General features: G+C 41.1%; 4 protein-coding genes across 4 annotated transcripts; 2 read left to right on the plus strand and 2 right to left on the minus strand.

The window, feature by feature from the left end:
• Positions 1–3,131: 3,131 nt before the first annotated feature.
• On the minus strand, positions 3,132–7,574 carry selenop2 (selenoprotein P2). Its single transcript, XM_069711372.1, has 4 exons — positions 7,324–7,574; positions 5,521–5,733; positions 5,112–5,220; positions 3,132–4,387 (listed from the first exon to the last, which is right to left on the minus strand). The coding sequence occupies exons 1-4, from the start codon at positions 7,548–7,550 to the stop codon at positions 4,004–4,006; spliced, it is 933 nt and encodes a 310-aa protein (XP_069567473.1). The 5' UTR covers positions 7,551–7,574; the 3' UTR covers positions 3,132–4,003.
• Positions 7,575–10,317: 2,743 nt separating this feature from the next.
• On the minus strand, positions 10,318–13,459 carry LOC138628356 (THAP domain-containing protein 1 B). Its single transcript, XM_069711359.1, has 4 exons — positions 13,257–13,459; positions 12,931–13,090; positions 12,174–12,349; positions 10,318–12,052 (listed from the first exon to the last, which is right to left on the minus strand). The coding sequence occupies exons 1-4, from the start codon at positions 13,404–13,406 to the stop codon at positions 11,669–11,671; spliced, it is 870 nt and encodes a 289-aa protein (XP_069567460.1). The 5' UTR covers positions 13,407–13,459; the 3' UTR covers positions 10,318–11,668.
• Positions 13,460–13,660: 201 nt separating this feature from the next.
• toe1 (target of EGR1, exonuclease) lies at positions 13,661–20,192 on the plus strand. Its single transcript, XM_069711358.1, has 8 exons — positions 13,661–14,332; positions 14,422–14,462; positions 14,641–14,737; positions 15,302–15,460; positions 16,280–16,393; positions 16,666–16,814; positions 17,495–17,657; positions 18,459–20,192. Exons 1-8 carry the CDS (start codon positions 14,219–14,221, stop codon positions 19,254–19,256), a joined length of 1,635 nt encoding a protein of 544 aa, XP_069567459.1. The 5' UTR covers positions 13,661–14,218; the 3' UTR covers positions 19,257–20,192.
• Positions 20,193–23,086: 2,894 nt separating this feature from the next.
• tmem53 (transmembrane protein 53) lies at positions 23,087–25,167 on the plus strand. The gene is made up of 3 exons (XM_069711379.1): positions 23,087–23,272; positions 23,447–23,550; positions 23,744–25,167. Exons 1-3 carry the CDS (start codon positions 23,176–23,178, stop codon positions 24,443–24,445), a joined length of 903 nt encoding a protein of 300 aa, XP_069567480.1. The 5' UTR covers positions 23,087–23,175; the 3' UTR covers positions 24,446–25,167.
• The last annotated feature ends 46,922 nt before the right edge of the window (positions 25,168–72,089 follow it).

Genomic DNA, 72,089 nt, shown 5'->3' on the forward strand with positions numbered 1-72,089 from the left:
TCTCATTCTTCCACACAAACAGTCTTCAAATCTTGAAGGTTCTGTGGGCCTCTTCTATCAACTTTGATCTTCAGTTCTTTCCATAGATTTTCAATTGGATGTTTCGGATCAATGTCTTGCTGAAATGTCCACCCTCGTTCCATCTTCATCATCCTGGTAGATGGCAGCAGATTTTGATCAAGAATGTCTCGGTACATTTTTCCATACATCCTTCCTTCAATTATGTGAAGTTTGCCAGTACCGTATGCTGAAAAGCAGCTCACACCATGATGTTCCCACCTCCAAACTTCACTGTTGGTTTGGTGTTTTTAGGGTGATGTGCAGTGCCATTAGTCCTCCAAACATGGTGTTCATTATGGCATCCAAAGAGTTAAACTTTGCTCTCATCTGACCAGATTATATTCTCCCAGTATTTCACAGGCTTGTCCAAATGTTGCGCAACAAGCTTTAAATGAGCTTCAACATGCTTTTTCTTCAGCAATGGAGTCTTGCGTGGTGAATCACTCCTCTGTCAGAAATCTATTTGATGCAAGATTTTTAAAAAATCAAGGGTTTACTTTTTTAATTTTTAAAGGCAGAAAATGGCTTAATCACCACATCTGAATACAGACAGGAGAGTTAATTGAGTTAAAACAGACAACTGTCACTGTGATCCTACAGACTGATCGATATCCATATGTTTCATGGAGTCACAGCAGTATCCAGGACCCATCAGGCAGGAATTAATTGTGAATGAACATAATGAACATAGTTCATCTAACTGTCTGTCTCAGTCCAGTCCACAACCTCCTCCCCTTTTAATGCACATAATAATAAAATACAACAAAAGAAACCCCCTCTCTCTCCCACACACAGTAATACAATCTTCAGTGTCTCAGATCAACTCAACTCTCTCATCTTCAGTTCCCTAAATTGGGAAGTCAACTATTAATGAAGGCTTGGGGGTCAGCTCTAAGGTCAATTCAAGTATTGTTACAGAATGGCAGTCAGCACTGACCTATATTTGCTGCAGCATATAGAGACAGGGAAGACAACACTACAGGACACATTGTCTCTTCATCAACGCTATAGGAAGGAAACGGATGGTCCAGTGGCAGAGCTGAGAAGCATCAATGCTGCTAATCCATCTAGTTATTACCAGCAGCCAGGCAGAACAATGGCAAACCAACCAGGAGATTTAAGCTCATCAACACAGTGTACTTGAAGGCTTTTGGACATTATATCCAAAAGAAGAAAAGATCTCCCATTGGACAACCATACAGGCTGCTAAAAGTTACATGTTTTAGTCAAGGATGCCTCAGTCGAGCCCAGAAGTCGACGACATCATGGTACAGATTGACTCTGTTTAACAAGCACCCACAATAATCTGACTGAATTCTCCTAAAACATGAAGGAGATCTGATCTGAGGTGCAGTTATCCACATTAAAACACATCTTGATAACATCCTGAAAAATAGCACGGAAAACACAGCGGTTCATACTGACCAGCTGCAGTGAGGTCAGGTAGCGTTTCCACCAGAGATATTTGTTCATGCTTGGTCCGAAAGCTGCCAGGCCGTAGTACAAGTACATCACAACGTGGACGAGGGAGTTAATCAGACCTATCAGGAAAGCTGTAGACAAATACGCAGGATGAAGACCTCATATATTATCTTCGTGTACTTGTGTCAGTGTGGATTCTGCTGGAAGACATATTTGTACACTTTGTTCTTTTTCCATGGCATGTTGTGCGACCAGACTGGTGGGTTGTACTCACACTGGCCCCCAGCCACATATTTAACCCCGGCCCGACAGTTGAATATCATGGTGGAATGATGGTAGACGTGGAGGAAGGTCAGCTGACTGTTCTTTTTCCTCAGGATGAAAAATATCTGAGCCACAAACACACAAAGTAATTGAAGTGAAGCCATGTGTTTATACAGTGGGTAAAATAAGTATTGAACACGTCACCATTTTTCTCAGTAAATATATTTCCAAAGGTGCTATTGACTTGAAATGTTCACCAGGTGTCAGTAACAAACCAAGTAATCTATAAATACAAATAAACCAAAACAAATAAGTTCAGAAATTAAGTTGTATAATAATGTGAAACGACACAGGGAAAAAGTATTTAACACACTTATTGATATTTATGTAATACTTTGTACAAAAGCCTTTGTTGGCAAGGACAGCTTCAAGACGCCTCCTGTATGGAGAAACTAGTCGTATGCATTGCTCAGGTGTGATTTTGGCTCATTCTTCCACACAAACAGTCTTCAAATCTTGAAAGTTCTGTGGGCCTCTTCTATCAACTCTGATCTTCAATATTTTCCATATTGTGGATTATGGCATCTAGAGTTTAATTTTGCTCTCATCTGACCAGACTATATTCTCCCAGTATTTCACAGGCTTGTCCAAATGTTGCGCAACAAACTTTAAATGAGCTTCAACATGCTTTTTCTTCAGCAATGGAGTCTTGCGTGGTGAACGTGCATACAGGCCGTGGCGGTTGAGTGCATTACTTATTGTTTTCTTCGAAACAACTGTACCTGCTAATTCCAGGTCTTTCTGAAGCTCTCCACAAGTGGTCTTTGGCTCTTGGACAACTCTTCTGATAATTCTTTTCACTCCTCTGTCAGAAATCTTGCGAGGAGCACCTGGTCGTGGCCAGTTTATGGTGAAATGATGTTCTTTCCACTTCTGGATTATGGCCCCAACAGTGCTCACTGGAACATTCAGAAGTTTAGAAATGCGTCTGTAACCAACGCCATCAGTTGTTGTTTTTTTACAACAATAGGGTTGCGAAGGTCTTGAGCGAGCTCTTTGCTTTTACCCATCATGAGATGTTTCTTGATGACACCCTGGTAATGAGACACCTTTTTACTGGCCATCAGTTGGGACTGAACCAGCTGATATTAATTTGCACTGACAAGGGGCCGGATTTCTTTCTAATTACTGATAGATTTCAGCTGTTGTCTTGGCTTTCCGTGTCTTTTTGCACCTCCCTTTCTTCATGTGCTCAATAGTTTTTCCCTGTGTCATTTCACATTATTACACATAACGTAATTTCTGAACTTATTTGTTTTGGTTTCTTTGTATGTATGGGTTACTTAAGTTGTTACCAACATCTGGTGAAAATGTAACTTCAATAGCACCTTTGGAAATACATTTACTGAGAAAAATAGTGACGTGTTCAACACTTATTCCGCTGTACATCAGCAACAGAAAGTAATTAGGTGAGTAAATCTTGACATATTATTGCAGGTTAAAATAAAACAAAACTTTAACTCGAAGTTTTAATTATTTTAAAGATGAGAGCAGATTGTATGTGTGTCTGCTTTTAAAAGTAAGACAGTGTAGATGTTCCTTCTACATTCTAGAAATTCATGAGAAGAAAAGTGAGTTACAGAAAACATTCAAAACTGAGAAGTAGTACCCTGTAATGCATCTTATTACACAGAAGTAAACCAAATCCACACTTTTTCTACACATAATGAAAAAAGGTGAATCTAACAGAAATAAAACAAAAATGCATTCATGTAATGTCTAATAATTACTCGTTCATTCTTCAATCCTTTTCAAAATTGCTTAAACATGTCAAAATGATGAAAGAATGGGATGAGAGTTGAATCTACTTTAAACAGCCATCTGACTGGGATTAGCTCGGCAGCAATGTACTCCATCAACTGTCTCTGTGGGTGACGGTAACCGTCAGTCCACTATCTCTCCACACACATCCATCTGCAGCCTCCTGCAGGCAGGTTTTATACCGCAGACATCATTAATGGGAGAAAACGGGGAGTAACCGGCGACTGGATCCACACAGAGGAGTCGGGCTGGAAATGCCAGCAGAGAAACCATAACCTGATTACTGCTTAAAACAGATCCAAACTTCTCTGTTTACTGCTGCTTAACTGCCTAAACTACAATCTGTTTAAACATTTGATCAAAAATAACACACTGACGAATCACATTCTAACATTCTAACTATTAAAGAAGCTAAAACAGTTGAGGATGATCTTATCTATCCACTGTCATCAGCACCAGGATCACTGTGGTTGGCAGGCAGCTGCTGCTGCTGCTGCTGATGATGATGATGATGATGATGATGATTATGGTGGTGACGATGGTGGTGTTGATGATTTTGGGTTTTATTTTGACTTAGATCATGCTGACGTTGGGTCTGATTCAAGTGACTGGTGTGCTGATGTTGGTGATTAGGAGGAGGATGATGATGATGATGATGATGCTGGCTGTGGTGATGCGTCCCACCCGAGGCTGTGGCTCCCTCCTCTGGAGCATCAGTGTCCAAATGAATTGTGGGTACTGTAGTTGTTTGATTGACGTTTAACTGCGTTGTTGCATTCTTTATGATGCTGTGTCTGCCGCTTGTTAAAGTAGAATTAGACTGGAAAAGATAAATATAACAATATTTAATATTTTTGGCTTAAAAGCTGCATTTATAACATTTTTGGGTGAGATAGGGGCAGAAGATCAAACTTGAAATACAACAGAGATATTATTATTTTATCAAGGCACTATTACAATAACCTGCGACAATATCGTGTTTATAATCAATATTTTCTTACTTTGTTTTGGTCTCCACCAACTCTTGAGGGAAATATGTCTCTTTAACCACTAAATGCTAAACTGTACTTGCAATCAAAGTGCTAACTTTGTCTGTCTGCTGTTTGGTACATAAAGGGTAACATAAAAGGGAGTTTCTCAAAACCATTTTTCCATTATTCATTCCTAGGGCTTGTTAAATCACAATCAAAGGCCCAGAAAACCAAAACAAATAGCTAAAAGAGGCACAAAAAAAACATAGTAGAGCTGACATGAAGTTCAATAATAATTCCCTATAGGTCTGTCACTATTCACTTAATTTGAACCATTGACAAGATTAGCTCCAATTCAAAGGGATATAATATTGTATTCATTTTTGATTGCTTGGGTACTTCATAGTACACTGAAAATCACTTGTAAAGGATTCACTACCACAGGTGTGTGTGTGTGTGTGTGTGTGTGTGTGTGTGTGTGTGTGTGTGTGTGTGTGTGTGTGTGTGTGTGTGTGTGTGTGTGTGTGTGTGTGTGTGTGTGTGTGTGTGTGTTTGTTTAATGTGATTACTCACAGAGCAATTGCAGATATCTTTATGATAAGTGGCTCTGATGGCTGCCTCTACGTATGGGTAATGCAGGAAACTGTAAGGCAGCACTATATGGAAGGTGAGGAGGCCACACCTGGAGAAAAAGGAGAGACAGAAAGAATCCAAATTTAGATGGGAATTACTGCAATTTTATTGACTCCTTCATAGTTTGGTTTAAAAAAAAAAAAAAAAATCTGTTTAGACACCCTGAAAATGATCAAGACAAGGAATCTGAGATTAGTGCTGATATGATATGCACACAATCTCTCAAATCTATTGCTGTGATTGGTTGTTTTGACTGTCAGTCAACTGGTTACTCTTTCCCTAACCTTAATAATCCTGACCCTAACCGTGTCCCTTCCACAATGTAACCCAATCTGGCATCAGTCCTTACCTATCATAAACCAGGAAGTCATCTTTGTCACCGTCCAGAGCCTCCCACACATCACTTTGAAAGGGAGCCTGCTGATACACGGGAACTCCAGGGGGCGCTCTTTTCTTCAGCTCCCAGTACATGGCTCTGGAAAGGGCCTCCTGCTCGTTCACTATCATGAAGGACACCTCCGTCAGGTTGCTGTGGTTCAGCTTGTCACGCAGGCCTCCAATTCTGTAGGTGGACAGATGGAAGAAAAAAGAACTCTGGGAATAATCTGACCCCACTGCTAATTCAGACAATTGGAAAAGGATTTGAACTCTCATCTGAAACCATGCACAAGGAGTGTTTAAAGGTTCAGTGTGTAGGATTTATTAAAATCTATAAAATCTTATTTCCATAATGATATTTTCACTATTGTAAAATCACCTGAAACTAAGAATAATTTTATAAAGTTCTGGTTTAAGGACTTTACTGTTTTAAGTGCCATGAAATGATCAGATTTGGCGCTATATAAATAAAATTGAATTGAATTGAATTTTCATTACCTTAGAATGTGACCTAAATATCTACTTGTCCCCTTCCATGCTGCACCACCATGTTTTTACCGAAGCCCAGAAGGGACAAACCAAAGACAAGGGGGCCTTTGGCAGCCTCCATAAGTTCTGTTACACACTTGGAAGGGGAGAGTGAAGCATTCTGCAACCTCACCATGAGATGCTACTATATCCTACACACTGCTCCTTTAATCCACCTAAACAATTATTTTTCCATTTGAACAAAAATGAATTTCATCTGTGCGGTTACTTTTTCTTATTAAAGAAAGAAAAGTGACAGAAGGTAACTGAATGTTTTGCACATTAATGCAACAGTCCTAACTCAGTAAAGCTAATAGAAAAGCAGCATTACAGGACAAACTACAACGGAGATGTACTGTGCAACACATATTTCTGTGCTAAATCTGCAGCTGAACAATGTTTGGATCATTGACTGTATATGAAAGTGGACGTAGTTATGAGGCCGATGTGAGTGCCACTAGAGTTTGGCTCCAAAAATTCTCCGGCTCCAATTACCAACATTCAACTGGTCTCCTAAAATTCTGTCGATCAATTTTTTTTCCCACGAGTTATGTCAGCGTTGCCAGCTAAAATCTGTGTTTTTGGGGGCGTGTCTTTGATTAACAGACCTGTGGGGCTGTGAGGTTCAATTGTATTGGTATCGCAGGGTTTCCAATCAGACCGAGTCAGATTCTCCGCTCGTTCCCCCCCAGCTGGTCCAAATATGGTCACTAACAGCTCCAAACGGCAATGAACTGTAGCAAGCTTTCCATTATCTGAACTCGAGGCTTCATAACGGTCGTTCACAAACCAATGGGTGACATCACTGTCGGTTCCAGCTTGGTTTGGAGGCATAACAAAGGAAATTTGAGCAATAATGCTGCATGAGTGTTCTACATGGACTTTTTCCATGGTGAATTTTTGTGCTTTTATCCAAGGCTAAAAGGCTGTCTGATCTGTCGCTAGTTTATAATATATATATATATATATATACCACAAGGTTAATGTTTTGTGACTGCGATCACTTAATACATAATGAAAAAAGTGTATTGATGGTTATTATGTCTGAAAGGATAAAGACTGAAACGTCTTCCAAAGAGAACAATCCCTGACATTTTCTTGCACTTTTTCTTTAATCCCTTTTTCCCCCCCCTAAAGATCCACATGTCCAGAGTTGTGTTACCAAAAGTAGTACAGTATATGGTATAAGCATTTAACACTGAGTGTGTCATTCATGTGTGTATTTTTAACAACTGCGTTCTCTTACTTGGATGCCTGAGTGAGACAGAACTGTCAGCTGGCCTTCAGCAGCGCCACCACGACCACACTTCCCAGTAGTTTCTGCATGGGTTTGTGTCCCTTGATTTCCCAGTGGGGGGAAGATTTGCATATCCTGGAGGCATCATTGTCCCCCTCCACTAACAGAGTGGTGTGTGAGGCCCACAGCAGACCTGGCACAGCCGTGTACAGCCACAGCGTCGAGAGAGAGCGCATTGTCCCTCCCTGGCTGCTTGGACTGATTCTGGACAAGAAAGATACGTGCAATAATAATCCATGTTATTTTAACCAAAGGGCACTTCTGCATCTTACATTCTTATTGTGGCACAAAATAGGATAAAGAATGTGCTTCAGCCTGATTATTGTTCTTTTATTTGCAAATGCATCCTGTGGACAACAGTGAACGGCAGCACATGCACTCTGATCAGTCTGGGATTCAATCATTGGCAGTCTTCCCGCACCCTGAAATGACTAGTCAGTCTGATCCCAAAATAATTAAAGGAGTAAACCCTCCTTGTCTCTCTCATCACATGGGAAGATAATCTGCAAAAAAGAGTTTATTATGGGGTAAACAGCCAATAGGATGAAGAATGTCAGGACTAAATGGACAGACAGCCTGGCAGAAACACCAGAGAGACAGAGAGGCTGGGACAGAGATGTTTACACCCACAGACTGCACTGTCGAACTAACATGGTCTGAATTCTCTCAGATAATTGCAGCTTGTTTGGTAGTCGATGGAAGATTAAAAATGTTTCATTAATAATTACAAATTTGAACTAAATCAGGACGCCAGTGTCTGAAAGACAACCTCATAGCTTCAGTTTTAACTGCATTAGAGTGGAAATTTGTGTCCCCTATTAGCAGGAGACACCTACTGAGTTCAAAATTAGACTAAATGTTTAAAAGACTCTTTATAAAATTTTAACTATTTTAAATCAAAGTCTAATTTTAGAGTTATACAAAAAAACAACAAGCCGATGTAAAAGTTGAATTATTTAGTGAGCCAAACAAGCCAAACTACAGTTGGTTAACATGTTTATCTTCAAAATAAAAGACTGATTAAAATAGAAAAATACATTTGAGCCCAAGAAGGAACTCTTACCTCTGTGCTCCGTGTCCTGTGTCCTGTGTCCCTCACAAACAGACAGACAACTCCTGTTGTTTTTAAAGCCTCTGAGGTTGACTGAGCACTTCCCCCAAATCAAACACAGAGAGAGAGAGAGAGAGAGAGAGAGAGACTCTTATCAGAGGACTTTAATTTGAAAGTGTTTAAATCACCCGGGAAAATAGGACAACAAAGGTGACCTAGATAATGCTCCATAAACTCTTTTTTGTTACTTTAGTGATCACCTTATCTATTTTTGATTTACATTTTTTTTAAACCTCTCCTCCTTAAGTAAAATACCTCGACATTTAAATCAAGGTTTTCACAGGCATCCGTGCTCCCCAGAGGATAATCCCTCTTGATTTTATTGGTCATCTGACTTCTCTTCTAGTGCCGACATTTTTTGGTATTGATAGAAGGTTTTATCCTATCCACCGAATGGATAGCCGTGACATTTGATTTTAATGTTTGGGGTGCCCAGAGGATGAATCCTTATCATTTCTTTGTTCATTTGACGAGTCCTCTCGCACCACCATGAAGTTCATGATTTGGAATAAGATGTCTAAACGACTCTTGGAAGGATCAACATGAGATTTAAAGCAGACGCACATGTTGCCTTCGGGATAGAACAAAGCTTCGGTGCTCCGCTGACTTTTCACCATCAGGTCCAAATTTTAAAGATCCAAGTGTTTGGTTTATAATCAACATCTGGTAAACCAATGACATTACCGTCCACCTCAGCAGTTCTTTGTGTTCACTGTTCAATGTTACGACACTACAACAAACTGGTTGTCATGCTGAACTTTGTGTTAGCATGCTGATGTGAGCATTTAGGTCACACCACTGTGCAGGCAGAGTTTTCATATTTAATATGTACTTTACTACGTGAGCCAGGCTTTAAACTGAGAGGAGGTGAACGACACCATGACGAACAAACCCACGGCTCCATTTCTGAAAGAGGCCAGAAAATCGATGTCGTTCAGCACGAGAAGGTCAAAGTGACAAACGTGCTGGATTATCAGTCAAAGGCGGGAGAGTGGAAGGTTCTGTGTCCTGTAAAACAACAGTATATTTACATGGACGGGTTCATCTTCACAAAACTGCAGACAACATTTGTCGCGTTTATTCATCTTTCAACGCTGATCGTAACGGTGCCTTTACGTTTCGGTTCAACTTGGGTATCAAGGCAGCTGCAAAACAAATATCTAATCTTTCACGCGAGTGATTTGCTCAAAGTCCAACCTGAGCCAAAGTAAAATGTGATTGTTTGTAACATTGCAACATTGCCTGATAGTATTTAGTTACTGGAGTGATATTTGAGGAGAGTTGTGTTCAGGCTTTTATCACCAGTGGAGGTATGCTTTCGTTTCAATCCCAAGGTAACCAGTGTAATAATGGCAACAAGGCTGTTTTATCTGCTGGTGTATAAACTGTCTGATGTTCCAGTGTTTTGGATACTGACTGTCACGTGACTTAGTCGGATGGCCTGAGCAACACTTGGGTTTCATTTGATTTCTTCATCCATACAAGTTTTTGGAAGCTTCTTGAAAAACAGAAAAAAGTTTCACTTGTGCAAATTTGACCAAAATGGGCAACAAAGATCCAACTTTGTGGATATTATTTTAAGTATTTATAACAGGAGAGGTGTCTTCAAACAATATGATTTGAGCCCAAATCCAGATTATGTTTAAATGCAAACATTATACCAGACGGTGATCTTTATCCCAGTTGTGCTTTACGCACACCATCCCATCATGACAGATGTTTTTGAGGATTTTAAAAATAAAACTTGTACAATTCACAGGGAGCAGTTCATGCTGTAAAATGTTTACATGACACAGAAATCCTCATGATATCATAATCTACTTTACCCAAGGCGTGCACTCATCTGTTCTCCTTCCTGCATACTTCATTTTTAGTGCGCATGTAAACAGAGTCAGTGGGATGTTTGCTAAATCAGCTGTGAGACATTTTACTTTAAACACAAGCAGCAAATTGCTTTGTGCAAATTATTTGTCCACACAATCAAAACCGTCTCAGTCAGACGTCAACGTGCAACTTCGATCAGATCAGACCTGGACAGCTCAAAGCATGTCTGTTCATACCTTCCATTAGAATACGTACTGAGTACATCGTGATCAGATCTCACTTCTGGACCGTATATGCAAATAAACACCTACATCCTGTAAATAAACACGTACAGAAAGGCAGAGTTGAAGCAACAGGTAGTTCACCAAACGAGACATCTTTGCTCACTGGAGTCTCATTTTAATACTTCGTGTATCAGACATTTATGATGAATTTCACTTTTGCAAAGATCTGAATACCAAAGATTTGAATTCCCAACCTGAAACGTCACGCTCAACCCGATCACATCAGTTCAACATCACATGATGGAGTTATTCCTGCAGGTTTGAGAGGGCTGGACTCTGGTGGATAAGTGAATGATGGATGGGGCTGGGTGCTCTGCCACAGTCTGATGTGTGTCAAAAATTACAGGTGAGGTCAAATAAAAGAAAACACAAAACTGAACCCAGAAGAAGGCTTTGGTGAAACAAGCATCAGGTCGACAGCCAGTGTTTTTATTCACTTAACAGCTGCTTCAAACAGTTAAGTTTGCAGGTAAAGCTCTCGTACTTTCTTTTCAGTTCGCCTCCAATGTGCAGAATCACGCAGGATATTATTTTCTATTGGATATTACTTGCTCACACAGAGGATGTCAGTTGAGTGGGTGGTCTTTTAATGTGGCCCAGGACACTGCTAAAAGAATGTGGTCTGATCCAATCGGATCTCAATGTGTCCTCCAGTGTGTTCACACCTGTCCAGTAGTGATTGGATGACCCAGGACACATGTTAATACCAGGTGTGAGCAGGGCCATAGTCTCCATTGCTTAATGCCGTAAGCCTTCGGCTACATGGTACAAATGAAGCTCATCAGCATGTTCATGGTAAGAAACACCATCAGCATAAATCTCAGCTGACTGCAAGCCCGAGCGTCACACATCCGCAGAGCAAAGCTGTCTAAAAGTGAGGATTGTAAGAATATTTCGGATCAAATAAACTCTCACAATCTCTGTCAAGACGAGCATACATTTATACTGACGCTCAAGTTTTTTGAAGATTAAAAAGCACAACGTGCCCAACTTCAGTTACTGCAGGCATTTAACAGCAAAATCTCTCTTCAGTCTTCCCTCGGTTAAAGTCAGCAATTCATGCAAGCTGCTCAGATCAGGATAAAACTCCTATCAGTTCCTCCTCATCATTGTCTCCAACACCTTCTGTGGGACTGTCACATGTGGCCATGAGCCCCAGGCCCAGCTCCGCCAGCTCCTCACAGCTCATGTCAGTCGTCACCATGATCTTCGTCTCCAAGCGGTTACACAGAGTCCTGTAGGAGGGTAACGGGTAACCGATCTCTCTCAGGTACTCGTAACCCTTGGTGCCGACCGCACAGCGGATTTTCCGGGCCTTCAGGATTGTCTCTGGAGACCAGACAGCGCGACGGGAGCGCTTGGTGAGGGACAAGGCCCGGATCTGGTCCTCGTACAGGAAGTTTTGGAGACCCTTCTCGATCCGGTCGAGCCGATACAAACGCTTCTTCATCTCTTCTGCCTGTTAGAGACAGAGGAGAAGACAGTTTAATTATTATAGCCAATAATCCAATAACTGGGGGACAAAAAGGACAACAAATCAGATAGTGATTTGTAGAGAAAGACACCAGCAGCTGTCCTACCTCCTTCTGCAGCCTCGCAGTGTGCTGCATCTCCTGCTCCAGCTGTTTCTTAAGGAGTTGACACTGCGAGCAGGGCTGCTGGTCTTCAGCTGTCCTGTCGGCATCTCCGTCCTCCAGGCCGGGCAGAGGTGTGCGTCTGGCGTAGCCGTGGTCCCCGAAATTCAGCTCCTTCTCCACTACATGCACAAAGAAACCGCTAACTGGTGGTGAAGTATTGGTGGGATCTGACGTGCTTGAAATGCACTTTTTTAGGATTTAAGCTGCTGTAATACGTTTGATTATTAGTACGTCTGTTCGTGATCAAATAGAATCATTGAAAACAATTAAACATAGTTTTATTATTCTGAACATTGCACTGTGTAATATAAAAAAAACATTCTAAGTCCATTATTATTATAACTAATAACTATTATAGTTACTGAATTAAAGACACCTGCTTTTTTCTTCTTTTGTTTCTTCTATTTTATCCACCAAAAATAAATGCGACAGCCGCGAGGTCTGATCCAAATTTGACTTCTGACAGGTTAACAAATACCTGCGTATTTAGACAGCACAGTTTCATGGGACTGCCATTGAATTTGGGTGTTTGTTTTTTGTTGTTGTTGAATATTTTGTTTTGCTTATTAACCGTGAATCTTCTGTGTTACATCACATCCTGTATCACCAGTATTTTTTTTTTTGTACAACGTTAAGGTGTTAACATGGAGACACAGTTTGAATGACAAAGAGATGAAATGACGTTTAATTATTGAGCTACCTGGTTCAGGTTTCAGCGGCAGCAGGATGTATGGGCTGGTGACTGCAGGGAAAGGAGGGTCTCCCACACTGAACAGAGTGGGGATGGCATTGGGCTTCAGCTTCTTCCCCCCAGCTGGAGACCTGGCGATCTCCTCAAACTGGCTCTGCTCAAAATGGTCCTGATGTCAACATGCAGGGACACAGAAGACACACAGTCAGTCCAACTAGTTGATACACAAAAACACAAGGTTTACACAGTTTAAATGCACACATTAACCTCCCGCGGTCTATTTCTTTTGGACCTCCGTGTCTGAGTGTCTCCTAATGAAGGTGTTGTGAACTCACTTGACAGAGTCTGGAGTGAGGAGTTGGTTCAAAGTCCCGTCGACAGTTCACCACCCATTTCTTCTTCCGTACAGGGTCTTTGGGGAACCGAAACAGCTGCTTGCCGATGCTGGTTGAATTGGAGCAGTTCGGAGCGGAGCAGCCTCCCATCGCACCCGGTCCGACCCGACCCGGTCCGGTCCGGTCCGGTCCGATCCGAGCACAGCGGAGCTGCACGCAGCGGACTCACGTTAGCAATGGAGCTCCGGTGGAGCTGGACATATCATCACTTTCGCCAAAGTACTCGCGCGCTTTAAAAAGAAGAAAAAGTTATATTCACATTAAATGTTAACTCGTGGAAACCAGAATGCTGCCCGGCGGATTTTTTTATTTTATTTTTTTTACATAAGATGTCATTAAAACGATTTATTACACTTTATCAGGGATAAATTATTCCTGACTTTGTTTGAGCCAAAATGGCGCACTTCCACTCGGTGGTCAAGTATGGTGACGTTCTGTTTATATGTGTCTATCGTAAACGCCTGATTGAAAATGTTGTTGAAAACCAAATAAAGTCAAGCAAAAAAAGATCAAATAAAAGGAAAGAAAGGTATTTTTTTCATGTAACTTTTATTGAAATACATTTTTAATAGTTTGGGAAAGCATTTAGCGGGGAATACTCGTTATTTACCCTCATGCAACAGTCCAACTACTATGAGTGTTTTTTTTGAATGATCACAGGACCCGCAGAAGCACGTTGAAATGTTTACGGTTGAAGCGCTGCTTGCTGTCGAGTCGATTAAGTGTTCAAAAACAACAGCCGCGAAAGTAACGACTGCATTTATAAACATAATATAACAAATAAGCAACAAGGAGACCTTCGCATAGAGCAGCTGCTAAAGAAACCCGCTGCAGAGCTGTAACGTCCCAGGTAAACGTCGGTTACTGCAGGAAAACGTTTCAGCCGCGACACCGGGACAAACATGACATGTTCAATGGTGGTTCCCGTCATTGATGTCCACAATGATAATTTTAAAGAGCTGTGGCCCGCGATGGTGGTCGCCATCAAAACGTCGTCCTTCGTTGCGCTGGACACGGTGAGTGAAACAGCTGTGTAGTTCAACTATTATGTCACGTCAGAGGAGCATGTTGGATGTGGTGTCACAGTCACGGTCCTGTCTTCTAGGAGCTCAGTGGTCTCGGAAACAGGAAGTCTTTGCTGGCCGAGTAAGTAAAACGTGTATCGTCTCCTCTGCCCTTCTTCTGTCACACACACGTTCAGCTGAAATAGCATCACCAGCCCGCTGTGGGAGAAGTCAGGCATCAAAACGAAGCTCCTTTAGGTTAGTTTCACACATTGGTTACACGTGTTGTTTCGTGTCTGACTCTTGCTGTCGTGTTTCAGATCGATAGAGGACAGATATAAAGCTATATGCCATGCAGCTCGCTCCCGCTCCGTCCTCTCGTTGGGATTTGCCTGCTACAAGAAAATGGACAACAAGGTACAAGAAGATCAGGAATGCCTCAACAACAGCTCAACGTGTGGGGGACACGGGTGTTCAAATGGCCACGTAGTGGACATGAAACTGATTGTTGTATCGTATTCGTAAACATAAAGTGGTGCTAAGGATGTCAAATTAGATTTGTCCCACATACCGTACCTAGATGATGATATTTGTTTTCCACTGCAGACACCCGTCACGTTTGTAATCACTATGGTTCATGTGTCGCTGCACCTCTATGGGAACAAGATGTTACTTTTTTTTTAAGCTCAGATTTGCTTATTTTTCCTGTGTTAAGTGCTCAGTGGACATGATTAGTTTAAGATTATGATTAGCGCCGTCGGGAAAAGCCAACAATAATGTCTATTTATGAAGTTTGTGGCTTCGGTAAATGGTGTAATGTTTGCCCGAGTTTTGTTCAAATAAACATGCCTTTCAAATTGATGGCAGGTTGTGGGGTTCAGAGGGTTAAACAGCAGGCATGTTACTTAGGTAAAGTTGATCCCGTAGGTAAAGTTGATCCCGTGCCTCCTCCTCCTTTCACCTCCTCCCCCTCCCACACAGGCTGCAGACACATACCTGGTCCAGGTGTATAACCTCACCCTGCTGTGCTCGGAGGAGTACATCATCGAGCCCCAGTCAGTCCAGTTCCTGGTGCAGCACGGATTCGACTTTAACAAGCAGTACGGCCAAGGAATCCCTTACTGCAAAGGCAATAACAAGGTGATGAAGCCTGCTTGGTGCTCCGTGTTGTTCGGAGCAAACTGTGATCACTACCTGACTGTTGCTCTGATATGCTCTTCTGTTCTCGACTACAACCTGTAAGACAACTCTCAAACATCTTGCAACTGAAGTTGCATGAAAGCTGATTTATGCAAAACAGCTGCAAGAAGTTGTTTCTGCTGAAGGGGACCATAAACGATTGTTACATCGATTCATATTTTTGTTGAATCAACGATTGGAAAAAGCTAATTTTCCTCCTTTATCTGGAGGCGAGTTTGCTTTTTGAATTCTGTTGAACCAGGCAGTGATTTCCACATGTTGTTCTTACTTCAGGGAGGCTGTGGCTCAGACGGTAGAGTGGGTTGAACACTAATCAGAAGGTCGGTGGTTCGATCCCCAGCTCCTCCTGTCCACATGCCTAAGTGTCCTTGAGCAAGACACTGAACCCTAAGTTGCTCCCGACGGTGAACCATCAGTGTGTGAATGTGCTCCTGATGGCAGCACCCTGCATGGTGAGCTGTCTCATTAGTGGGTGAATGGGAAAACCATGTTAAAGTGTTTTGAGACCGAAAGGTGGTAAAACTATACAAGTACAGACCATTTACCTCGACACCCCACACGAGCCCGAGAGCCCCCACTCGTCCATCGTCAACCACTCTCATATAAAAACAAGGTTCATCTCCTGGAGGTGCTCAAGGGACAGTCAAACATCACGTCCTGTGTTTTTTGATTCTTCCTATGACTGCAGCTCAGAGAAATGTTCCTTCCTCCGATGTTATTTGATTCTTAATCGTCCTCTCTCTCTCTCTTCGTTGAAAGGGAGGATCAGATGACCGTGGTGTCCACATCAGGGCGTTGTTCACCGAACTGCTGCGTGCCAGGAAACCTCTGGTGCTGCACAACGGCCTCATCGACATGGCTTTCCTTTACCAGGTGCAGAGCATCATCTTTTCATTTCAGTTTTATTTCTCAGATGTCAAATATGTTTCTCATATTTTCTCACCAAATAGTTTTTTTTTACACATTACTTAAATGATAAATAGTGACTAAAAAGTTCTGCTTTGGTGATTTCCACAGTTGTTATTTAGCAAGTTAATGACAGTTTAATATCTTGGAAATTCATTTTGGATTCTTTATCAAGTGTTTATCATCAGCTGAAGCAAAAACACAAGCCTGTGTAATTGATTTTCTTTGTTTTACGACAGAGTTTTTATGCTCACCTTCCCGAGCGCTTGGCCACCTTCACAGCTGACCTGTCTGAGATGTTTCCTGCCGGCATCTATGACACCAAATACGTCACCGAGTTCGAGCTCCGCCTCACCGCTTCCTATCTGGAGTACGCCTACAAGAAGTGGTGTGTATTAGTTTATCGTACCACCTCTTGTGTTTCATTATAACTTTATCATTTATTTAATATTTGGCATCCAGTTATCACGAGGACGGGAGCTGACGTGAAGGTGGTTGCTTCCCTCAGATCTAACGTTGTTATTTAATACACAGGACATACTAAACAGAAATACTCAACTTAACGAGTCATCAAAAAGGTTTAGATAAATACACGTGTCCTCTATAATCTAATGCAGCATTGGTAAGAGAGCGGAGAAAAGTCTTTTATTCCAGAGTCTGTTAGCCAAAATAAAACAGATGCTCTGTTTAATTGTGAGCACACTGATTAATGCATTCACACATTTTGGTTTAATGTGCCTTGAAATCATATTTTTTCATGATATTGTTGCTTAGCTACAGATTGGCCTTGTTTATTTGAACTTTCCTTTTACATGATCAGATTTGTTTTATTCTATGATTGTGTTTATGTTTCTGGATGGATTCTTTTTGTTTTAAAAAATAAAGTGGTTTGAATGGATGGCTGCAGTGGAGAGCAGAGCAGGAAGGCTCTGTACAATATTCTGTCAGGATACCTGCGAGTGTATTACTGTGTTTGTATGATTTCCTAAAAAAGAGAAGCTGTGACATTGTTTTAATCCGTCTTAATGTCCCTCTCCGTCTGTTCCCCACATCATGTCCTCCTTCCAGCAAGCTGGACAACAGTCGCCGTTTGACCTCTGGAGCTGCTGGACCTCATGTTCACGTAGAGTTCTGTCAGTACGCCGGTCACATGTCCACCTATGTGGACTACAGAGCGTGTCCAGCTGTGGTCTTTTCTGAGGGACAGACTGACGTCTGCCAGCGCTTCTCTGTAAGTTTAAAGCCTCTGATACTTTTTGTACTTCATTACCGAGACGAATCTTTACGTTTTACTACCGCATCCTGAAGTTTCAGGGCCTCGACTGAGGAAAGGTTCAGTTCACCTTCTCTCTCGTGTCCGTGGGTTCCCACTGGTCATGTAATCTTCATCAGGGAAATAATAGAAAGTCTAGTTCAGACATGGAAAGTCGAGGGATTTGGTTTTGATTTTAGTTGCCAGTCAAGATGTGCTTTTTCCTTGAGCTACTGATGGAGGCTAACATGGCAGGTAAATGCAAATTTCCTAAGTGTTGGCTACAAAACCATGACTCCAATGATTGGTTGAGTAGACGATGTAAAGTTAGTAAAACTGCTATTGAGAAATTAAAATACGGGAGCGTAGACCTTTGCGCCGAGGCCAACATGCTGCACCCATCACTGCTCTGCTGCAGCCCTGTGGACGAGAATCTTTAGGTGGAGCAGCCCGAGGAAGGAAAGTTTATTATTTAAGAAGTTAAAGAAAAAGATGTGAAAATGAACAATAATTAAAATTCACAAACATCTGGGAATAAAATTATGTTGCTGGATTTTGTCTGATGAGAACAACGATGGACTGTTTTTTTTTTGTTCATTATAGATGACGGAAATACACATTTTTAGTCAGTGAAAGTTGGTGAGTTGGATTTCTGACTCAGAATAGGAGCCCTGTGTGACTTTTTCTGTATCCATGAGATCAGAGGAGCCGGCCAGATATTATGTAATTGTGTGTAAATGTTTTCCATAACGGTCCCATCTTCCTGTTTACGTTTGACAGGCGTTCGGTTGGTGTCCAAATGGCACCCAGTGCCCTTTATCCCATGACACGGACCTCATCATCCTCCAGGATGAGAAAGGCAAAGAGGACAAGAGGAAGAAGAGGAAGCGACATAGAGAGAAGAAGAAAGGTGGAGGAGATTTAACAGAAGGATCCTCCATTTTTGACAGAGCCCCCGAAAACAAAATACCTCGCATGGAAGTGGATCCAGTAGAAACGGCAGGAGATCAACACAAAGGAACGGCCGAGTCGTGTCCTGACAGCGATGGAAACGTCCAACAGAAGGAAGGAGAGAGCGTGAAAAGTGACAGCGAGCGGAACGGAGCGTTAAACGACAACACAGACTCCAGAACAGCAACAACAGCGTCAACGGATGACGACACAAACAGAAAGACCAACGCAGACAATGATGTAGAAACCAGAGCAGGAGGAGCCGGGAGAGAAACGTCCACGGACCAATCAGCTGAGGCGGATCAGAAGAAGAAGGCCGACTCTGGAACACATCGGGCCGGGTTCGATGCCTTCATGACAGCATACATCTTCGCCTGCTCATGCACCCTCATCAAGAAGGAAGCAGGTGGAGAAGCGGTAGAGAAGGAGGAGCATAAGGAGGCGGGGCATAATGAGGCGGGGTATAAGGAGGCGGAGCCGGCGTGCCTTCCTTCCTGTCTCAATAAGATCTATCTGAGCGGAAAGGCAGCTCCTCTCAACGTGTTCAAAAGCACCTTCTCCAAGTCGTCCAAGGCTCACATGCAGAAGATGGAGGTGGTGTGGGGAGGAGGGAAGCTGAGTGGTTAGAGGCAGAGGTGAGGTTTTAACCAGCATCACTCGATGGATGGCCGTTTGTTCCAGACCCAACAACCTGAAGATGGATTGCTGTGATATTTGTACATTCACGGTACCCAACAGATAAATCCTCCTGATTGTTGGTCATCAGCTGACTTCCCATGTGGTGTCCCGTGGGATTGACGATTATATGTTTTTTGTCAAATATGGCAAATATTGGTTGTTTTTCTTTAAATTAGGTGGAGCTGTTCATTTCTCATCAGGACCATTTCTTTGCTTCTTTGGTTTCTTACCAAATACCTGTAAAACTTATTCCCATCAGCCTTGAGTTTAGTTCGTAAAGATGGTCATTGTGAGTGTTAGCATGCTGAAGTTAGCATTTAGCACCAGAGTGTGTGGCTACATGCTAACAGAGTTAGTTCATCTCCAACATTTGATGGTCCCATGTTCTTTGATGTGACAAATTATTTTAGTAAAAATAATATTTTGAGGTTAGACTGTTGCTTGGAGAGCTGATGACATCACTTCCTGCCTAACAATAATGTAATGGTTATTTCTTTGATCAGTTTTCTAATGTTTTATCGACCAAACGGTTCATATTGATTTCTTAAGAAAAATGTCTGCAGACTAATTGATAATTAAAACATACCTGTAGTCTGCGGTCACATGATTTACATCCATTTTGATTGTTGTGCTGCCATGTTGTTTTTCTTTCAGTCTTCTGAGGAGTTTTGATTTTATTAATGTAACTTTAAAAACTGACAACAGAATTAATTCAGGCATCCATTTGTAAAATCAACAATTAGTTGCAATGTACCCCTTTTAATTTAGTTAGCTGTTCTTACACTGGAAGAGAGGGGACGTTTGGTGTCCCTTCACACCATAAACCATATATCTGTTTAATGTCCTGTTTTTGGTAACAAGTAAACAAAGGTTCTTTAACAATGATTATTTTGTCTTCATTTCCTCATTTGGGTTTGTCTGAACGTTCACATATTTTCATCTTTTAATTTTTCATTAACTACAAGTCTTCAGTCACACATTTATTTCTGACTATTCAGGACCTTTACTTCATTAAAAGTACTAATACCACAAAGTGAAAATACTTCACTACAAGTAAAGTCTTATATTCAAAACCTTCCTTAAATAAAACGTAAATGTACTTAAAGTAGGCGATATCCAACATTTCCCTTCTTAAAGATGATTCCCACGTGTTTCCTACGATCTTAATCAGATACAGGAAACAATATAAGTTCACAAAAACAGCTCCTCTTTCTCTCAGAGAACAATTCATGTTTGTGCTCCTGAAATGTGTTTCACAACACCGATAAATTCAACACCGAGTTCTCCCGTGATGTTCTGAAGGAAAACAAACGACCTCAAACGTGGCACGACGGCGTTTTGGTTCTCCGTTTTGTTTGCCCTCAAGAACACAGTTATTGCTCCCCACCACCTCTACTCACCGGATATGGCTCTCTGCCGTGTCTTTCTGTTCCCCGAAACGTTGATGTGCGGTCTTTTTCTGTTTCTGGTGATTTCTAATTACTTTCAGCGTTTTCTCAGTTCTTGACACGAGTTTATTATGAATGAGGTCATCTGTATGCACTGAAATGCACTGATCATAAGTTCTGTTCTTAAATCATACACAACCAAATCCAAAAGGAACACACTTGATTATGTAGGCTATCGTGTACAATAAACCATCAAAATTACAGGAAAAGTGCTATTTTCACTTTTTGGCTGCCGGACCGGTCAAAATATACAACGGGCCAGTGAAACTTGGACCTACTGGCCAAGCGGGCCAGTGAGGGAAATAATGTTACGTTGAACCCTGCAATACTTGCTGTTAGAAACTGTTAAGACGTGTTGCTACGGATGACAAACTCTAAATATATTTAGCATAAAGGAAACATGTTGGATCCAACTTCTAAAGGACAAAGACCGTAAAAATGCTCCATTAAAGCTACTGCAGAGGTTAACAGCTCTAGAGGGTTTATTGATGTTGTAAAAATGGACTTTGGTGATTCAGCTGAGTCATACAAGGATATTTACTGCCAATGCACATGTTTTTTTTAAAATTATTATTATAATTGTTATTATTAACATGGGAAATCAATGGTGCAAAACTACAGTTTTGTCTTTGCATTTTCTGCCCAAAAGAGTTTGACCCGAAAGGAAATTAATCATCAGAGTTAAAGATTTACAATTATTCTGGGCGCAAATGAGAAAAGCAGAAATGTACAGTATATGTTATGTTTTGTTTATTTTTATTTAATTGCTTAGTAGACTGCAGCACAGTTAACATTAAAAAAAACCCGCGCCACTAAAGTAGATAGCAGCACAATTAACCTAAATAAACCTGACCTGATTTACACGTCTGAAGAGCTTTGTGAGAGCTGAGAAGAAGGTCCTGATGGCTCCAGGTCTGATCTGCATGAGCTGTCCTTTGATAGAAGAAACAATCTCATCGGAAACCTCTGAAATGTCAGACATCATGAAATACAGTAAAAATCCATGTTTGTGGAACTTTTTCAGAAGGTCCCAGTAAACGGCGTTGTTGAGGTCACTAAACTCTAGAGGGGGGGGGGGATTTCAAATATTTCATCATTGACTTCAGCCCTGAGTTTGTCGAAGTGCCACGAATTGATCGCGTTGATATTTTTGGAAAGGAACCCACATTTTTACAAACGCCTGAGATCAGCGTGTCAACAACAATCATCACAGACATTTTGAATTTTTCCCCCCTTACTCTTGCACCCTCTACAGATTTTTCCTTTGACTTGCTCTTCAGTAGGAGATCTTTGATTCAAAAAATTGATCTTGCAGTTCATTTTTTTGATCTCCCAACTCCATGAAATGCATCACAGTCTCTGGAGAGCTAAACATTTTTTTTGAAGGTCCTTGTAAATAGCCTGCTCAACGTCAATTAACTTTTATCTGTAAATACAAGCCTTGTACTTTCTTCTTCGTCCTGGTCATCTTCTAAATCTTTAGCAATTAAGTCCATCATTTCTACGTCTCCACACACACGTATGCACATATGTTGCATTTCCCAGGGGGATTTTTCGATAATTCTTTTGTGTGTGCACTGATGCTCTGTGTTTTGAGAATTTGATTTAGTTTTCCCAAACTGGTGTGTCGTGTAATGAAGGCAGAGTGTGGAAACGTGGAGAACCTGGCTGTATTTATATGAGCTGGGGAATTCCACGATTGTCACAAAGGAATCAAAGGCCATATTAATAAAAAGACAACAACCTCAGAAAAACGTTTTCCAGTCAGTCAGTTTAAAATAGTTTATTTAGCTTAAAAAGTGAGATTTTTCTCAGCCTACGGAGGAACATTTAATTCTTCAGTTTGTCATAAAGAAATCAAATTAAAGATCACTAACTTTTTTTTATATATGATTTTCACTGAACAGACAGGGTATGAAAAACGGTAATCTTAACAGTACCTGGTAACTAAAGCTGTCAGACATATAGTGGAGTACACTATTTGCCTCAGACAGTAAGTGAATTATACAGCAACGTAAAGTACAAATACCTCAAATCTGGACTTCAGTGTAGTATTTGAGTAAATGTACTTGGTCACATGCCACCACATGTTTAAGACAAACAAAAAAATATATTCATATAAATTAATTTCATAATTTGAATTCTAGCAACGTTGTATTTGAACATAATGTATTACAACGGCGGCGATCACCCACAAGGGGGCGGTGACGCGACATCCTCTCGAGGCTGTTTAAAAGAGGAAGAAGAGACGCTGCTACCGGAAGGACGAGCCGTGCAGCGGTGCGGTGTCCCGGTTCTTACCCGCAGGTTGTTGTTGTTGTTGTTGTTGTTGTTGTTGTTGGGGTTTTTTTTTGTGCACATTTCAGCGCTTTGTTGTTCGGTTTCCATCATTTTCTAACAACCGGCCAAATGAGTCATTCATGACCGCCGGAGAACGACAGCTGATACCGGAGCATTCAGAGATGGCGGCCGACGAAATCGACTACAACATCGTGTTTCCAGATGCGGGGACTTCCGGTGAGCATCCTCCCATTGTGCTGCTCACCCACCCTGTTAGCCTACATGCTAACCAGCGTTAAATAAAATACAAATAAATAAAAACGCCATCGTGGGACTGTTGCTCCACTAACTGTTGTTGATTTAGTTTAAGCGTGGCTGCTCTGCTGACGGTGTGGTTGTCCTCGTTCTCAGAGAGACACTGGCAGGGGACAAAGGAGCCGGTGGTGATCCTGTTGGGCTGGGCGGGCTGCAAAGACAGACACCTGTCCAAGTACAGCTCCATCTACAACGACCAGGTTGAAACTGACCCACGAGCTGCTCTGCTCTCTGTTTACACACACACACACACACACACACACACACACACACACACACACACACACACACACACACACACACACACACACACACACACACCTATCAACTGCTCACACACTTTCATTTATTCTTGCTTTCTGTGTTTTGTATTCGTTCTTTCTTCCCTTCCAGGGATGTGTCACCATCCGCTACACGGCTCCTTTAAAGACGGTCTTCATCTCCGAGTCCTTCGGCTACAAGGAGCTGGACAGCACGGCCCTCAAGCTGCTGGAGATCCTCTACGACTACGAGGTGGAGAACAGTCCCGTTTTCTTCCACGTCTTCAGTAACGGGGGATTCATGCTGTACCGCTACATCGTAGAGCTGTTGCAAAATGACAAAAAGTTCAGCTCGCTGTACGTGATCGGGGCCGTGGTGGACAGCGCTCCGGGCAGCGGGAACGTCCGGGGGGCTCTGCGTGCGCTGACGGCCACCTTAGGGCCAAAAATAAGTCCCGTTTTGAGGAACGTCCTCCTCGGGCTGTTTGCAGTGTCTGTTTTCCTTTTGCGAGTCGTGCTGTACCCCGTGACCAAGTACATCCACAAGAACCACTACGACGCCGTGCGGGACAGGCCCCCCAGCTGGCCTCATTTCTACCTGTACTCCAGAGCCGACCAGGTGATCAGGCACCAGGACATCGAGGTCTTCGTGGAGGCTGTGAAGCAGAAAGACCTCCCGGTGGACAGTTTCGACTTCGTTTCCAGCCCCCACGTCGGCCATTTCCGTGATTTTCCTGAGCAGTACGCTCTGAAGTGCAGCCATTTCTTGGTCGCTTGCATGAAGGACTCGGAAGAGACCGAAATAAAAAAGAGGCAACGTATTCAAAGTCAGTGAAACTTGGGAAAAGTGAAGATTTTCATCGGCGATCTGAAGGAAAGAAGAGACGACTTGGTTTTCCTGCGATGGTCTGAAAAATTGGAGAAAATGCAGAATGACATTTTTGGCAATTTTTGTGCTGAACAAGTTCAAGATCTCGGTGATGTTTTTCCATCCGACGCGCCGCACTAATTCTACACGTTTTTAAAACCCGCCACGCTGAAACACTGTAACTCGCATGCTGCTGAAGTGTGACGTCAACGCGTAAACCTGCCTATGTACGTGTTTCTTGCGGTCCATGAAACGACATATCGATCAATAACATACAAACAGTTGCTGTACACTGGAAAATTGGGACTGAAATCCTTCAGACTAATTTAAATAGTATTGAATATTGCTGTTAAATGTGATGCATTGTAGATTAGTAGTAGTGAATCTAACACTGTTGGTTAATCAGTATCTACATGATTTGTCATTAGAATTAAGACAATGAGGTGCTTCTAATCAAGGCAACTGTCAAGATATTAAAATGATTCAAGAAGTTTTCTTCACTAAAACACGTCTAAAATTGTTGCCTTAATGAGATCGTTCCTTTGAATTGATTTTCTATCCAAAAATTGTAGAATACTCAGCCCTCGTGTGGGACTCAAAATGAGAACAATGAATGTAAATGTCCAACACAACTAATGTATTCTTTTTAACTGATGTGCCTTCAATAAACCAGAATGCTCAGAAATGTACGTGCTTATTTATTTTGGAAGATTCTTGCTTTGTTTTTGCCATAAAAACTCCCAGAAGCAGCAGGACAGTGTCACACTTGTGATACATCAACACTGGAGTCGTTTGACGACAACGATGGTATAATCCTGTCGTCTGCTTCGTCATTAGTATTTCGCTGACATGTTCATTTGAGGAATATTTCTGTTTTGTGTAAAAAACATTCCTGGTCGTCTGACTTCACCCGTTTTGTTGTGATTACACTAAATCATGTGGCGACACATCTGCAGCAGAAATCTGTTGCAACACAGGTTATTGATGTTTAACAGAACTTTTGCTTCATTGAGTAAATGGTGGTGCTCGTCTTCAAGGTTGTCTCCTTTGCTTACCATTTGCTACCAAGACTGAATATGCACTGCTCAAAAAAATAAAGGGAACGCTTAAACAACACATTCTAGATCTCGATGAATGAAATATTCCAGATGAAAATCTTCATTCATTACATAGTGGGATGTGTTGAGAACAAAATAACAAGAATGATCAATGGAAATCAAAATCATTATCCCATGGAGGTCTGGATTCAGAATCACACTCAAAATAAAAGTGGAAAAATCAGATCACAGGCTGATCCAACTTCTGTGGAAACTCCTCAAGACAAGTTCAAATGAGTCTCAGTAGTGTGTGTGTCCTCCACGTGCCTGTATCACTCCCTACAACGCCTGGGCATGCTCCTGATGAGACCACGGATGTTCTCCTGAGGGATCTCCTCCCAGACCTGGATCAAAGCATCAGTCAACTCCTGGACAGTCTGTGGTGGACGTGGCGTCGGTGGACGGAACGAGACACGATGTCCCAGATGTGCTGGATTGGATTCAGGTCTGGGGAACGGGAAGGCCGGTCCGTAGCATCGATGCCTTCATCATGCAGGAACTGATGACACACTCCAGCCACATGAGGCCGAGCATTGTCCTGCATCAGAAGGAACCCAGGGCCCACTGCACCAGCATATGGTCTTCAACGGGTCTGAGGATCTCATCCTGGTACCTAATGGCAGTCAGGGTACCTCTGGTTAGCACACGGAGGGCTGTGTGGCCCTCCAAAGAAATGCCTCCCCAGACCGTCGCTGACCCACCGCCAAACCGGTCCCGCTGGAGGATGTTGCAGGCAGCAGAACGTTCTCCACGGCGTCTCCAGACTCCGTCACGTCTGTCACATGTGCTCAGTGTGAACCTGCTCTCATCCGTGAAGCTGCCAATCTTGGTGTTCTCTGGCAAAGTCCGATCACCCTGCACGGTGTCGGGCTGTAAGCACAGACCCCACTTGTGGACGTCGGGCCCTCGTATCACCCTCATGGAGTCTGTTTCTGACAGTTTGAGCAGAAACATGCACATTAGTGGCCTGCTGGAGGTCATTTTGTAGGGCTCTGGCAGCGCTCCTCCTGTTCCTCCTTGCACAAAGGAGCAGATAGCGGTCCCGCTGCTGGGTTGTTGTCCTCCTACGTCCCCCTCCACGTCTCCTGGTGGACCGGCCTGTCTCCCGGTATGTCCTCCGTCCTCTTGACACTGTGCTGACAGACACAGCAAACCTTCTTGCCACAGCGTGCGTTGATGTGCCATCCTGGATGAGCTGCACTACCTGATCAACTTCTGTGGGTTGGAGACACCTCATGCTACCTCTAGTGGTGAGGACACTGGCAAAATGCAAAAGTGACCAACAATCATCCAGAAAGGATGCGGACAGAGAAATGGTCTGTGGTCACCACCTGCAGAACCGTTCCTTCATAGGGTCGTCTTGATAATTGCCTCATTTCCACCTGTTGTCTGTTCCATTTGTACAACAGCAGGTGGAATTAATTCACAATCAGTGTTGCTTCCTCACTGGACACGTTGATTTCCCAGAAGTGGGATTGACTTGGAGTTACATTGTGTTGTTTAAGTGATCCCTTTATTTTTTTGAGCAGTGTAGTTTTGAAAGCTTAATAGTCCAACTTGTGACTAACATGTCAGTGAGTCAGCTGATATACACTCCACATATCCTCAAAATGTGGACTTGTGGAAATTCAGTTCAAATTGCTGTAGTTTCCTTTCAAATTTCTGCATTTCTCTTGCTATGGCTCCCCCTAGTGGACTTGTGGTCGTAGAATTGCTTCGACTCATTAGGCCCGAGCCGATGGTGCGAAAGCCCTATTGTTATTAAAGGAATTATTTACATACATCATTTTAACTGGTGAAAATGTATAGAAATCCTTTCTTTACCTGTTTAAGCGTTTTATTTTCGTTTTAGTTGATTCCTTCACTTTGCTCACTTACTGAAGACCAGAGAGTCTCACTACTTTAATAAAAGGCATCACTAGATGTCTTACTGAGTGCAGGACATCAGAGAACGTGCGGCCGATTCACCGGCACACCTGTCAGGACACGTCAGGGACTGTTTGAAGAGCGTGGCTCTGAAACCGGGCAGCAGGGAGGGCTATTGAACGTCCGCCACATGTCAGATTTGACATTTGGAAGAGCGAGTGGTTGGCATTTGGTCTCTGTGCCGGGCCTGGCCCGGGCACTTCATGTATCAAGAAGAGCTGCTGGAGGAAACAGAGAAAGAGGAAAGTTTACATATCGGTACAGACAGATGAACATCGCTTACCGGAGTGCACATGAGAGGAGATTCTTTAAGGGTCAACCTGTTTACTCAAAATGCTACACAACGAGGGGTGTGCCATATCAGATCATTCGCCACGATATCAGTATGATTATTAAGATAAAACATTTATTTTGTGATAGTGAATATATTCTGACTTGTTGCTGAGATGCCTTTCAGTATGTGGAAGTGATTCAGCTACAAAAGATCAGCTGTAAGATGTTACGTTTTTACTGAATATTTCAAATTCAATTCAATTCAACTTTATTTATATAGCGCCAAATCACAACACAGGTTATTTCATGGCACTTAACACATTAAAGTCCTTACAGCAAGACTTTACAATATTATACAGAGAAACCCAACAATTCAACAATTCCCACATAATCTGGGAGGGAAAAAAAACTCCTCTTTAAGGGAGAAAAACCTCCAACAGAGGGAAGAAAAACTCCCTTTAACAGGAAGAAACCTCCGACAGAACCAGGATCAGAGGTGGGCGGAGCATCTGCCTCGACCAGTTGGGGTGAGAGGAGAGCAGAGAGAGAAAAGGACAGCATAGAGATACAAGACATGAACTGTTGGTGGAGACGACAAGTGCAGATCAGAGACATGCAGCTCCATGACGGGACATCTGCAAAAGAAAGAACAGAAACTACACGAGCGAAGGAACTGAATGGAGACAACAGACAATAAGAAAAAGCTATGGGAGCTGTAACTCTGCGTCCTGGCCTCAACCCTGGATGTCAGGTTTTAGGGCTGTTAAGAGACATGGCCATATTTCTAGAAAGAAGAGCTGCACCATCCAAAGCAGGATGGATGCCGTCTCTCCGGATCAGACCAGGTTTCCCCCAGAAGTATTCCAATTGTCAATGAAGCCCACATTGTTAGCGGGACACCACCTCGACAACCAGCGGTGAAGTGAAGACGTACGGCTGAACATATCATCACTGGTCCGGTTAGGAAGGAGTCCAGAGAAAACTACAGAGTCTGACATTGTTTTTGCAACGTTTCACACCGATTCAACATTAACTTTAGTGACCTCCGATTGACGTAACCGGGTGTCGTTACTGCCGACGTTAATAACAATCTGACTGTATTTACGATTAGCCTTAGTCAGCAGTTTCAGGTTTGATTCAATGTCGCCCGCTCTGGCCCCGGAAAGACATCTGTCTCTGTCCCCGGGAAGACATCTGATTCTGGCCCCGGAAGACATCTGACTCTGGCCCCGGGAAGACATCTGACTATGGCCCCAGGAAGACATCTGACTCTGGCCCCAGGAAGACATCTGACTATGGCCCCGGGAAGACATCTGACTCTGGCCCCGGGAAGACATCTGACTATGGCCCCGGAAGACATCTGACTCTGGCCCCGGGAAGACATCTGACTCTGTCCCCGGGAAGACATCTGACTATGGGCTGCTGGTTTCACTAACTTCATGTTCCGCAAAATAGAGTCTCCAATAACCAGGGTTGGTTTCTCAGCGGGTGTTTCGCCAAAGGGGGAAAATCGGTTGAAGACGTGAACTGTGGGCTTCTGCTTGGGACGATGCCTCCTTCAACACTACAGTGTTGTTGTTGTTTTTTATTGATAAAAGCCCCATATATGTTATGAATTGATCAGATTTTTATGTAAATCACAGATTTAAAATTAGAGACTATTGCTGTGTTCCAACTGGTGTACTTGTGTAGGAACACAGAAACATGCAGCGCTCTACAAGTACCAGGATGACTCACTCAAAACACTCCAACAAAGAAGTGTGAAATGCTCCACCTTTCCACCCGAAACGGTCGCCATCTTGGCTCCGTAGAGGAAGGGGCGGGGCCACCGATTTAAATAATTTTCAAATTAAGGTGTCTGAGGAAGTTGCAGATGTTCCTAAACACAACACAAGTGTTTCTTTTTTTCACTACCACTGCTGGACAGAAGAATCAGTGTGTTTATTGTGTGTGTTAAAGAGGGCACGAAAACATGTTCTGGGTAAAATAATTAAAGTTGCAGATATTTTGGCGGGTGATGTTTTGACGTGCTGAGGTTATTTCCGGTCAGTGCAGAATGGCAGTGTGATTTGAAACTTGACTAAACAAGTAAGAATCCTAACATGTAAGAGCACTACTTCAGCACAAAGGGTGGTTTGAAACACAGCATACAAGTAGTCATGGTAAGTAAATGACATCATATCATAGTAGCTTCCACATTACATGTACAGGAATTTAATCAAATCTATTAACAGTGTATTGAATTGTACCAATGAAGCACATACCCGTATGACCCTCCACCTATACAGTAACATCAATATTCCTGAAGAGGGCAGCATTGACTCACAGTTGCCATCATGCAACTTTCCTCTGAGGCCTCCTCCACCTTGCATCGAGCTGTGATCGTATTCAGCAGTGGATATTTTATTCTGAGCTCCTGAGGGATAAAAGCTGTGAAACATCTCCACAAGCTTTTCCTGTTTACGTTTACACTGCTTTGAATTGGAAAAAAAATAAAGTAGAAAGTTGTGGTGCTCTTTTTGTGCACCAGGAAACGACTCCTGTTCCCAAAAAATACTACCTTCCTTTTCTTGTAATTTTTCGAGAGAAAGGAAACATAATGGGAAATGAAGTCTTTTTTATTTGAGGGTGGGAGATAAAGGCAAGAAAAGAGAACAGCTGGGAATGAGTAGATGAAAGAAAAACGTCATAACGCCCCCCCCCTCTTTGAGAAATGCACTGAAAGAAGAAATTACCCCATGGAAGTTAATGAACTCTCACAAGTTGATGAGAGGAAAATTGCGCTGAAGAGGGGTCAGCGCTTTCTCTTTAGCCTTTCCTTCTTCCGCGGAAAATGGCTGCGGTCAAGATCCATACTTTTAGAGGACGCCGAGCACTCCAACGCAGAGATGGAGTGAGAGAGATGAGGGGGGGAGCACCAAGATTAATGGTATTAAGTGGTAGCACTTGGCAATGCGGTAACATATCGTCCACGTTCTCTATTGCGGCCTGATAGTTTCATAGACCTTGGCTTTACACATTGACTTTTAGCTGTGATTTACAGGATTCAAATAATCCGGCTGGCTTTTCATCATCGCAGGACCTGCAAGCATCTTCGGTACGGAGTCACATCAGTGCCAGTTTTATCAGAAAATACAATCAATACCTTAAAAACAGGTTAATGTTTCCCGGCTGCACTTTGGACGGCCGGTTATCACGCAGAGCCAAAAACTGAACTTTGTCTCAGAAATCTGTTTATTCTTCGCAACAATTTTTTTCCCCCCTTGGTTTAATGTCAGTCCGAATTCAAGACAAATTGTTTGTATTTATGTACACGTTGACATTTTTGGATGTGACCCGGTGGAACCCCGTTTCTAGATCATTGGATGGGGATGTGCTGTATTTTATCTGACAGGGACACACTCAAACACAGATACACACGGTGTAAGATATCATCTAATGCCAAATCTCTGTGCCTTCCTCTCTGCTGATTCGGACAGATTTTGTATTATGTTTGACATTTTACTTTTTACGTCTGACATTCTGTGATTTTGTGGCCAATGACAACAATGATGTTGGTTTTGTTGTTGGGAGGACGGATCCTTTTGTACACCTTAAGTTTCTCTTCCCTATTTTTTTTCTTGCTTGGCTTTTTATTAATTTGCTAGATTATTATTGTACTCCTCTTACACACACATTCAAAATCACGCCTACTGTGTGTGTGTGTGTGTGTCGTGCTGTCTTTTCCACGCGACACACACGGCGCTGAAACCTTGCTTTTCCCTCGCGCTCTGCGGGACTGGTCTTGTGATCAAGTTGAGCGGGGAGCCGACGAGAAGTCACTCAAGTCACCCTCTCTTCCCTCTAATGAGCAAAGTGTCCCGAGGAAGCCGAGTCCGAGACAGCATGGGAGCCCTGACACACACACACACACACACACACACACACACACACACACACACACACACACACACACACACACACACACACACACACACACACACACACACACACACACACACACACACACACACACACACACACACACTTACACACAGATGAGAACATGCGTGAAGAGTGCACACAAACACCTTCAATAGGATGAAATCCAGAGGATCAGGACCAAAGTCCCGTCTGCCTTTGAGTAACTTTAAAAGGTCTCATGGTGTTTGGATTGAAGAATGAAGAGGAAATTGATGTGTGTGTGTGTGTGTGTGTGTGTGTGTGTGTGTGTGTGTGTGTGTGTGTGTGTGTGTGTGTGTGTGTGTGTGTGTGTGTGTGTGTGTGTGTGAGAGAGGTTTGAGAGGGGAATCGGCTTGTTGGACCAGACAGGGAGCCGTCATCAAAATCTCCCCTGGTCTATCTCAGCCCCTCAGCCCTCTACTTAAGACCAAAAGAGGCAGAGAAAGCGATGGAATGTTAGATAAAGAGAGAAAAAACGACAAGGAGACATGGAGCGAGCGGAAGATGGAGAGTGAGAGGAACAGCAGTGTAGAAACCCCTCAGCGTGTGTGCAGCCTCTCTCCCATCGTGTGCTGCAGCAGGCTGCCTCTCTCAACCTATTCAAAGCGAGTGTGTGTTCGCGGAGGTGTGTGTGTGTGTGTGTGTGTGTGTGTGTGTGTGTGTGTGTGCGCGCGCGCGTGTTTCTTCACAGATGTCCTTGAACAGAACCCCCTCGGCTCTGCGGATCCCTGCTGCCACTGGAGAACATTTGACAAGCAGCAGGCTCTTGTTAGAGCGCTGTCAAATTAAAGGTGTGTGTGTGTGTGTGTGTGTGTGTGTGTGTGTGTGTAGGTCTGAATAAGTGTATGTGTGTGTGTATGTGTTTCAGAGTCTCTATTCAGAGCCCTGTCAAATTAAAACTACCAAACAAACTGTGCGTGTCACACAGACAGGCCAAGTCCCGTGTATGATGGCAGTGGTAGGCCGAGAGCTGCTTTGTCTGTGTTTGTTTGTGTGCTGGGTGAATGTCTGTCTGTCTGTGTGTGTGTGTGTGTGTGTGTGTGTGTGTGTGTGTGTGTGTGTGTGTGTGTGTGTGTGTGTGTGTTATAATGTGTGTGTGAGCGCATATGTGTAAGAAAAAAAAGGTAAACAAATACACACATGCATTGTTGTGGAGGAAGAATCTGTTGAGGTGTCTAAAACATATATTGTGACATGCACACACACACGCATTCATACACACACACACAGACACACACACACACACACACACACACACACACACACACACACACACACACACACACACACACACACACACACACACACACACACACACACACACACACACACACACACACACACACACACACACACACACACACACACATTGAACCTCAGCACACTGAAGGCTCCTTTCAAATGTATTTGCATGATTATACAGCAGTTTTATTTAAGCTTGTGAAATATAAGCACTTTATTATCTTGTACAACTGAAAACAAATACATTCCAATCACGGTTGATCTATTCAGTTCTTTCCAAAATGTAAGTAAGCAATAAAATAAAATATATTTCTTTTTAGAAACACTGATGTAGATGGGATGTATATCAGATAATAAATGATGATTAAAACACAGGAGAGCTGCAGGTAGTATACAGACACAGATGTATATACAGACAGTCTTTATGTATGAACTCTGCATCATTTATAGAATTTCAGACTGTGTTTCTATGTGTTGTGTGGTGGGACTTCAGTGTTTGAACACTGACAAAGACTGAATGGACTCACAGAACAGGAAAAACCCTCCCCAGTGAGGTCACTTTGTTGGTTGCCGCTTACTAAGAAAAGACAGGTTTTGCCATTAAGATTGGAATCAGGATTTAGGTTTAGATAGGCAGTGGTTCCTAAGCTCTGGGTCGTGGCCCTAAAATGGGACATAAAATAAATCGGAGTAGCTGCAAAGTCCTCCTCCTCCTTCCTCTTTAAGAATGATGATAATAATCCTTTGGTTAGACTGATCACAACAGACAGGCTACATGGCAAAACAAAAACATTTTCCTCATCAGTCTATTTGTTTCAGCTCTAAAATTTGAAGTACATGCATCATGAACATAAACAAGGCTACGAGTGGATTTGTTTTAGACAGTCAATTTTAAAGTCTCGATTTCCTACAAAAATTACTTGTAATTATTCAAATGTGCTGCACGAACATTTTTTGATTTAGAAGCTGTTTCCCCCTGTTGCAGTTTTCATGCTAGCCTAAACTGGTCAATCTAACGCTAGTTTAGTGTATATATATATATATATATATATATATATATATATATATATAAAGATAATGATATTGATCTTCTCATCTATCTTTTGGCAACAAAATGAGGGAGCACATTTCCAGAAATGTTTCAGATGTCAGAAGACGAAGGAACTGGAAGTTTGAGGATTAGACAGTGCAGCGTTTGGGTCAAAGTTAGCCATTTAATGAGAGGTACTAGTTTGGACCAGTATGACCAGTATGCTGTGTGTGTTTGCATGCCTAAGTGCACATATTGTAATGGCCGTACACTCCAGAGCTGTGTTAGTGTTGTAACTTTGCCTCCATTAGCAAAATGTTATGATTTATGCAGTTGCTGGCAGACTAATATCTTTAGAAGTTTTTTTTTTTTTCCTTTATCTTGTAGCGGGGAAGCCGATTCATCTTAAAGAGTGATGAGGGAAGGTTGCTCTCTATGCAAAACGCATTAAAGCTAAATGAGGAGTCTATTACTCAAATCTGGCTGATAATCCGTTAGCTAAAGACCCCTGGCCGCTAACTAAGTAGATTAAGATATGTCATTGCCACGGCGACCAGGATGACAATAGTACACCTACTTATGTTCTCAGATACACACACACACACACACACACACACACACAACCATCTGGACAAAGTGTTGGACACTTAATCCCATACTTTTTCTGCACTGACACACACACACACACACACACACACACACACACACACACACACACACACACACACACACACACACACACACACACACACACACACACACACACACACACACACACACACACACACACACACACACACACACACACACACACACACACACACACACAGTCCACACCCCTGCCACTTATCTACATACAGTGTCTCCTTGCCAGCTCACTTCATAGAATTAATTCTCTCCTCTCCGCCCACTCAGTTGTGCTGCTTGTGTGTGAGGAATGCACAGGGGACTCATGAAGAGGCCGTGTTTGTATGAACATGGACAATTCATCATGGCTTGATTAACATACAAGATTTTATCTCCCTCTTTCTCTTTCTGTGCGTTGGTCCTGTGGTGATAATTACAAATAATTTATTCTTCCTGGTTAATTAACCGATATGCTTTGTACCGACTGAAAATATAAGAAACATTTTGTGCAGCTCAGAGCAAAGCCAGGTTTGTTGGTCTCACTGGAATTGCTTAAACCATTTGCTCACATGCACAAGCTCTCAGGTGTTTTTTTTTGTTTTTAGTCAATGTTAGTAGATCATCAAATCATTTTCAGACAGATATACCAAAGCAAGATCATTCAGTGTCTGTTTGAAGTGACTCATCATGTTTTATTCTACTTCTTTGCTAAGTAAGAGTCTTCACTGCTCCAAAAGTTTAAAAACCCTAACCCCTAGAGAACCTAAACGAGCCTTTAAAAAAAAAAAAAAAGACACCTATCTTAAAGAGGTCTGACAGTCAGTCGAAACATCTGAGATGATTTTTTTGCAAATGTGATCAACTTAAACAGGGGAAATAGACAGAGGATACAGTACCATCAAAAGTCTGAAAGGGCTCCATTTGATGAGCACCTGTTTAGGTTTTTTTTCGCCACATTTACGACGTCACAGTTTCTTCTGTCATGATTCTGACGCAGCATGTGATTACAGTTAAAAACAAATGCACTGGAAAAACTGACACAGATCTAAGACCACCAGCATTAAATACAACCCTTTTTAAACCTGATGAGAATACATATTTGATTGTGAAAGATCCAGCCTCAGACTCAGAGAAGAGCCGCCGCGCCCCCTTGGACCTCCTTAAAACAAAGTACAGTGAACCCTCGTTTTTCGCGGGGGTTACGTTCCAAATAGAAACCGTGATAGGCGAAATCCGTGAAGTAGTAACCTTTATTTTACAATTGGCCTCCTATAATATAAAATATAAAAAGTAAAATAGAACTTGGTTGAACATAGCTGTGGGTCAATTTGACCCGAAGACAGCGGGAGGGTTAAGTGGCTCCTTCTCACACCTAATTGACATGTTGCATAGGAAATATGTTGCCTAAATATAATGCAGCTTCACTGGTATTTACTTTACCATTTGAAGTTTGCTCTATTGTCACTCAGCCGATCCCCTTTTTAAACCATCCCCGACATGTAAACATGGCTGAGGGACTTCCAGCATTGGCAACCCAAATAAGTAATTCAGAGCAGAATGTGCTCCGTGTTGTAACTACTGTGAATGAGTTAGGAGTCGGTATGAGGCCCAGCTGCAGACAGTAGATGGCCCAGGGCAGACATCAGTGTCCACATCATTCCAGACCTTGGAGCTGGTTGACCCGTGCTGGGCCTGTCTTGTTTCCAACGGCCGTTTGTTACTAATTAATGGACTGGAGCCCATTCTCCAGCGCTGAGTGCAACACAAACCACATGCATTAAACATGACCATGCCTCCCTCTGCTGCCAGAGCCAGGAAGACAGAGAGAAAGGGAGACGGACAGAGCGGGAGCAACACAGAACAACACACACCTGAAACATTTCACATGACTGAAATCTTACAAAGAAAGTTACCAACAAACTGATATGGATGTCAGAGATGAAATAGTTATTTTGGCATTTTCTACATAGAACACTTGCCAGAGCTTTTGAAATGATGGAACTGATATGAAACTTGGTTGATTTATAATAGAAAATGAGAAAACATCTGGTTCTTTGATAGAAACGTAATGACTGTACATACAAAGGATATACAGAAAATATCTTCATTAGATGAGAAGTACTGATGTTATTTCAGCCTTCGGTAACCTGTTTTTAATAATATTAAGTTTACCAAAGGAATTCTAGTATCAAGGAAACTGTAATCTCAAATCTATTTTAGACATATATATATATATTTATGAAAACATTTAGGGGGCCTGACAAAGGCCTTTCAAAAGATTGGACTTGCCCTTTAAGACTGAAAGCGTCCTTGGTGGCCATCACCAGACACACGCATATACGTGAACACACACACACACACACACACACACACACACACACACACACACACACACACACACACACACACACACACACACACACACACACACACACACACACACACACACACACACACACACACACACACACACACACAGTGTAACACACGTTAATGCATAAATTGCCATTATCTGAGCTGCCGCCGGTGGCAGAAGCGCCCCCACCAAGATCACCTCAGCTGACAAAAGTTAATTTGCACTAATGATGTTTTACTCCTCTCATTACCTTAAATCATCTCCTTCCCCTCCCTCGCCTCGCCGCAGAGAGAGAGCGAGAGAGAGAGATGCAAATAGAAAGGTGCAGAAAGAGCTGTTTCCAAAGAGAACCACAGACAAAGTAGAATAAGTGAGACACTGAGAAACAGCGGCCCAGAGAACAGTCAGCAGTTTGTAATTGTTCTGGATGAAGTTGATGCGTATTCAAGCTCTTCTAAACAGCTCTCCCACCACTTGCTGTTAAATATTTTATACCCTCGTATAATTATCAAAGCTACTCGAGTTAATTTTTGATGGAAGGCGTGTGCGCTCTCAAGTGTCTTTACTGTACAGCCCGCCGCAGTTGTATTTATGTTGTAGGCTTAAGTGGTGGACTTTATAATGATAACAGAGTCGAAGTCTAACAAGTGTAGAGTGTTTAATGTGTAAATTAGCTTTTTATAATGCAAGTTTGATTATTACGGTTTTATGAGTGGAATAAAGTAATGAGTGTTTTGTTGTGTTTTGCCAAACTTCTTCCGCCTCATAGTTTCATGCTCGTGCCCACTGCTGAATGTCTTCTTTTTTTTAACCACAAATTTTGTTTTCTCCTTTTCTGCATGGTCTCTTCTGTATGTACCGTCTGATTGAATGACATGTCCGTCAGTCTTCTGTTTGTTTGGTTATACTTCAGCCCACTTTCACACAAAAAGGTGTGTTAGCTACATTGGTCAATGGCGTGAAACATATTAGCTTCACAAAAAGGTCTTCCTGATTGCAAGATGATTTTCTATTGGCCCGTGCCCACATCACCTGACTGTCCAACAGAGCCCGCTGGAGTCTCTGGGATCCTTAGGTTTAGACACCTGATTAGAGTCTGGAAAATATTATGGTTTAGGTTATAATAGCAGCGTTACGTATGTAACGTTATGCACCTGACTTACCTTACTTTTGTTGCGGAGTCACTTTCGTACACAAGTGAAGGTACTTTGCGATAAGTCAGTAAAATAGTTACATGTGCAAGTTAAGTTACTTTACAGACACTATGTTGGTTAAATAGTTAAATACGTATGTATGTCACCTCGTGTGACTTTCTTCTTAACAACCTTAGTGTGTAGACAAATCTCATAATTTTGGAGGCCTATTTGTTGTTTACGGTCCGTTGAGAACCAATGTAACTATTTCACCTTCTTTCTGTGAGACTGGGCTGGGTGGTGGGACAACTTACACTTTCATCATTCTTGAATTTTGCTAATTCATTTCATTTAAATTAATTATTGCTTTCATTCTTTGAGATGAAGTGAGTCTGCAAGGTTTTTGTATTTAGTGCGGCTGTGCAAATTTGCGCCATTGGCCAATAGCAAATAACCTGATGTTTGAGGGAACAGAGATTGCAAGAGGCAACGATGGAGGAAGCTATTGTAAATTATCAGCTGTGTTGCACCATCCTCCTTTATTCAACCTTCCTAAGTTGGACAATAAGCAGGAGAGACATGGTTTCTACACCGCTACTAGAAAGGCTGCAGTGTGAGAAATAGCACACGTCCATGCGGAAGTGGAAGGGATGCTATGGGTTGGCTCCAAAGACTCTGTCTCCATAGACTCCCATTCAATTTATCTCATGAACTACAAAGTCAGTAAAGTTTTTCACCAAGTCATAATGGTGTCATTTGCTAAAGTCACTCCTTCTTATTAGTTTTCTGGTGGCCTATCTGAAAACAATCCCATCAATAATTCAAAAATAAGCCTCAAACAGCAGTATGTTTGGGGGCGTGTCTGTTTGAATGACAGGTCTGTGGTGCAGTCAGTTTTCTGCTGTAGGTGGGCGGACATAGTGTCCTCGGGTTCTCAGTCACATCCACCTCTTGTTCCTCCCCAGCTCGTCCAAATATCGTTAATTCTAGCTTCAAAATAGCAAGATGGCAACGGGCAAAATGCTTAACTTAAAGCTTCAGAAGAGCAAATCACAAACTTATGGGTTGGTTTGCCACTTGTTAAAAAACTAAACAGGGAAGGGTTAGGGTTAGACTGCGTGACTCCTACGGTGCATTCTGTTAAGAAACACTCACCATTCACCAAGCATAAATGCTGACAGCAGAGGGGACGGTAGTTGTAACTGACTGTATAACCTGCAGTTTATGACTGATTGTTACATCAGTCCCATCTTTCTATTTCCTGCATTTAATGAAACTCTTTAAGGTGGGACACAGAATGAGGAAAGACACTTCCCAACTCTATTACATGTTCTCCTTTTCACATGAAGGTTCACAGAGTCCACTACACTTCACTGTGATGCTTCCACCTTACAAAGTGCTCCTCAATAACATCACAAATTAAAATGCTTGCTCGCTTTTCTCAAGCTCCGATTGAAAGTTAGTCAATATTGATGAAAGAGTCCTGGATCACAGCAACCACGTATGTAAACCATGTGGATTTCACCTTTCTTGTTAAGCATTACTCCCCAGAGTTTGCAGACAATGTTCTCCAGACAAAGTTATGTGCCACCGACCCTTCCCTCACATCAACTCTGAAACCTCGCAGTCATTAGCAGCCGATTGATGAGGGAAATGGTATTAGTCTGAAAACATTTGCAGCTCATCCTGAGAGGGAGCCATTTTTACAATTGGTTTAGGGGGTTATGAATGTGCGCATGTTCTGTTTGAAATAGGCAATGTTCATTTTTTATCTGTAATTGTTTCTGGAGGAGGCTTTTAGTGAGAGATGAGTTAAGATTCTATTAAAATCCACAGACCGCCTTCTTTCCTTCTCGCTCTTTTCCTTTTTTTAAAGACACATGACTCTTTGATTGGTTCACGCTAATGTTATGAAGGGCAGAGTGAATGTTTGGAGGTGACCCTTATCATTCAAAAATGAATATAACATACAAATGTGGTTAAGTACTTCCAAAGCTTATAAAATAGCCAATCTTTGCCTAAATAGTAAAGAATGTTACTTTTACAAACTTAGCAATAATGATTTTTCACATAACAACTTTTGTCTTTGATGAGACTCAGTGCGTAACGGGCTTTGAAGAGGTTTCTTCTTTGTTGTCTGCACGTATCAGTTTCACCTCCATCATCGTTCTGTTAGTAGCCAGGAGCGCAACGGATGTCAACCTGAATACAGCAGCCTTTCTCTCCGGTAGTGACACAAACATGTATTCACACACATTCATATGCCCAGTGTAACGGTAGGGAACATGTCATGTGAGTGATGATCAGTGGGTATGAAGGGGTGAGGGATCAGGAACTGGCTTGCGTGATGGATCAAAGAGTTACATGACAACCAGGCGAGGACTTCCTGCTTGACAGGGACATTCCTCAAATGGACAGCGCGACATATCAGACATGATGTGAGCTTTGTGTGTGTATGTGTGCAAGAGAAAGAGATCATCCCCCAAAATAGACAGCGTCCAGTATCCAGGATGATTTGTTTTCTTCATCTCAGATCATTCTGTCTGTCTGCGTCTTTATCTTCATCACTTCTCTCCCTGTGTCTCCAACTACAAATATGCATGTACATATCCAAGCAAATTTGGACGTGACTGTCTCCTTGGTTTCAATCTTTTGAAGGACCATGTGCTCTGTTGATTTTTTTAACCAGTCAATAATACCATAAGTCATAGTAGTTTGTTCTAATGTGAAAGTTTCATCATTTGCAAAAAGCTTTGATAAATAATCTGAATTTAAGGGCTCTTTAGGCTTTCTCTGCAAATACAATTATAAGAAGCATTATCAAAACCATTTTTTTTGGACAGACTTTGTGGCGTATCATCAGGTGAGACACTATGAATCTCTTCAATACTTGAAATTGTAATTTATCATTTCAGATAGAATTCTCATTTCAAACAAACATCTGTCTTCCATATTAAAGTCTGATGTTTTGCTGACCCATCCATCCACCCCCGACGTCCCGACGCTAGCTTTGTTATTCTATTGTAATTTTGCCAGCATTGTGTTCTTTGCCATCCATCCATCCATCCATCCATCCATCCATCCATCCATCCATCCATCCATCCATCCATCCATTTTCTTCCACTTATCCGGGGTCGGGTCGCAGAGGCAGCAGGTCAAACAAGTTTGCCCAGACTTCCCTCACCGTCAAGTATTAGCAGCTCTATTACGAGTTCCCTCCGGATGTTGGTGCTCCTTACCCTATTTCTACGGCTGAGCCTGGCCAGCCTACAGAGGAAGCTCATTTCAGCTGCTTGTAACCAAGATCTCCTTTTTTTTTGGTCACTACCCAGAAACTAGCTGTATTCTTTGCTTCCTTCATATTTACTACAGATGCTTGATGGCTTTTTCACTTGAATTTGAACACGTCTTGAACCTCTTCAGTTCTGCTCTTGAACTTGGGATGTTGTATCATCAGAAGTTCAAAGAACAGCTGCTTTATTATTTTCTAGGTGTTAACTGCTGTTGCCAAGGTCAAATAATTAACTTTGATCAATGTGTTGTTTTAGCAGTCGTGTTTGGGGTATACCAATAGAGGATACTATGACAATGTCACGTTATTCCTTGCCAATGCATGAAAAGTAAAGGCATGTATGACCAACCTGTTCTCATTCCCGGAGGTACAAAGAGGGACAAAGTTCACAAAAGCAGGTAGTCTGTGGTGGTTGGCTGGAACACCACACCGTCAGAAAGCAAACGTCAGTGCCGATTTTCTTTAAGTAATGTAACATATTTAACGTTTGGTAACTTCATTGACTTACATAACATACTGACATAAAATTACTTATTTTCCTAAACGTAACCAAGTAGTTCTTCTGCCTAAACATAAGGCTCCTTACTTTTCATGCCTAGACAAGACAAAACATGACACTGACATGGTATCCTCGCCAAAGCGCCAAAGCGTGTAATGCATCAGTCAAGCTTAGTTTTTCTTCTATAAAGTGAAGACTTTCTTTGGGTTTTGAGGACACTCGCAACCACGTAGCCCATCTCCATGTATCACCACATCCCGAGCTCCTCGGCCTTTGGGAGGGTATAGTATCACACGGACCAAACATAATAAAGGTAATTTACTGCCAAGGCAAATTCCATAGCTGTGGGCCTCCATCCCATGTTAAACAGCCTGCTGACCTTTTGCGTCTGATTTCATAAAGAGGGACACAATCCGATTAGGCCTGGACGGGAAAGGTCAAACGCACTGGCAGTTGTGGTGAAAACGTCGCCGCTAGCTGGCTGGAGAGGTACAGAATGACCGGCGCTGTGTGGGCTGCAGCCACGTGCACGCCTCAGTGAGTGTGAGTGTGCATGTGGAAAAAGGACGGTGGGGGCAGCGGAGGCAGTTAGCCTCTGTGGCCTCTGGAGCCGTTAGCAAAAAGGGCAGCATATCTGACATGGGTGGCGTGCTCCCTTTTTATGTCCTAGTAACCACACTCACACACACGAGCGTATACACACCGGGTGGCATTGCACCAGGTTTACCTGATAGTATCTTCATCTCAACTGAGCCTTGAAGTGCGTTACTGTTTTGTGGTGATTTTCTGTCCATTTTGCTCCTTTTTTTTTTCTTTTGGCTGCTGAATGTCACAGCACGTTGCGAAGGTGCCGTCTTCACTGGTCGCTCGGATCTCTGTTTGACAAGCTTTGCTGTTTGTCCCTGAAGGTAACCAAAGCTTTCCATGTGTCCATGATAACCCAACTTTCCCTGGGAGAGTTGTCTTCAGAACTGAATTTAAAAGGAACTTCGGCCTCAAAATGTATTTTTTTTGTAATTCTGACCATCATTTCTATCTTTAAGTTAATATTGTATTCGCCAAAGTAAATGATGGTATAACAAAGCCAGATTGGGCAGTCAAGTGGACTTAAATTCTAGCTAATTATAAACAAGCCAATAGTGTATCTAAATGATCTAATTGACTTTATTTCAACAAAACTTGAATATTATTTCATACAATAATGATGACCAAAACCACAGCAGTTTTAAATAAGATGTAATAAAGAAAGTTATACTTTGAACAACAGCTGTCTTGACCCAACTCAGTTACTCTTTAGTTTTATAAATACAATATATCAGCTTTGCCCTGTTGACTTGCAATAAAGAAATATGACAAAGCGCTGAGGTGCTTCTTTTGTTCAACTTATGCAGGAAGAATACAAACCAAAAAAGACTACTGAACTATATAATATAAATTTCACATTTGCCTGTGTGCAAGCATTGTTTTCCTGTTTGAGACTGTGTGTATGATCCAGTATGTCTTCTGTGTGTGTGTGTGTGTGCGCGTGTGTGTGTCAGCACAGGTAGTTTGTCTCCCCTGTGGACATTCTTGGTAGCAGAGCTGTCATCTGTTTTACGAGGTGCCCATTAAGGAGCTCACATGGATAATGTTGATTGTATGGGGCGCTGCCAGGATATGCAGTTGTGTGTGTGCGTGTCAGACAAATATGTGTGCCTGTGCATGCGCATATATCTATAACTGTGTATAAATCTGTGTGTTTGTATGAACATTTGTGTGCAAATTTGTTGCAGAATACGTGAACAAATTTGCCGGGCAGAGTGTGTGTGTGTAAAGTTGAATGTATTGTTCATGCATTGTATGCACATGGTGTGTAAGTGTGTGTGTGTGTGTGTGTGTGTGTGTGTGTGTGTGTGTGTGTGTGTGTGTGTGTGTGTGTGTGTGTGTGTCATGGTTAATGTTGATTGTGTTGGGGCACAGCGAGGTGCTGACAGTGCCGCGTCTGCTGAATGACGGAGATGATGTTAACAAGCACAGGGAGGCGGTCACCACCCCTCTGTTTACAATATGGGGGTGCTAAAGCTGTCGAGACCATAACTACTGCACACTGCTGTGTGTGTGTGTGTGTGTGTGTGTGTGTGTGTGTGTGTGTGTGTGTGTGTGTGTGTGGGTGGGTGTGCACTAAAACCTCCTTGTCCTGCACCTCTTTGTTGTCACACTGCTCATCTCTGGATCGCTGCAGAGCGGCTGGCCTGGTACTCCAGCTGAGAGCGACAGATGAGAGGAGGAGAGCCTTTTTCAGTGAAGAAGCCTCGAAATCAAATAACAAGACACACTCGAGTTAATGTACACAGAAATAATAATAATAACAGGTGAAGCAGGTTTGTGTATATTGTGTGTGTATCTGCAAAGCCACCAAGTGTCTCAGCTGATGACTTTGTTAATGTAATTTTATCACAAATTCAAAGAACCTAAATTGAAGTTTTAAAATTTCTTGTTTTGTCTGATCATTTTACTTTATTTTACCAGAAAAGTCCACTCAGCATCAATACAATTCATCCACGCCATTGAGCCCCCCAAAAATACTTGGAGATGTAATGTGTTTGACATTTTAGATGACTAAATCATTTCAAAGTTAAATCATCATTAAACCATTATTAAAACTGTCAAATAGATCATTTCAGCACTACTTGTGTACAAATTAAAGTGCAATGCATGGTGCATTTAAAACCTAAAATTAAATCTGTCTGATGTATTTTTTTTAAAGTTGAATATCCTGTTTAAAAATTCTTAAAATCACACCTATGTAATCCTCCTGAATGAAAACCGATGAACATGCAGATTTACTGGACACTTCACTGAAAAGTCCAATCTTAGAGGATGTTTAAACTTCCCACGTCACACTTGTCTAAGCTGCATACTGGACCACAATTGGTTTTCAAATTAACTGTGATGTCTCAAATCCTCAAAACTAGTTTTAATCATAAGTCTGCACAGTGAAACATCCAAGTAAAGCAACAATTAAAAAAAAAAAAGTTTAAATGTGGAGAGAACCTAATTGCGATAGCAAGCCTTGGAAAAGATACTGGATCTCGATCACTGCACATAATGGAGGCCTTAGTATGGTGGCGCACCAGTGGCCTCCTGCCAAGCTGTGTGGCCACTTTTGTTGGCGTGTCACTCCACAACTTAATTTTGTATCCATCAGGCTCATGGTGACAACTTTTCCACACCAATGTCCTCCAGATCTCTGACACAAAGTGATCAAGATTGCAAGTAATCCAGATTACAAGAGAAATATGTTGTTTGTTCATGCCCCAACAAGCAGCGACCTGTTCTGATCTGATGTGCAGATTTGTCATGAATCAGAACAAAAAAGAAAATGTTAATGAAAGAGGTCTATTGACTCTTTGTTGGAATAACTGACAGTGCTTTAATGCCTGAGCTCTGATTCAAAATATATTATATACACGTCAATTCTCATACTCATAAGCATACAATAGTGGATGTTGTAAATGGAAACAAATATTTGGCATAGAAAAGTTATGATGGTCTGTCATGAATGCTAGCAGATGCACAACCTTATTTCATTCTGGACGGGTCAGAGAGTTTATTCTGGAGGTTTGTTTTGCAGTAATATGATGAGATTGATGACAGAAAACATTTATTTACATTCCGGTTGTTTCCAGTGCAGAAAAGAGGGCCTTTTAATGAAAGTCTAACTAATACAACTTCCCCACTTTCATTCATCAAAATATTAGCATAATGATTTGCTATTCTGGCTCATCTTTGAGCTTTTTGGAATTCAATAGTTGTTACTCGGAGTGAAACAGCAAGATACAAGGCCCTTAATGTGTCCAAGTTAAAAGCTTGGCTCTTGTAGAGCACCAGAAGTTAAAAGCTTACACAGAGTTATCATAATAGGCCATGCTCAACGTCAGCCAAGTCGTCTTTTTGAAGCGGGCATAATTTCCCATGATGATGATGATCAGCCGGACAACATGCTCAGAAACAATTAGCGCTGGTCGCTGAAGTGGACACTTTCCCCCAGTCAGGCATCGAGGGCCAGGGCATAAATAAGTCCCCTTGTCAGCTATTGCCAAGCGACAGCTAATGACTCTCATTAATATGCAAAATAGCAGCCATTTTTCTCTCCTCCTGTGTGTGTGTGTGGTTCGCATTTTGTGCACTTGGTCCGTCCAGTGCAAAGTGACCAGCTCAAGAAAATTTCTAATTGCGAGTCAATTATGTCATTGAGCCCGTTTAGATGTTCATTTGTATGCAAATTTAAAGGCTGCTGGTGGAGGACGACAACATGAAGGGCAGAAATACTGAGACGGCCCACACACAGAGCAGCCAGAGCCTGCATGTCATGATTCATCATTATTCCGGCTGTACAAATACTGAACAGCCTTTTGGTCATGTAGGGGGGGTTCAAGCTGCTGAAAGGTGTCAGAAATTCAAAGAAAAATGTTTAAAGTCACTTTTGGATTAAAAAAAAATAATTCATTTATTAAACAGAGAGGAAACCCTTCAGTTTGGGTGTCGTCCTGCCAGAGCGCACCAAAACGATGCTCTGCCACTTTTTTTCTCCATGTGAGGAAGTAAAATGTTCCCAGTTCTTTTGATCTTGTTGATATTCATTTATATTTGTATGTCTTTGAAGATCCAATTATCTCTATCTCTAAAGCATATGTCATGCAAGACAGCAAATAAAAAACAAATGGAGTCGTTGTCATATTGACATTAAAGGTGTATTGATTGATTCACAATGTCAATTTTAAACCTTATTTTGATCCGCTACCATTTGTCCTGTCAAAGTTACATCGTGTTTTCCTGCCTTCTGTGACTGTCTGCCTCGCCCTGATTGTTTCCACCTGCGTCCTATTGTCTCTCCGTCCTCTTGTGTATATATACCTGTCTGCAGTTCATAGCTCTCCGTTCCAGCGTTTCCTATCCGTGAGTTTGTTAGTGTATGAGCTGAGTTTTTGTCTTTTTGGATCTGTCTTTGCCTGCCCCTTGCCTGTACTTCTGCCTGAGTGGATTGATTACTGGTTTTGACTTCTGGAATGTTTTTTTTTTATTCTGCCTGTTGGATTCAGACAATAACACTTTAGATACTCAATTGACTATTGAATGTAAACGGGTCCCTCTGATAACATTTTCATAATTCAGTAGATATAAGGCCTCAAGAGAGGTGTGTTTGCGGGCGTGCCTGGTTTGCATGACAGGCCTGAGGTGAAGTAAGGATCCACTATGTGGACGGGAGTAGTGTCCTCGGGTTCGCAATCAGATCAGACCCCTCGCTCCTCCTCAGGTTGTCCAAATATGGTAATTTATGCCTAAAAAAACAACAACATGGCGAGTGTCAAAATGCCTGACTTGAGTCTTCAAAACAGTTCACAATCCGATGGGTGATGTTACGGTGAGTTGCCATTTGATTCTTGCCTATAAAAGATCATCAATACCACTTTCATGTCTTACAGAAACAGCAAGCGTTACTGTTTCTATGTGTGTGGAAACATCAGCGAGACGACCAATTGAACAGAATCACGTGTGTTTTGGAGTACATTAAGGCCTTTAGAACAGAAGAGGAGATAAGAATGTGATAAGCACCATTTATTTAAACAGTTCAGGGTTAGTATTTTGCAGGCTGACTGACATGGCTTACTGATATGTGTTTTTTGTGTTATGCCAAGTTAAAATATATATTGTGAGGTAGGACAGCCTGTAAAGAATGCAGGCCATCATGTGACACTTATGTGATGATCTGTGTAAACTTATTAAAAGTTTTATTAATGGTTAATCCAAGTTAAGGCCTTCCCACATTACATTAGGTTAATAAATTGCGGTACCATATCGGTAGCATAGTACGACGTTGAACCAATTCTGAACAGATAGCAAATATAGGTCTATAATTTTGTCAATAGCGATGAATGATATGCTTTTCTTTAGCAATCACCCAAACCTAAAGTTTCCCCAGTTTTATTTTGTGCAAGCAGTGGACTCATGGTGTGGAACGCAGAGCTCATCATTTCATCATGCTATCATCCTGAAAATACGTTCCTGTGGTTTAGGAGAGTGGGCCAGCCCCAGTAAATGATTCCCAGATTCATCATCCTGCTGTGATCTGGTCTGATCCTCTCTGCTGTTGATTAGATGCTTACTGGAGCGAGGAGCTAAGACATCAATATGAAGAGGGGGAGGAAGAGGAGGACAGGAGAGAGGAAGAACATAGGAAGATGTTGGAGGGAAGGAAATGACAAGAATGGGAGGAGGGGGGGGTGTATTTGTCCATTTATACTTGTTTATCTGCATCTTTCACTGTATCCCCTCTATGCAAACGTGCCCTGTATATATGTGTATGTATGTGTGTTTGAGTATGTGTGCGCCCACTGTCCCCCCTTCACCAATAGTGGTAGAGTATCCTGGTGACATTGAGCAGTCATTCCAGCAGCCATCAGCAGTTAATGAACGGATAGAGTCCACAGCATTACCACTAAATTCATTATCACTGTATTGGACTTGACGGTGCAGATTAATAATTGGTTTGTCAAATAGATATTTTGGATGATTAATATGGGTATTGATTCCGGGGAGAAGGTGGTGATGGTGGTGGCGGCGGCGGTGGTGTGTGCACTGATCAGGTTGACAAGAGGAAAGGTGTTCACACCAGCAGCAGACTACAGGAAGTCAATGGTTGGTCAGTGAAGAGACTGATCGGAGCAGTGGTGAGAAAATCACTGCGGCCCAACTTAATCAAAGCTGCGGTTTGTGTCTTGGCATAGACTTCTTTCTTGCTTTGTCTCTTTTTCTCTCCCTAGTTCTGTTGGTTTGTACATCTTTTCAAGACAGACTTTTAGAATTAATTTTTCATTAATTTCCCAATGAGTATAACACTGAAGAGTGTTTCAACACAAAAACACAATGTCATCTGCATAGAAGTTGATCCTGGTTTTACATTTACTGCAATACAGTCCAGCATCCTTTAGGAACACTTCCTAAAGTTTGCCCCATGGAAATCCATGTCACCAGAGATAATCTGGTTTGTAATCATTTTAACATGGGTCATCCTGAGTCAGCTTGCTTAAAGCTACAGCTAAAATGTTTTCTGGAATGGAAAAAGTTAAATAACCAAAAATAGCAGCCCAGTAGCAAAATTGTTTGCACTCCCCTCATGTCCTGCTTAGGTTTGAATCCACTGTCTGGCTGGGTTCTCTTTGTACCAACAAAAAATGTATTGACTTTGTTTTTCATGAGACAAGTTTAATGGGAGTCTATGGAGCTGGACCCTTTTTTGGAGCCAACCTCTTGCAGCACTCAGTGGTATAGCAACTTCTGTGGCTGTGCCTTAAAGTTACTACCTCCTTAATGTTATAAAAATCTTGTCGTCATGGCACAGGTTTTAATAAACTATCCTGACTCATTATTGGAAACGAGAATTGAACAGCAGTCTCCTGCTGCCACGTCCACTGTTGCCTTGAGCCTTGCGAACAAGGAAAAACTCACTTTATATGGATATCATCTGATCTGCATCACTTGGGGATGCCAGATTATCATTATTCATATGACCACTAGAGGTCATTTCACTTTAAAACTAGCTGTTGACCTTAAAAAGGTTTTTTTGGAGGAGGACAGTGTCCTTTGTACCTGGTTTGTTTTATTGTTGTTGTTTTTCAGGGTGTTACAGTTTCTCCTAAAAGAGACTCCCTGAGAGCCTCCACATGTAAATTGGACTTAGATAATAAATTGGTAGCTAGATCTGTAAAAATCCACTAAAGACATGCACATCTCTCTCAGTATTTTCACTTATGTCTCTCGTGCTTTATATATTATTGTGTGTTTGTGACTGTGTTGGTTGCTTGGTGGTCTGGGCACACAGCTGATTCTCAGAGGAGCCATCTCGTAGTCTATCACTGAGCTCAGATTCATTACTATTGATCGGCCATGTACTGGATATATAGATCCACCAAGTATATAGATAAGCCATATATTTATAGTCCGCATGTATAGATTCCCTATGTGAGGGTATAGATCGACTGCAGACAAGTTTAATGCACATTATCTGCATCTGCACTGACCTGCTGCTCTGTGCCTCCAATGCAATTGTCTGTTCAATTTCGTTCTTGTGTTTTTTGCTTTCAGGTGTTAGACAAAGCAGAAAGCAGGTATCTATATTTTGTCTATGTAGCTGTTGAAGAGGACATAATCATATGCAAACAAAATAACAAAGTCGTTTTTCTTTTCCCCAAAATCTGCTTTGTAAGTTTGACTATATGCTACAAAAAAACAGCTGCAAGATAAGGAAATAAAAGGGTGTAATGTATTCATACAATCCCAGACGTTTGAATGGATGGATTTACAACTGTAAAACCAAAATACCTTTATCACAGAGGATTGCTATCTCAGAATTGGACATCGGAACTGTCAGAACTGAATGCTTCCTAGCCACAAATGGATTTAAGTTATCTTTCCCTTTTCTGGGAGGGAGGAGGATTAAAATAACATCCAGTATAAAGTTATCATTACATTCACCATACCCTCTTCTAAAACACCCTCTACCATTATCCTATCAACAGTCCTCCCTCCCCTTCTCCTTTTTAATTTACACACACAAAACAGGTTAGTCTGATAGATCCATCCAGACGTCACAGGCCTCCCGTTGTCGCCAGAGCATCAGTGGAGATGATAAAGTGATGCTGGGCTTCATTTCAACAGAGAGAGGGAGAGGAGGCCTCCCTCACAGATTAAAGAAAGCCTCGGTTTCCGCAGGGACAATGGGGAGGAATTACCATATGAATATGACCACAGCACCCCGGCCTCTTAAAACCATCAATCTCCCCACGCCGAGCGCCGCGATGCCAGATAACCCCCTGGATATCCCCTCTTAACCTCAATTTCTCAGGATGTATTAAGAGATGGTCGCCACTGAGAGGAGGGGAGAGGAGACGGAGTCGTGAAGGAGGAAGGGGTTTGGGGTTGGATCAGCAGCAGGCGTTGCCGTTTTTCCGTGTGCACCCTCCACCCCCAGCCTGAAACAAGTTATAATGCAATTAATCTTGCCCCAGAGGAAAAAATATGGCAGCTAAGTGAATTTTACATGAAGACCCTCCCTCTCCTTCCCCACCTTTCTTCTGTATCACAGCATCTATCAGTTGGGAGATTTGTTTCATGTAGGGGGTGGCAGGTTCAACTGGATGTATGTATTAGTCTGTCAAACTTGTGGCAGTATGGAGGAGACCTGAGATGAGATGTCAGCCTTGCTGCAGCTGAGAAAAGAGCTCCATAATGTTTAATGTAGAGTGCAGCATGTTTGGCTTATTTGGTGCAAGTGAGAAAAAGTGCAGCAGTGCAAGTAAATTAATTCAAAATTGTATTACTTGACTTTTTTGGCCACTTAAGTGCAGTCAAACAAGTTGTAAACACAACACTGACATATAATCTCCTTATAAAGTTATGCCATTGCCTTGTTGTAGATTCAGGTGACACAAAGCAACATTCGCATTCATTTTGCATTGTGTTTCCTTCAACTTGACAAATATATGTTTTAGCTCTGTTCTGATATTCACTAACCCTTGAACTAATGTCTTGTTTGTCCGCTACATTAACAGATAAGTACAAACTTCACACCTTAAAGTCCAGACCAATGTCTGAACCATGGTTCACGTTTTTGTTACATTGTCTAACATTTCATCCAATTTGTTTTAGTTTCACATTGCAATTATGCGAGAGCATCAAATAGCTTTGCTTGACATACTATCCTTGACTTTGATTGGCTTGTAGACAATCTACTTCTGGCATTGGTGTGTTGTCAATTCAGCTAGTAGCCTTTGATTTGATTGGTCGGACCAAATTACGGTCAGATATACTCCTCTTCTCCTCAGCTCATTTTTTACTTCTTTTCGGGTTCTTCTTCTTATTATTCTATTGTTTAATCAATGATGATATGCTGCTTCAACTTCCTGTAATTGGTCCAAAAGTCCAAACCATCACAGCAAAAAAACAAAAAACAAAAACATGGTTCAGTTTAATTCAGACAGAGCACAGCTCTTTTGGTCAGACCAAATATGTGATATGGACCGCGGTCTGGGGAATCTTTCACTCATTTTGGTTCAGACCAAACAAGGTAGGCGTGAAAGCATCCAGGACATAAACAAAACCCTGGAGGTTGAGTCAGAAGAGCCAAACACGTAATAGCATAATATTTAAAATGTTTACAACTGAGCATGTATTTAAATATAAGCTTAACACAGGCAATTGTGAAAAAGAGGTTCATTAATGTTTGATCTAAATCAAAACTATAGAAAGTGTACTAATAGCTTCCAAACAGATGATTTATAAAGTATGGGAATAAAAGCAAATTGAAGCTAAAGATTTTAAATTTCCTGAAATTGGTACTAAAGGGTAAACTATCTCGAAAGAGTTTTCACTGCAAACAATCCGAACCATGGCTTAGTTTAATCCGCTATTTTGTTTCAGACTTTGTTTCAGTCAGAGGGTCTGGACCAGACAAGGTAGGTGTGATAGCACCCTCAATCTGTCTGCCATCTGTTGATAGGCACATAAAGTAAGTTTATTTGAGATTCACATTGTTTTTTGATCAAAGACTGAACCAAACGAGTAAAGTGATGGATCACAAAAGCAAACACGTGACAGATGCCAAAATGCTCTGTAAAGCAGGCAACTCTCTCCTGAAGTGACCCCTCTGATTTTACTCAGTCATAGATTTGTTGTTACTGTAATAAAACAGTGATTACTGCAACTTAAATATGTGACTCGCATAGACAGACAGTGGAAATATTTTCCTAATGTTGTTCCAACATTCTACAAACCAGCTTCATCTACTTTGTCCACAAACAATACTGTTTAGAGAAAACAAAAATATGAGTCAATAAGAAAAACCGGCATTGTGGTTTATATTTTTCATCTAAAAAAAGACCTGAAACATTATGCTCAAACAAAAGTAGCTGCACATTCCATCAAATCAGTGGCTTCAAGGGTTTCATGTGCTTTAAATTCACTCTGGAAGGTCTTTAAATTGTGTGCGTGTGTGTGAGTGGGTGTTTCAGGATGTGCAATAAAACCACATCCTGCTGTCCAGGTGACAGCTGTTTGACTGTCATACTGCGATGATCATTCATGGTCAGACTGTAACAACACCTCAGTCACATCATGGTATTCAAGCTCTCTGAACAATAGATGTGAGATATCAGCAACTTTAACATCTCTGATTTCCTTATTTGTTCAGGTGGAGTGTTCAAAGGGCTCAGTGATTTAAAAATAGTCTGGCACATCCTCCACTGCAGCTCTGGAGCAAAGTCAGGGTGATTGTTAGTTAACCTTCTGCTCTAAATGGGAGGTCCTATTACATCATGGGTGCAGTGACAGTCTGGGATCTGGGATAATTCTAGTTTTTTTCCATCTTTGTTGTAGAGATTTAGGCAATGGCCGGTCCTGATATACTTTCTGTGGTTACTTTTAACTCGTATTCATGTTTACTGGGAAAGCTGACTCAGATCTGTCCCCCAATATATGTTATTTTGTGCGAGTCCTTTTCTTGTAATCATAATAATCCTCAATACATCAACAACTCTGTTTCCCACCTGCTCCTCCACCCTCCTGCCCTCAGACCACTAGACTCCATCCGGCAGCCTGAGTTCTTCCAGGCACCGTCCTCCTGTCCCCCCAACACCCAGCACCGACACCAGAACAGAGCTGACAGAGAACATGAACAGGCCCCACTTTCCTCTGAAATTCTCTCCCCAAACACAACTGTGACTGCATCAAGTTACTCAAGTTTACCTTTTTAAAATAACTTTCAAGGACTTTTCTCCATACTTGCATTCTAATTTTTTAGCCTCCTCTCTTATGAATATAAGTTGTCTAGGGTCCTTAAGTGTCTTAAAAAGATCAATTTGAAAATACTTTTTTCAAAGATTATTTCAATAGCATTGTGTCATTATTTCACAGTATACAGTATACCGAAGTACAAACAGTGAATATGAGAACAAGGAGCAGGGTATGTCATACAACAACGTTTCTGAGCAGAATCAAACCAGAGGGCTTCATCCAAGTCCCAGAAAACTAACTAATAGAAAAAAGACTTTTCCCTCTTCACTGCATGGCATTTTGCAACACAGTAATCCAGTAAAGGATGTGATACGATTACAAGAGGCTCCTGAAAGCTACCGAGGGAATGCATACAGTAACATGTGTACATATCGCGATAAGTTAACTCTGATTTCACTAACGTTAGCGGTCTATTTTATTAAAAGTGAATAACATCATGTTAATCTCATATTAATACACAGCTCTGTCCATGGACTTGATTTTGCCTCTCTTTGATTTTACTGTCAAAGGCACATGAGATAAATTTTCATGAGCAACAATGAAGGCATCTTTTGTTTTTGTTTTTATTGAAAGAGTCCAAAATTTTTGAAAGTCTTTAAAGTTTCTAAATAAAAATCATTCAATATTTTAGTACACTTTAACTGGTTCATATCTACAGAACAAGGTGGATCCATCTCTTTTCCTTGTTCTATTTTTCTGCTCACCTCACAATCAAGAATCCCAGTCTACTAAAACACTGAACATAACTTGTTGAAACACAAGCTTACTTGTATTGTTTTTTCTCTACAACGCCTATAAAGCTTCCTAAAACTTTGTACCTTTAAATATGTGGTTATTACTCATCATCATATCAGAGTTTTTAGTTTTTTTTAAGTTTTAAAGATAAAATAGCTTAAAGTACTTTTTTCTGAATCCTTTTTAATACGTCACCTGGTTTGGAAGTTGAAGTTGAATGTTCTAAAAAAGAAAAAGTCTGTCTAGAAGTCGTCGTAATATTGCAGCACTAAAAAAAAAAAAAACAGCAGAAATACAACAAAGGGAAAAGGTCAGATAATTATTGAATATGATCGACTTCCCCATTTGTCAAGCAGATGTTCCGGCGGATAACATAATGTACATGTCAGAGAGGGACAGTGGGAGATCCATGGCCTCGGAGGAAGAGAGGGAGGGAGACACAGGCGCAGATACAGAGAGGAGAGCCGACAGTGATGTAGATGCATCAACCTTTGTGGGAACGAGCGACACAGAGCTGCAGATAGGAGACGGGGGGGGGAAGAACACAGGTGTAATAGATTTCTGGTGTCTATATTTCATGTTGAAAATTGGCTGGTACATCCAAGCGGTTTGATCTATGAGGGCCGTCGTCTTAAGAAAAAACCTTAGTAAATGTGTAATTTCTCCCTTGATGGAACACAGGCAAAAGGCTATTCCTCTTATTCCCCCCTCTCTTTCTCTTTCTAGGTTGTTTCCACACTCCCTCCATCCCTCCCTCCTCTCCTCTTCATGCTCCTTGATGTCTCCATTTCATTACCAGCCCTCCATCTATCAACCTTTCCTGTTTTTCTTTTTTTAAAGAGTGACTTTCCTTGCACACAGTTTTGGACGGGGGCACCGTGATTGTCCCCTGGTCACTGGAACTCTTTATATACGTGTGTGTGTATTTCTGCACCTATTTGAGTGTCCTCTATTAGCGGGCATCCACATACGTCTTTGCTTACTCCCACATTTGTGCTTGGATCCCTGTATTTGTGTCTGCGACCCTCCATGACCTCTGCTCAGTTCTGTCTCGCGCAGACTTGATGTGAACAGTGAATAGAGACAGAGCAGCAGCATTATCAGAGGTGCAGATGTAAAAAAAAAAAAAAAAGAGAAATATTGAAAATAAATGGGGCAGAGGCCCGAACGGCGCCGCACTACTGATGTGTAAAAGATAAAGAAGGTCTCAGCATTGATCTACGAGCATGACGACGACTGAGGAGAAGGCAGTGAGAAAAGGAGGAAAAAATAAGAGACACAAACACGAGTAGATGGAAGCAGAAGGAAGAATATAGCTCACTGAAGAGGTGGGAGGGTTTAAAAGCTGCAGTGCAGTTTAAAACATTTCCAATAGTAACCAATAACTGGAACAAAAATCCCCCGACAATGACAAAATTCAGGGCAAACATTGACATTTTACACGGTTAAAATAACTTTAATTATAATTATAAGGACAAACAACACACAAGAATGAGATACTGTAATTTACATATCAAAACACAGGCTTCTACGCCAGGATTTAAACTTCTATAACATTTTAGACTTTTCCTATATCCGATTTCTTTTCCAAAAAACACTATTTATTCATATGAAATGTCTATTAAATATATTCTAAATGCTTAATACAATATATTGAATATATATGTGCAACAAACCTGCTGGTGGAAAGTTTCTCAACTTTACTCAAGTGTTGTGCTGAAGTACAATTTTGATGTAAATGTACAACTCACTGATTCCATTTCATGCCACTTCAACTCGATATGAATTATTATAGATTAAGCTAGCTAACAGTGTGTAAAGTAGTTGAAACCAGTCCCACTTTAATAAGCCTGGTTAAAGTGATACTTACATATTTGTGCATTAGTCATTCAATTCAATAATATGTATTGAAATGTTAAATGTATATGATGTACTTTTCCAGGCTTGTGTTTTTATTTTGAAGATCTGATTTACTAACTGGAGATAACAGTTTTACTCAAAAAAAAAAAAAAAATGACAGAAATCTTATTTTAAGTAAATAAGGAACACAACAAATTTGCCAATTAAGAATAACACATTTTCAGCAGTGAATGATAAATGAACAAAAGCAGTCACAGATCACATTAGAATGAAGCTCCTCCGGTTGCTGCTGCTGCTGGTTGGTGGTGATCGTACTACTAATAATGTGAGATCAGTTGTCTCTATCAGCGGTGGGCAGGGCAGGCCTTTTAATCATGGTGTAAGGGGTGCCGGGCCTCTCTATCATCATTGAACTGTGTCCAGGGCTAATTGTGGCTATATTTCACTGTCCCCGTGGCCCGCACACCGCAACGATCTGCTGGCTTGCTGCAGAGCCACACACACACACACACACACACACACACACACACACACACACACACACACACACACACACACACACACACACACACACACACACACACACACACACACACACACACACACACACACACACACACACACACCATCTGCACATATAGTACTGATGGGGTCAAAAAAAAAAAAAAAAAAAAAGATTTACACATGTTCATTTCACTTGTACATGCACAAAAACATTTTGAAAAAAGATGATGGCTTAGAGATGTGAAAAAAAAGAAGAATTGCATTGTAGCTTCAGGAACAATTAAACACCTTATTCGTTTCTTCAAATACAGGTGTGTCACATATAAAGGCTTACATAACATTGGTAAATTAATTAATCTCACTGTTTGATCAGAGTTAATTTGACAATGCAACTTCAGTGAAATTCCAGGTGAAGTTTCACATTAAAAGCCTGGTGGGAAAGTAGAGCCATTGTTGCACTGATGAGATGTTTTGCTGTGTGCATATTCAGCATATATTCTGCATACTCTTTTTGTTTAATATTGTGTAAATGTGCAGGTTTTGTTTTATTCTTCACTTGCATTTTTACAATTGATATCACAGTTTTGGAAGGAAAACTTGAAAGAAACTTGTTCACCTGGTATTAACATGTTATCTGTGCTGTATATGGATTAAGATGTTAAACAACGCATCATCAGTCGGGCAAAACTAACTAATACTGTGTATCATGTTGAGTTTTTTAAGACAGCCGATAAAGAGAGTGCGTAGAATTTGTGGAATATATGTGGAATTTGAATTAGAAGCCAGCAGACAAGAAAACAGCACAAGATCTTCCTAAAATACATCTCCACTATAACTCCATTTAAAATACAGGCCAAATTCTCTCAGTGTTTAAAAAAAAAAAAATCCAAAGTTAACCTGCTGTTAACAAACACGTCCTGCAGATGTTTCACAAGAAAAGCTCTCCTGGGAATCGGTGTGACTGCGTCCCATAAACACCTGGGAAGTTTTTTAATGTGAAACAGCTTGAGGAACAGCAGCAGCAGCATAATACAGCGAAGGAAGCCCAACAGCAAGTAGAGCGCTTTCTCACTGAGACGTACAGGTGACACAGGTAGAGCTGGACTTTGGCATGAAGGGCCTGTTTCAAGAGCTAAAATGGGGCCCTTCTTTCTACTAAAAATAGCAAGGACTCAAGTAGGTTTGCATCAATAATGGTATATTTTCAAACTTAAATGCATTATATTCACTTTTACCATCATGGGAATTCAACCAAACAATTCCCTTAATTAAAAACTGAAACAATACAATTTTTGTTTTGGAATGAGGAGAATCTTCGCCTTTCTCTGGGACAATTATTCTGCAGTAAATAGCACCATGTGTCATGTATTAGCTGACATAAAATCCTTCAAATGGCGTGAACAACACTCATTGACACATTTTGCTTGAGAATCCAAAAATGTTTCGTGCAGGTGGTGGCATCTCTTTTACCTGTCTCAGTAGTAGGAATCAAACAGTAACGTTTGGTCCCCATTATCAGCATCTGTTTCAGAAGATAAGTTCTTCTTTCCATTGTTCTGATTAGGAGCATCTCCCGTGTTAGCCCCAGTTGTTTGGTTCGCACATTGTGATGTTGGTGCAGGTGCAGTCGTCGGCAGGCCTTTTACAGCTTAACCAAAGAAAGAAGTCACTCTTCAGACATTATTTAGACATTTTGTTTCGTTCTCTAGTATTTTCTGTTTTGAAGCTGCACTATGGTACAGTCATTTCAATCTTTGCATGCTGCTGTGCGGTGTGTTGGTCAGGTTAAGTGGTGATTGCTCAGATGTCAGCCTTAATTTGTGCTACTAACTGGTTTTTCATCACTGGTGTGTCATCTTTTGTGATTCAAATCTTTTTGTTAGTTTTGAAAGGCTTGGTACATGGCATACATATGTACATGCATAACATTGTTTTCATGATACAGCATTAGGCACACTTTCCATACCGTGGAGGTAAACTCCTGTACACAGAGAAAAACAAACAAATGGACAAGTTAGTAGGCTAAGTTGGTAAGTCAGACAGAAAAGCTACAAATAAATAAATAAGATAAAATAAAATAAAAAAAACATAAAAAACAAAAGCAAGGAGAAAACATGTCACACATTATCCTCATAAACTACATTTCACTACTGGATCACACAGCCACGGACTAAATCCATGATCATTTGAACCCATCTCCAATTTTCATGTTCAATTTTAATGTGAGCCCAGAACCGGTCCCAGAGATTCACCTTCTTCCCGATCACCACCTGCTCCACTGAGCATACATTCATATGATGCCCTCACTCTTTCAGCTCCGGAGCCTTTGTTGCACTCCAGTGTCTCAAAAAAAACCTCGACATATGGTTATCACACTCACAATAATAACAGAAGTGTATGTCATCTTTGAATAAAATGACTTTCAAATTCTTACATGTCAGTGGGGCGCCCCTGGGAGCACAGAGCCCGGTTCAGTTAAAATAGTGAATAAACGCCTACTTCATCCTTAATTTGTGCTAAATAAAGACCTATTTAAAAAAAAATGTCCTTCAAAATATATAAATCATTCAGATAAATAATGTTTTATTACTCTCATGTGATTGGTTTGATATACATTTGCCACACACACACACACACACACACACACACACACACACACACACACACACACACACACACACACACACACACACACACACACACACACACACACACACACACACACACACACACACACACTTTCTCACTCTTCACCCTTTCCATAATCATTCCATCTTTCTTCTGTGCCTCTCCCTCACCTCGACACCAGCGGGTCACCTCTGCTGCGGAAACTTTTAATTAAAGTTAGAGCCACGACAACTGGACAGCCGGAAGAAGGGGGGGTGAGGGGGTGGGTAGAGGGGTGGAGGGGGAGTGGGTGGGCTGGATGAGTGGATGGATGCTACTGTGCATCTACCTCCCTTTTACCCTCTGTGCCAATCTTTTCCTTTCTCCCTCGCAATTCATCTCATAATTTTGGTGCTTCTCTCTCCGTGGTGGAAGCAATTTCCATGAATTTGACTTAATGGACAGGGTTGTGTCCCTAATATGCAACAATGGATTGACACTCAGACTGAAAGTGCTTCCCCCTGCCCTGAACCTTAGTCTATGTGTTCCATAGTCATTTACACACACACACACACACACACACACACACACACACACACACACACACACACACACACACACACACACACACACACACACACACACACACACACACACACACACACACACACACACACACACACACACACACACACACACACACACACACACTTCTATTCGTTGAGTGTTTTGACTTGTTTGTGGAAACCAAACCATATTTGTGGTACCGTACACCTCTCTCTGGATGTGTATTACACTCAGTCAGAACGGATTTCTCATTAAACAACATAGTCATAGTGAAAGCAAAGCACTTTACCTCCATGTTATCTAAAACCTCTTCCATAAAGCACCTGGATTCTTTGTTTTCACCGATAGTCTAAAAATAAAATAAAAATTTCAGGTGTAAATTTTTGCACATGCAAACAACAGAGAAATGTAAGACATCATGAATACAATTTTCAGACAAAGGGATGTAGTTTAAACAAAGAATCAGCTCCAGAAAATAAATGATCTTTCTGTCAAGACCTGACTAGAGTGAAGTAAAGCTGTTGTGATCTGCCAGTTAAAACACACTCATGTCATAATGTACCAACAGCAGTGTGTGTGATAGCATTTAGAGGACACTCTATCATCACAGATGGCTTTCTGTGGTTTACAGAGAAGTTGCGGTTACTGTACACATGTGTTTCTGTGTGTGTGTGTGTGTGTGTGCGTGCGCATGTGAACATACTCTACGTGTGCATACGTGACCACATTAAACCTCCCTGTGCTTCCCTGTAGTGGGTTCTGTTTCAGACACATCCTCCAAAACATTTGCACAATAGAGGAGCGCACACTTAACACAGGCACCTGATGCCAAAAACACTGAGCCAACATTAGCAGCCAAAGTAAATTATGTAATTTAAAAAGCCACATAATAGTGTTAGCAAACGAGCTGCACTCGACAGCTCTCAGCGTAGAGTGACATTAGCCAGTTAGAGGAAGATATAGGATGTAGGGTCAGACTTAATGCAATGCTTCCATACGTGCATTTCATGTGTATATTGAAGGAGCTATTGGTTGTTGTAATCGTTCCTCCTCTTTAATGTGGATCTGAAGTAGCCCATTAAAAAGTGATGGGGAATTAATCCACAGTCTTTGTAACAATTGGGAAAAAATGAAAGTTCAGCTAAAGGTAATATGAGACTTTAGCAGCCTGAGTAAGTCAAATCAAATGGATGTCTGTCCTGGCAGCCGCGTGTAGTTTTCATTTCCACATACGACTGCTGGAAATGAATAAAAATCATCAATTTCACTCCAGAAATACACGGCCTCTGGAAGATGCTTACATGAGTGTTGTGAAGAGATAGACAAGTTAAATACATGGGGAAAATAGAGCATGCACATTAAAGATTGCTATAATTTTTACAAGGCCACACACTTATGGTTTTGACTTTGGCTTTACTTAAGTACAACAATGCCTTGAAACCTCGACCTGCTAACATGCTCACAATGACAATGGTAACATGCTGATGTTTAGAAGGTACATGATCTTAATTTGGCATGTTTAGCCTGATGTAAATGGTTTTTAGTTTTGCAGATGTTTGGTCATAATACAAAGCGTGACAGACTAAACATTTTACCAGATGATACCAGATGAAAGTTTAAGGGATCATAAATGACTATGGTCGTTTAATAACCTTAATCAAGTGCTGTGAGTGTAAAAGAGTTTTAAAATGATTTAGTTGATCAAAATAGGTATTGTATTGCAAGTTATGATAATCTGGCAAAAAAAGAAATTCATTTAGCACTGGACATTTTTAATGATTTTGAGTATTGTCATTTTTTTAACTTGCTAAATTTGTTAATGAACAACGTTGACTTTACATTTCCATTCATCACAAGGGGGGGGGGGGGGGGGGGTCATACACATGAATACCGAATTTGATATTAATCCATCCAACAGTTTTTGAGAAACCACAGATTTCAACATGAAAATATCATTTGAGGAAAAGTCAGGAGATCCCCTCCACAGACTGAATAGTACAAACTTTAACACCAATCCATCTAATGGTTGCTGTCAGACCAACGTTTCTCTCCTTAGAGCTACAAGTGTAGATACAAATATTTAAATGGGGTGCAATGTTGTATTCTACCAAATTTCCTAAAGCAAAGAAAATTAAAACAAGGTAAATGGAGCTGAACTTTTGTGGAACTGTGTCACACCACTGACAGATTCTTGGAAATATTTTGAGGAAAAATTCATCAAAATGAGATCAGAACTGATTATTAGATTAAAACGGAGTCCGGTATGGTGTGTTACTGAAGACAGTCAGTACATCGGCCCCTCAGTCCCTCGCAGGAAGTATTCAGTGGAGAGAGATAGATGGAGGCAATCCTTCCTTCCCATCAACCACCTCATTAGTCCCCCTCAGCCATAAAGCCGTCCCATCAGGCCATGCTGTCATAACTCACTTTAGAGCATTGATTTTAATCACGGCAAATGTAAACATACGTATTATCAATATCAATGCACAAATAACGCTGTAATATGCAATTACCGAGTGGCATTGATTTTTCTTCCCTTTCCCCGTTTTCGCCTCTTTCCCCCTCCCCTCCTCTTCTCCCACTTCAATGTAATCATGGGATCGTCCTACTTTGAACTGATTTAATAAGGTTGTTATATATAAATATATATTGCAGGCAGGCCCTGGCTGAATATTACAGGGATGATTTTCATAAATTTCAATGCAGGGTGTGAGTGTTTAGCCTGGAGGGAGGTGAAACCAGGACAGAGCAGGAGGACTTCATTGTGGTGAACAGGGTGCATGACAGTCACTGCATATAGTTTCTCTTCTTTTGTGCAGCTTCACCTTTTGGGAATTTTGGAGTTAGTGTTATTATATGGGGAAAAGGTAAAACCTAGATATGAAGATAATGTCAGTATATATGGGGGGGGGGGGGCATCTTTTTCAAATGTTATCAGCCCATTGAAAGGTCATTATAAGTGGTTTTCTGTCCCGTTATGACTAGCAGGGCCCTTCTCCCTGGCCTAGGGAGGCTGTGGCTCAGACAGTAGAGTGGTTTGCACACCAGTCGGAAGGTTGGTGGTTCGATCCCCAGCTCCTCCTGTCCACATGCCTAAGTGTCCTTGAGCAAGACACTGAACCCTAAGTTGCTCCTGATGGTGTACCATCAGTGTGTGGATGTGCTCCTGATGGCAGCACCCTGCATGGTGATCTGTCTTGTGAATGGAAAAACATGTTAAAGCACTTTGAGACCAAAAGGTGATAAAGCGCTATACAAGTACAGACCATTTACCTCCACCTTCTGGTTGTCTTAGTAGGTTGTTATCAATGACATGCTGCATTCAAGTGTACTAACAAGTATCTGAGTGTCATCATCATTGTAACTGATAAACACAGAGTTCAATTTAAAGTTAGAGGTTGGTTAGGATTAGGCTTATGATTTTGGAAAGGATGATTTAAGCTAAAATAAATATGTTTGTTACAGAATGTCCGACTGATGTCATTCCCAGAGCATCAAATACAGCTTTTACCTTATGTTTTATGTGCCGTGATGAGGTGGGTTGAAAAAGGTCATATGACAAAGTACAAAAGGGGGGAAAGTCTGCCAAGGGAAGAGGTTGGGGTTGTTTGAATGAAACAAACTCGTGGCCTTCACCTGGGAGAACATTGAGTCACAAGAAAGCAAAAGTCAATGTTGATTCCTTTTAATCACATTGTTTTTTGGTGCCTAAACACATGTTATATTGGCGTAAGTTAAGTTATGTAGGCTATGTTAAACACATTACGTTAAGTTTAATTAACTTACAACGAGTCATCTTTGACTCAAATTTTCACATTGAACAAAAGACAAGACTCTCATCAGTGAAAATCCTGTGTTTGAATCCTTGCCGTTGTACGGCCTTCTCCCTCTTTATGCTACGTCATTCCAGTTTTCCCTTTGCTCCCGTAATCATTTCTATGGCCACTAGTAGGTGCAGTTTGCCCAGTCTGATCCGCAATTATGGAAAAGACAAAAAATTATAACAGACATTTTTGGGCTGATAACGTTTTAATTGGGTGGGCAAGAAGAGGGAAGGCACCATTTTAGTTGATAAAGCAAATGTGTTATCAAACAATTTTACAATCACCAAACATGGAGAATATAAACCATACCACTAAAATCATCGCCCTAATCAATCAACAAACAAGGCATTCCTCTGGGCTACTATTCAAACGGCCTGCACCTTTAATTATAGTGCACTTAAATGTACCATTGCAAACATTTAGACTTTCAGGTTTAATTATGCTTCAGATGAACTTCAAGGCCAGTTATTTTTTCACAGTATGTCTGTAGTTCATCAGTACAGGACTGATTTAAAATTAACTTCTCAAATAGATTGTATCACAAAGCACAAAACAAATATTTCACAAGTTCAGGGATGTCCATGCAACATGTCCCAGTTAAAGTGAAGTTTTACTGGTCTGTTGCAAAGCTGGCTCATTAAATCATCTCAAGGTTTGCATTTTGAATTACTTAAGCAGATTAGACTCTCATTGGAATGATTTACTTCATTTTAGATCTGATAATCTGCTTCACTGGCTTCTTCCCCTTCCTGTTCAAGTGCTTCCAGTTCCTTTGGTTTCATTTTCCTCTTTACAGATACAAGGCTTTTCCAACTAACAAAAGAAACAATAATGACAGCTTTATGATGTAAGTGGTTTTCCAATTTTGAGGTGTGAGCGTAAGGTTTGACTTCTCATATTACAAATGACCTGCATCCATTCATTCTGACTCATATCTAAATGTATAAAAATATAATTCTATATATAGAATAATATATAACTGATGGTAAATGCAGCTTTTTAAATACCCTTTAAATATATGAATTACTGTAACACTTTACATGAGTTCTGGATTTACTTGCTGTGTTTTCTTTATAAAATAATGCTTTTTGTTTGTTGGCCTTTGTCATTGGATGACATTAGAGAGAAACAAAGAAGACAAAAAGCTCTCCACAATATACAACACACACACACACACACACACACACACACACACACACACACACACACACACACACACACACACACACACACACACACACACACACACACACACACACACACACACACACACACACACACACACACACACACACACACACACACACACACACACACACACACACTTCATACATGGTTTCAGGTGATCCAGACTGGACTCACACTGAATCAATCTGTCACCATTTGTCACTGACCACTTGCCTGTGAGTGTGTGTTGAGTGTGTATGGGTCCATTTTTGTCTCCAGCACTGTAACCATAGCCTTTGACAGGTGTATTGAGGATCCGGTCTCCATTCTACACCACTGCCTCCAGTAAAAGCCTGATTGTTACCTGTCTTTACATGAAACAGCTCAGAAAAAAATGGAGAGACAAAAGAGTGTGATGGCCCAAACAGAGGGGAAAGACCCAGCAGCAAGGACGTGGACGAGAAAGAAAATGGAGTCAAATCAAATCAAACAGCAAAGACTAGAAAACCAAAGTGAAAGTGGTGGAAAAAGGAGAAATGAAGATGGTGAACATGGAAACTGAGGAGAGAATTGCTTTTTGAATTATTTTGCCTGGAAAAATATGGTCCTGCATAGGTGGTGGGTGTTAGAGGAATGAAGAAGCTAGCTGAATAAATGATTAACTACATCACAGACGCAGTTTTTATACAGCCGATACATCTCTGCCTGGCTCACAGCACAATCCCGCATTTATGCAATGTGCCTAATCCATAACCATAACGCCGGCATGGCAGCATGGACTTATATATCAAGACATTTGCTCCATATGATAATGACCATTGTAGCCCCCGTATCACCGTGTCTACTGATCCCACACACATAAACAGATGTTCGTGTCATCATCTCCAGTACTTCACAAAGTAAGATGGAACAAAGTAATATCATTTCTTTATTGGCATCCTTATCCTCTCATCATAAATCACAACCTTGTTAATTTTTAATTGTGCATATGGCATGTGTATTAAAAATGTAAACACTAATTAACTATGCAGTGACAAATGACAAGACAAATGTCTTCTCTTCGCTTCTCTTCTCTTCTCTTCTCTTCTCTTCTCTTCTCTTCTCTTCTCGTCTCTTCTCTTCTCTTCTCTTCTCTTCTCTTCTCTTCTCTTCTCTTCTCTTCTCTTCTCTTCTCTTCTCTTCTCTTCTCTTCTCTTCTCTTCTCTTCTCTTCTCTTCTCTTCTCTTCTCTTCTCTTCTCTTCTCTTCTCTTCTCTTCTCTTCTCTTCTCTTCTCCATCGCTGTTCTATCAAAATGTATACCCGCCATGCTTTGTTCTCCGGTTTCATTCAGAACAGTTCTAATGAGAACAAACTGCTCCCCGGTTGAGCCACAATGGCTTTGCTGAGTCTGAAAAGAACTAAAATGGCTGAATGGAAATGAGAGGGGCAGAGGAGGTCAGCCCTCAGCATCAATTCTCATATTGCCACACACACACACACACACACACACACACACACACACACACACACACACACACACACACACACACACACACACACACACACACACACACACACACACACACACACACACACACACACACACACACACACACACACACACACACACACACACACACACACACACACAAATTACTATTGCACATTGAGGTGTCATAGACGCATAACGGTGACAGCAGCCATCTCTCTAACCATCCCTCTCCTCTAATATCATCATTTAAATATTGCTCCCTCTCTCTCTCTCTCTCTCTCTCTCTCTCTCTCTCTCTCTCTCTCTCTCTCTCTCTCTCTCTCTCTCTCTCTCTCTCTCTCTCTCTCCCTCGCTCTGTCTCTCATCTCTTAATATTATCATCTGAATAGCCAGCAGGTGATGAGATGTTGGACCAGGGATCAAATTGAGAAAATGTATTAGGAAAGTGGAATAACTGCCCACTAGCCTTATTAGCATATCCCCAGCAAAAACAGGCAAATCATTTATTTAGTCATTGTTTATTTATTTTACTCTTACATAAGATTGATGAGATACTTCATATTATAATTTACAGTTATAATACATACTGAACAAAATATTCCAATTAAGTAACGATATGTCACTGTCAAATTGCTAATTACCAACCGGGACCAATTGATATAAACAATAGAGACTGCTGTGGAAGGTGTTTGTAGTCTGTATTTTAAACCAGCTGATGTTTCTCAGAATTTCCTATGAACTGCATCTGTTCATTGATGGATTCATATGCACATGCAACCCAGTTTCACCACAAATTGTATAATACCTATGTTGATCCACTGTGCAAAATGTATTCATTTTATAATAACAGCTCCCAAAGTGTGAGGTGCCTCTTCCAGACAATGACAGAGAAGGATGATGATTGCAAAGTTGCTTTTTTGGGGGTTTAAATTCCTCTGCAGTGACAGCATATCTCTATCTCCTTTGATTACTTTGAATGACACACTTTACGGCAACACAGGAACTTTTGAGCGGAATCTTATTAATAAAGAATTATTATTAAGAAATTGATAGTAGCAATCAACACTTTGATGATTGTTATTTAAGTCTGAACCTGGTAATTATCCAATATTACCTGGTGTATTTGTCAGAAAACAACAACAAATGAACAAAATAAATACAAGTGAATATGTAATAAATGAATACAAGTTATTTAAATTAAAATTAAATAGCTAAAACAATATTTAACAATGAAAAACATTACTCTTGTTATTCAAACCAATAATGTCATTAAAATAAAAAAAAATAATCATAATTTCCGTTGTTTTTAGCGAGTAAAAATAATAAATTTGGTATTTAGAAATAGACATTTTTATATTTTGTCAGTCAAAACTTGTCAGGACAGGTCAGGAGTTTAAGCAGTTCATGGCTCTGTTCCATTTAGTGTAGCAGCAAGCAGTGCTGGTGAGCCAGCGTGCACAATACCAACGTCCTCCAGCCGGCTCAACGAAATGGACTGCGGCCGTTTTAAATGAGAAACACCTGCACTTGACCTGCTAAAACACAACAGAATGTCTGCTGTGAAAAAAGGCTATTGTTGGGAGAACACCTGAGGAGAAAGGAGGACATATATTATTAAGGAAAGCTACTGAAACCAGGACAAGAGAGAACCTACATAACAACTTGTTTTCAAAGGAAACACTGAGAGTTGGCAAGTTTTAGTTTGTTCACAAGTTCATATCAGTTGTATTAGCTTGCATGAGCTTGTTTTTGTTTTTAGCAAGTAGCCTCTTTTGGGGGTAAAATAATGCGAGAAACTGCTTCCCAGAATTAGTGACCGAGATTAGAAAGTGATGGGAGAGAAGGACAGAGTCAGGACAACGGGACACTCTGCAGAGATGGACGAGGGTGCTGAACACTAAGCCGCACGATGGACTTCAAACAGGATGCTGTCGGTAACTTGACGTGTTTGTATTGTTTGTAAAAGGTCAAATGTTTTGTTTGTTTGTCTGTATCACTATTTGTTTTGTTTCCTCTGAACTAATGTTCATCATTGTTTAATGTAGTGTTTACATACAGGACAAGGCCTGTTTGGACTTTGAAATAACTTCCTATCTTGCGTATTATCTAAAGATAAAAGTTATCACGTCACGTTTCTGATAGTTTGTAGTTGTAGCTCAGGTTGAAGTCTGGTTGAAACTTTGTAATCCTTGCTTTGGTTTTGAAGTCGTGCCGTATTGGCTTTAAAGTGACACGTGTGGTAAAAGCAGAATGCTGTGAAGTGGCTGTTTTTAGAGACAGAAGAGGTGTGTAGTCTGTTTAGTGCGCTGTTGTATTTTGATGTGGAATTTGAGGGAGCTATTGTAGTTCACTTAAGTATTTCCGTTATATTTGTACTTTCTCTACATTTTAGGGGCAAATGTTGTTACATTTATACTTCTGTCTGACAGATTGAGTTACTTATTTTAAGATTTAAGTTTCCTGTCCAGTGAAAACCATCAATCTCCAAATTTGTTGATTTAAAAATGTTACATTTTCTGATAAAATGAGGTATTAAATGTTCCTTTTCCTGAGGTAATTCCTTTTTAAGCCCAACAATTTAAAGGAACAACAACTTGGATTTACTGGAAAACAGGACTATTTTTTTTTCTAAACTAGTTGACTTTCAGGGATAAATGTTCTCACAGTGACATTAAACAAAGCACTAAAATGCACCAAAACATCATACGAGTAAATTAGCATTTACTGCTGTGTGTACCCACCTGTACTACTACTAATACTTTCAGTAAATATTGCTGATATGATTTGCCCTAAGTGACATTTTGAATGCAAAAGCTTTACGTGCAGGGAGTATTTTCACAGTGTAGTACTTTTACTTCAGTAAATTACCTGAATATTAGTGGCAGTCAGTGTGCTTTATTCTTATAATCTGTTTTCAGTAATCGTTGAGTGGCGTTGCCGTACAGTCTGAGTATATTTTATGTGTTGAATATATGCGCTTTAAGAGGCTATTGTTCGTCATGTATCTAAATGATATGTGCATTTCATTGATTAATTAATAATTAATTTATTATTTAAATGCAAACTTGTGGTCGAACAAAACGCAGATTACTGCACGTGGTTTGTATTTTGAATAGCTTACTTCTCAAACCATAAAAACATTACTTTGCTTCTGTACTTTAGCACATTCTTTTGTCGGATGTTTCCATTTTAATATATTTTTTTTGATCAGTAGCAATATCGAGTAATTTTTCTGACATTCCCTTCAACCCTTCTTTAACTTGAAGTTGCTTTTATGCTCATGCTATGACTCCTCTGTTTGGAAGCCATTAGTACACTTTCTACACTTTTGGTCAGGATTCAATATTACAGTGACCCTTTTGCACAATTGCCTGTATCAAGCTTATATTAATATGCGTGCTCAATTGTGACAATTGAGAGTGTTATTTTATTATTTGTTGAACCTCTAAGTCTTTCTTTATGTCTCAGTTTTAATTCACGCCATCTTAAAAAAAAAAACCTCCATATATATGTCCCTCCTGGTGACACTATTGATGCAGCCTTATGCAGATGAGGTGCATCCAGTGTTTTTGAGCTGGTGATCTGGATTTGTTTTCATTTGAGGACAAACTTCTGATTTCTAATTTTCATTAAAACGTCACTCCAGTTAGATGATTTTTTTCATTGTGTCCAGTAAAAACTACGAGTCTTCTTAGCTCGTCCTCTCAGCACCTGACATCATGTCTATGAAATAATGCAATAATAATTCATTTATGTAAAATAGTGCAAAGCACATTTATATCCCAGATTCCTGGAGGTTTCACATCCACCTGACCTTAACCCTTGGGCTTACTGCTCTCCGTTTCTCTCTATTTATGTTGGTCACTCATCCCTCTCTCATCTCCTGTTTCCTCTGAGGAGTGCTAGTGAGGGGCAGAGAAATCATAGAGCCATCAAAGGTTGCCAGCTGTAGGAAATGTCTTCATTTGCAGTGTGCTTGCCTGACACCTGAGCTCCAGGCTTCTGTGTGTGGGACTGTGTCTGCACCTGCTTGCATGCGTGTGGATGTGACTGATAGTCAGCCATCTCAGCTCCCCAGCAGGTCCGACTTTAAATTGTCTCTGTGTGTTTTATAGCTCTGCGTGTGTGAGTGTGCAACTGTGGGCCTGTGCCCCATCCATCAGAGTTAAGATGGCACATTACTGTTAATGAATGATATTTGTGTTCAGCGTGTATGTCAGGAGGGAGGACCGAGGAAGCAAAACAAGCCCTCCCCAATCACCTCACCTCCAGCCACCTCATTTTCTTTGTCAGTCTCTTGCTTGTTTTGCATTTTGGGAATTTATTCAGCTGGATCTTTCGCTAACTTATTTGAGCGTTTGCATTTCGGTTTTGCTGTTTTTCCGACCACAATTTAAAGTTTACATGGCTTCTCATGTACAGGAGATTTTTATGACCATTGCGACCTCAAAACTTTACTGAACTTACATTTGTTTTGTTTTTTTATTTTAGCACTACACAACCATATTTTATACTATTTTGGAGTATTGTTCAATTATAAAAAGTATACAATAGATTTAACAGATTTCCTCTAATCCTTTTTTTTTTCTGTTCATCTCAGACAGGTATTTTTTAAAGGACTTAAAATAGGCTTGAGATATTCCTTTAAAAGGAACATAAATATCCTTAATGAATTGCAGAGTAATCAGGGTTACTGTGTTACTTCAGTACCAAGTCAATGTCAAAATTCTAAAAACGTGACGGTACTTGTCCTTCACTGCTACCTGCTGAACGTATACCAAAGATGCTGTAGATAACGGACGGCAACGACAGCAGCAGTGCAGTAATATGTCTGCTGTGTCTTTGGGGAGGTCATTCAACATTATTCAACTGTTACACACCTGTCAAGCAAAAGAGTGACATCTGCTTCAATCTTCATGCCTTTCATCTCTCTGAGGTCTCTCCACCATTGGAAATCCACACCGATATTAACAGGACTCTTCGCCCCCATCTGATCCTCGTACTTGTTTTTCAATGTTTTCCCTCTTACCCTCTCCTCTTTGGGTGTTACTCGGCCGTCTCTCCTCCTTGACAAAGCCATAATGTTGTGCAGCTCAGCATGTTAGCATGTGTCAGATTTATGGTCCCTTCTGCTCCCACTGCCACCATCTCTTTTTCGAACTTGTTTCCCCCTCTCCGATAGCTCCTGCATGAATGCCTGCTGTTGCTGATTGGCTTTATTATTGTCTGAGCCTATTTGTTTGTTTCCATTTACAGGGCTAGTGTTCAAAATAAACACTGGATTTATTTTTTCAGCGCACACACAGAACAGACAGTTGAGGAGATATTTTCAGAATTTGACCTAAAGTATTTTTGCTTAAATGATCTGACCAATCCTTCTTCTACACTTCCAGCCTCTTAGTTTTTGTCTTTCCCACTCTTTTCCCACCCAACTTCTCCTTGGCTCTTTTCTCCTCCACCTCTACCTCTCCTCTGGTCTCCCCTCTCTTCCTTTCACAAACAGCATGATGACTGTATAGGCCTTTATTCACAGAGGAACGTGTAAGAGAGCATTGTGGTGTCAAATTTGAAATATGAAATGAGATAAGCCGGTAGGGTTTGTATTTGAGTTGAAGAAAATGTCTGGCTA

This window comes from Brachyistius frenatus, unplaced genomic scaffold (genome assembly GCF_029030835.1).
Source record: "Brachyistius frenatus isolate BFR_SWC_R1_liver_20210118 unplaced genomic scaffold, ASM2903083v1 Contig_99, whole genome shotgun sequence".
Taxonomy (NCBI): Eukaryota; Metazoa; Chordata; class Actinopteri; family Embiotocidae; genus Brachyistius; species Brachyistius frenatus.

Coding starts and splice junctions, on each gene's coding strand:
- LOC138628356 (XM_069711359.1), bottom strand. CDS start 13,406: ATGGGAGGCTGCTCCGCTCCGAACTGCTCCAATTCAACCAGCATCGGC. Junction 13,091..13,256: donor CTCACTCCAGACTCTGTCAA/GTGAGTTCACAA, acceptor TGTTGACATCAG/GACCATTTTGAGCAGAGCCA. Junction 12,053..12,173: donor CTGCGAGGCTGCAGAAGGAG/GTAGGACAGCTG, acceptor TGTCTCTAACAG/GCAGAAGAGATGAAGAAGCG.
- toe1 (XM_069711358.1), top strand. CDS start 14,219: ATGACATGTTCAATGGTGGTTCCCGTCATTGATGTCCACAATGATAAT. Junction 14,333..14,421: donor CCTTCGTTGCGCTGGACACG/GTGAGTGAAACA, acceptor CCTGTCTTCTAG/GAGCTCAGTGGTCTCGGAAA. Junction 17,658..18,458: donor ACGTCTGCCAGCGCTTCTCT/GTAAGTTTAAAG, acceptor TACGTTTGACAG/GCGTTCGGTTGGTGTCCAAA.
- tmem53 (XM_069711379.1), top strand. CDS start 23,176: ATGACCGCCGGAGAACGACAGCTGATACCGGAGCATTCAGAGATGGCG. Junction 23,273..23,446: donor TCCAGATGCGGGGACTTCCG/GTGAGCATCCTC, acceptor CCTCGTTCTCAG/AGAGACACTGGCAGGGGACA. Junction 23,551..23,743: donor GCTCCATCTACAACGACCAG/GTTGAAACTGAC, acceptor CTTCCCTTCCAG/GGATGTGTCACCATCCGCTA.